The sequence below is a fragment of the Panicum virgatum genome, chromosome 8K, assembly GCF_016808335.1.
Source record: "Panicum virgatum strain AP13 chromosome 8K, P.virgatum_v5, whole genome shotgun sequence".
NCBI lineage: Eukaryota > Viridiplantae > Streptophyta > Magnoliopsida > Poales > Poaceae > Panicum > Panicum virgatum.
The window spans coordinates 14,946,851-15,018,483 of record NC_053143.1 but is presented as its reverse complement, the minus strand read 5'-3'; the positions used below and the strand labels follow the sequence as shown (position 1 = coordinate 15,018,483).

General features: G+C 49.4%; 3 protein-coding genes across 3 annotated transcripts; all 3 read right to left on the bottom strand.

Moving 5' to 3' along the window:
• Positions 1–20,895: 20,895 nt before the first annotated feature.
• On the bottom strand, positions 20,896–21,519 carry LOC120645489 (secreted RxLR effector protein 161-like). The gene has a single exon (XM_039922272.1). It carries the CDS (start codon positions 21,517–21,519, stop codon positions 20,896–20,898), a length of 624 nt encoding a protein of 207 aa, XP_039778206.1.
• Positions 21,520–25,649: 4,130 nt separating this feature from the next.
• Positions 25,650–28,381, bottom strand: LOC120644026 (G-type lectin S-receptor-like serine/threonine-protein kinase At2g19130). The gene has a single exon (XM_039920561.1). It carries the CDS (start codon positions 28,356–28,358, stop codon positions 25,842–25,844), a length of 2,517 nt encoding a protein of 838 aa, XP_039776495.1. The 5' UTR covers positions 28,359–28,381; the 3' UTR covers positions 25,650–25,841.
• Positions 28,382–38,733: 10,352 nt separating this feature from the next.
• LOC120645488 lies at positions 38,734–58,131 on the bottom strand. Its single transcript, XM_039922271.1, has 5 exons — positions 56,962–58,131; positions 56,346–56,415; positions 49,949–50,537; positions 49,692–49,873; positions 38,734–38,793 (listed from the first exon to the last, which is right to left on the bottom strand). The coding sequence occupies exons 1-5, from the start codon at positions 57,705–57,707 to the stop codon at positions 38,734–38,736; spliced, it is 1,647 nt and encodes a 548-aa protein (XP_039778205.1). The 5' UTR covers positions 57,708–58,131.
• Between the last annotated feature and the right edge of the window lie 13,502 nt (positions 58,132–71,633).

The following is a 71,633-nucleotide window of genomic DNA, read 5'->3' as shown; positions in this document are numbered from 1 at the left end:
ACTTTGTAGTTGGGCTACCACGAACCCCCAGTGGTCACAATGCCATATGGGTGATCATGGATAGACTCACCAAATTGGCGCATTTCATACCCGTGAACACTACCTAAATGGTGAATAAATTGGCCCAGCTGTACATAGACCGGATTGTGATGTTACATGGAGTGCCCAGTAGAATCGTATCCGATCGCGACGCCAAGTTTACATCAAGATTTTGGAAGAAATTGCATGAAACTTTGGGAACCAAACTAGATTTCAGTTCCGCTTATCATCCTCAGACAGATGGTCAAATGGAAAGGGTGAATCAAATATTGGAAGATATGTTAAGAGCTTGTGTGCTCACCTATGGAAGCAATTGGGAGAAGAGCCTGTCGTTCGCAGAATTCTCCTATAACAATAGCTACCAAGCCAGCTTAAAGATGTCACCGTTTGAAGCCCTTTACGGGAGAAAAGGCAGAACACCACTCATGTGGTCTGAAGTTGGTGAAAAGTCGTGCTTTGGACCGGAATGCATTCGAGAAGCCGAAGAGCAAGCGGCTAAGATTCAAAAAAACTTAAAAGCTGCCCAAAGCAGGCAGAAAAGTTATGCTGACAACCGTAGACGCGATCTGAACTTCGAAGAAGGAGACTACGTGTATTTGAAGGTGTCACCTATAAGAGGAACCCGAAAATTCCAAGTCCGAGGAAAATTGGCACCTAGATATATCGGACCATTTAAAATATTGAAGAAAGTAGGAACTGTAGCGTACCACCTGGAGCTACCGGAGGAGATGTCAGACATACATAATGTCTTGAGTTATTTATATTCCTACCCCTAGTTGTGAACCCCACCTCAGTTGTACCCCTAATTCATTCCCCACATCAGTTTTACCCTCCCACGCGCCACACTTCGTTCAATTCTACCCGCACAGACGGTTTCCGTCCGTCATTGATAGGTGGGGCCCACTTTTCACCAAATATATGCACCGCGTTGTTTCACTAACCAGCGGGCCCCACGAGAAACTTTCCCCATCCATTCTCCACCAGCCATCTCGATCCCGATCTGGGAGGCGGAGCGGCGGCGGCTAGGGTTCCGCAGGGCTGCCGCAGCCTCCGAGCCGGCCGCCCGAGGCCTCCCCGCGGCTTCCCGTGGCCCGAGCTTTCCCGCCGCCCCGCCAGGCAAGTCCCTGCGCGCGCGGCCTCCTCCCTGCCGCCGCCGGGCGGCCCGCCGCGCACCTCTGCACCGGCTCCCTGTGCGCCTCGCCTCCTCCCTACCGCCGCCGCGTGCCCCGCCGCGCGCCTCTACACCGCGGGTCAAGCTCCCTGCGCACGCAGCCGCCGGCCTCCCCGCGGCTTCCCGCTGTCCGCCTCCCTACCACACGTGTCCAACCTCCTCCGCTGTCCGCCCCCCTGCTGCGCTCGTGATGCCCGCTCCCCACCGGTCGCCTCTGTTCCTCCTCCCCACCGGCTGCCTGCCCTGACCGAGCTGCACCTCCGGCAGCCCGAGGCTCCGCCGCCGAATCCCCGCCGCCCTCGCCCCTGCGGCGCGCATGCATGCCCGGCGAGCGCGGGTCCCTGACGCACGCGCGTGCTGTGCACGGCTCCTCGAGGACCCTGCCGCGAGGTGTCGCGGCTTCCGGCCGCGCGCGCATGCCCGCCGACCTCCCCTGCCGCGATTCGATCCAGAGCAGGCGGCTAGGGTTTGGCCACCGGAGCCTCCGGCGCCGGCCACCCGAGGCTCCCCACCGGCGGCCCTCCACTTCCTGCGAGGCGTCGCGGCTCCCTAACGCGCGCGGTCCGCAAGCCCCCTTCCTGCCTCGCGCGGGTGCCTGCCGGCCGCGGCTTTCCCGCCTGGTCCGGTTGCTGGCGACGCCTGCCTCCCGGCCGGGTTACTCCCCAGTGGCCACCTCGACGCCACATCTCTTCGGCAACGGACGCCTCCAGGCCGCGGTTGCCTCCCCGCCGGTTCTCCATGTCCGCCACACCTTCAGTTTGCCACTCTCACCCTACCTCCGGTTATTTTCTGTCCAACAAAGCTTTACATTAGTATGATGTCTTGTGAATGAGCCGTTCACATATATGTTTTAGGGCCCTATGTTTTAATGACGGAGTAAAACTGATCTTGATTTCTGAAAACCGTTACTCAGAATTCTAAAGCACATCCTAAGAGGCACATCGTTCTGACCACACATCCCCTGTTTTAGACCATACTGCAGTCTTGCGCAAAGCAATAACATACACCAACTTAATAGGGTAAACTAAGAAAATAGGGTAAACTGGTTATTGAGAGCCTTCATCGAGCAAAATAGGATTTACTTAATGTATCACATTTTGTAGTTGCATGATTTCTGTAATAGCTTATGCTTATACATACCTATGAGCAGGTCAGCATGTCGCGTGGGAGCAGCTCAAGCATCAGAGCATATGAATTGGCCACGAACGGGCCGATGCCACTCACCCGCTGTCCAAAATGCCCACGGTTGGATCCCCTTGTGAGGTGCACAACGAAAAGGACAGAGAATGCCAACTTTGGCCGTGAGTTCGTGAAGTGCAAAAGCAAGGCGCAGGCAGGAAAGGTTTGCACTCATTTTGCTCATGTTATTTAGCTTCCTAAGTGTTAGATTCGTGAACAGTTGTGTGGATCAAACTGTTTGATAATTTGGTTTATTTTGATGGATTAGGCTCTTAAACAATGCCACTTTTTTATGTGGTTGGATGAGTATATTGCGGCACTAGGCATATGCAGGGATGACATGATGATCGGAGCAGCCCCGGAACAAGCCGTCGACAGTAGGGCATATGTGGCTACCGACACACTTGCTGTCGAACTGAAGAACATGAATGCCAACCTTGCCGAACTAAAGATCATGAATGCCAACCTTGCCGAACTGAAGAAAATGAATGCCGACCTTGCCGAACTGAAGAACATGAATGCCGACCTTGCCGAACTGAAGAACATGAAGAAATTGTTTAAAGTCTTTTATATTTCTTTGATATCTATCGGTGTACTTTTTCTTATGATGAATCATTGAAAACATCTTGCTATAAATTGCTTAGCACTGTGATGCCACTGTTGTTTAGGAGTGAGGAAATTTGAGTACGTAAATGTTGCTTTAGTATTAGGTCATGGCACTGTTGTTGTATGAACTGATGCTTTAGACATTTAGTGGCCAAAAATCAGTTTAACACTTAGCACAGAAGCGGCCAAAACAGGCAAAAACCAGCACCAGGATGGACTCCCCATGCACCTCACCCACCGCGTGCGTCCAGCGCCAAAGGAAGCCTGACCCCCCCCCCCCCCCCAATCCACCAGCGCCAAAACAGGCCAGAACCAGCACCTTTCATCCCCCCACCCCCATCCACCAGCGCCAAATGGCCAAAAAATTGGTGGTGCTGGGATTCGAACCAAGCACCAGGGGTTGGGTACTTAAAGAGTGCTCCAGAGACCAGTCGGACGGGCTCGAAGTTATGCCTTACAGTGCAATGGAATATAAATAACATATACCCAAGTTTCTACAATTAAACAAATTACATAAATTTTTTTCTATAAATTCGAATTTAAACTGTAGGTATGTCATATAGGGTTCAAAAAATCCTATATAAATATATACCTAACTAAGTATACACAAATACACATCATATCCAAAATTTGTTCAAAATTACAAATATATCGCAACAATAATTAAGTTCATATTATTCTAGTCATTTTCAGAAAAATAAAATAATATGTAAATGTGGTCCAAAAATTCTGAAAATTGGCATGGAGTCATAATATGATGCTGAAAGTTTGTAATAAAAAATTTGAAACATTTGACAACAGTTCATATATACTTTGTTCACAAATGGGAACATCTCTGAAGAGGTTTCATAAGATTGAACTTGAAGTTCATAGTTTGAACTAGAGTCAATAAATGTTTAATTATTTTTACTTCAATTTTGCACTATATATTCATTTAAAGGTAAACATTATGTATTTCAATGATATTTACCATTTCTTAACGCTTAAACAATTTACTACACATTTATATGTGTTAAACTAGACAAAATAAATAATAATTGTCAAATGGGCTGAGCAGGCCCAGTTACATGTATATGTTTGGCCTAGTGCCAACGACTCAAATCACTAGGAATCCTGGTTTTAACCGTTTCTTTACAAACTTGTCGCACACAGAGATTGGTCACTGCCGAATGGTATGTTTCCAGCGCAAAAAATGTTTATTTTCCATTCATCAGAAATAACCGAAAATTCATTTTAGCAAAATAATGGACATTTTTCCTCACAAATTTATAGACCGCTGAATTCGATCGAACTTGCCCCTGTATTTCAGGAGACATGCATCGCGCTCGCCTACGCCTCATGAAGCGGTCAGACTGTCAGAGAGAGACAAGTCTCTGCTCCCAACCAATACATCTGGAAGACTCAACTGATCAACCAGTACAACCAAAAGAGGAAGAAAAGCAAGCACCTCGAGTGGCCTAACTTCTTCCAGGAATGCTTGCACTTTGGGCAGTTCATCAGAGTATCAGGCCATAATGCCTCAAGTCAACCACCATCCATGGGTCTCTAAGTCATGCCACAAACCAATAGCATGTTCAAGCATGCCACAAATCAGCTACCATCCATGGGTCTCTAGGTCATTCAAGTCAGCCAACAATGAGCTACTATCCATAAGTTCCTAACTCCAAAATACATCAATATCGCAGCCCACAAATTACAAGCCAAAAGATATCAACAGTCCACAATAAGTTTTTTCTTGCTTCTTGTATTTTTTGCAATATTGAGTTGCTTGCTCCTAGTGTTCTTGGCTGGACTATCTTCAGTTCCTCCCTTCCTTTTCTTCCCTTTGGATGGACCATCTTCAATTGGTTTCTTCCTTTTAGGTGGATTCTTTCCCCTATGCATAAAAACAGTAAAACAACAATTAAACATAAAAATCAACAACAAAGAAAATTATGTCCTGTTCATACGCACTCTGCTTCTGAAAATTCCATCCTTATACATACAGACTGATAACTGCTATGTCTTGTACATCACTATGTCTGACATGAAACTTATTTCTCAGGTGGAGTCCACAAGCGAAACAACTAACTTGCAAGACAGTTTAAATAAATTCTAGAAAAATAAAAGGGACACTTGCATGTCCAGTACTCTATATGTGAAATATATCGCCTAAATCTCCTTTTCGTACAGACTTTCAAAGAATCAGTAACAAAGAATCAGCCAATATTACCTAGAGTTTTTCTCCAATCTTTCTTCAGTTCCTACCTTCCCTTTCTTCCCTTTGGGTGCACTCCTTGACCTGAAAATCAATACACGCATAAGAGGAATTACTAGCAGAACATAAATGTAGAATACCAATAACAATAATAGAGGAATAATACCTAGAGGGTCCATCTTGTGCCTCTACTGTATTTTCTTCTTCCTCATGCCCTTCTTCTCCAAATGATGGATCAACTGCATTTTTACAATTTCTAGCAATGTGTCCTAATCTACCACATCTCCTGCATTTTCGCTTTCTAGGCCCAAGTCCAGCTCCCTCGACACTTGATCTGATTCTAACTTTTTTTGGTCTTCCCGGTGCTCTTCCTTGAATTGGAGGATGCATCACGAAACCTGGATCAACAATGTCCCACTGATGCTTTGCCTCTATAGAAGGTACATTTTCAGCATAGGTTGCATTAAACTTGGCCACTGAGTAGTACTCATGTACATACTGATCTATTTCGGCAGCTGAACCACGAAGAGAAGTAATGAAGAAGAGGGCATTGGTGCACGGCAACCCGGTCATCTGCCACTTTCTACAAGTATATGTCCTCTTTTCCAAGTCCACTGGATATCTAAATTCTCTCTTTTTCTTATCCAGCACTGTCACCTCTGCCGCCAAAGGCTTGCGCTTGAGCAAAGTCATCTTCAATTGTCTAGTGTTCTGGTGTAGTTCCTTCATCACATGCGGGATTATTCTGTGGCCAACAAATTTTTCAGAAGCAATTCTTTGACTTAACTCAAACTTGGCCATAAGCATCTGCCTAATCCTATCTATTAAGTCAATTAGCTGATACCCTTTAATGTGTCTAATCCATGAATTAAAAGACTCAGCAAGGTTATTATTCACATAGTCTACCTTGCATTTTTCACTAAACTTGCTTCTAGCCCATATTTTCTGGTGCTCAGCTTCCATGTATGCCTTCACCTCTGGCTTTGCATATATCTGATTCACATGGAAGTTATGCTTTTTTAGGCTATAAGTCAAAGATGCTGGCCATAGATTGTCATCATATATCTTGCCCTTGTAGTACTTGCTGAAATTTGAAGCAAGATGCCTCATGCATTCCCTATGTTCCACTCCAGGAAAAACTATATCAACTGCTAACTCTAAGCCCTTGCAAGCATCAGTATGGATAGTCAAACCATCAGGATGCCCAATAACTGCACGTAAGTGCTCAAGAAACCAAGTCCAACTTTCGGTTGTTTCCGCCTCAACTACACCGTAAGCAACCGGAAACAACCAATTATGTGCATCGATTGCACATGCAGCCACAAGTTGTCCTCTATATCTTCCATTTAAAGAAGTTGCATCCACTGCCAAATATGGTCTACATCCATCTAGAAACCCCTTCCAACATGCCATATATGAAATAAACATTCTCCTAAAACATTCCTTTTCCCTAATCTTGCCTTTCACCTTGTACTGCACTTTATGGTGGTCAATCTTTACCACACTCCCAGGGCATGCCTTCTCCACTTCAGCTTTGTAAGTGTACAGCAACTTGAAACTTTCTTGACAAGGACCATAAATCATATCCAGAGCCTGTTCTTTTCCATAGAATACCCTCATGTAAGGGACCTCAACACTATACTTCTCTTTGATTTTCTTCACTAATTCAGTGGGGCCAATAGATGGATTCTCTGTCACCCAGGGCAACACTACATCAGCACACCACCTACTCTTACACAAATTCATTGATGCTTTCCTTTCAGCACTTGGACAAGAGTGATGATGCGGGTTCACTTTGACTTGAATGATTCTGCTATTCCTCATTGGGGAGGCATGCAACCTCCATTGACACCTCTTGAAGACACAATGCACAGTTAATCTTCTTGGCTCACTCTTGTCGATTTCGTAATCATATTCATTCATAAGACAGTAGGTAGCAAGTGCATTCCGTAAAGCAACCATTGATAGAAATACACTGCCCTCTTCAAGAGAAGGATTCTCTTTGTCATATTCAATCATCGGGAAGTCATCTACATCCTCATCATCCCCATTCACAGCCATGTCATTATTCTCCTCCTCTGTAACACCCGGTTTATAAAAGGACATAAACCGAGCAATCATATACGTGCCAGGATCAAGTCACACGTATATACAACAGAATGAACAGTATATCATAGCACATATCACGTAAAAAGATATAATAAAGCGAATACGAATGTTATTTATTACATTAATGACAAAATGTCTGATACAGCGGAAGCGAAGTACAAAATACGAATAAAGCTCTCCGAAGCTGAAGCAGGGCGCCACAGGGACGTCGACTGGGAGACGAACACCTAGAAGTCCTCGTAGTCCTGGTAGCGCTGGACGAACTCCCTCGTGTCGGCAGGAACTGAGCAGCAGTAGCGTATCCAAGAGGAAAAAAGTAGAGAAGAGGCAAGAGTGAGTACACAACTTGTACTCAACAAGTATAACACAAACTATGAGGCTCTAAGGTTGGCTGACTCAACTGCTTTAGCTTTTAATCTTGGCAAAATTTTATTAAAGCTATTTACTACGAGTTGATGAATTACCATTAACCCAGTTACATAGTAATTAGTCAAATTTAATCATGATACTACTGAGAACCAAACCGAAACCAAGCCACCAAGGTAACCCCGAGAAGCACCTCCCTCGTCGGAAGGAGATAACTCCACTAATCAAAAGGAGGATCTGGGCCACTCATAACAGTGAGCACGGCTAGTATACCAGTTTTACACTCTGCAGAGGTTGCACATCTTTACCCACAAGTCATGAGCTACGCTAGGGGTTCATCACACTTCCTTAGGTGAGATGACTAGCGACTCACTACGAGGCCGTTACAAAGAATCTCGTTGGTAAGGCGTAACCGCGAGAGTTAGGTCGGCGACGATGGGGCCCACCTCCGGGGGTACAAGCACAGGAGCGCAATCCAAGCACAGACCAAGCCGGAGGAGCAGGGACCATTGAAGCTTACTACTCTTGCCCCGCAGGTAAGTTACTCCAAACCAAAAAGACCTAATTAGTAAGCCAAGTCTATCCCATTCTAGCCTTGTGGTAGCGCTGTTGTCCCAGGTTGTCGCTCTATGAACCGGTCCTTATGGAGAGTGGCCAACCAAGCACTAAGCACCGTGCTGGCCCCCTAAACCATGTTTCTACAAAAAACCATCTTTTAACGAGACGTGAGCCACTCATCCACACAGAGGGCCACTCTCAGAATTAAGTTCAAGTAAACCATTAATCAAATTAATTAAAAAGGACCAGAGTGTGTTATAGCGCAGCAACCTAGCACAACTAACCAAAATGCAACCCAAAGGTATATATAAAGGATATAAAGTGGCTAGGAAATCCTTATAGGCATACAGTATTAAAATGCAGTATGAAATTGTATTTAAAAGTGATAGGTTGTTCATGTTATACTTGCCTTCCTCGTACTGCTCCTGCTGCTGCTCAAAGTGCTCGGAAGACGGCTGCTCCTGGTACTGGTACTGGGGCTCCTCAGATGGATCAACGTCTACTCACGAACACATGGCCAAAACAATGCACAAAAATAAGCATACAAGCAAACACTAATAAAAACTAAGAAACAGTACACCAATACATAAAAACAGCACCCTAAACTAATCTAAAACTATTCTACGCGTTACAACGATCGCGTGGACATAAAGAACGCTAAAAACGGAGCTAAAACGCATAATCTAGGCTAAAAACAAGTTCTAGGGGCTTATTTGTAATAAAAACAGGGTTCCAGGGACTTTTCTGCTAAAACCGAGGGCTAAAACGTAAATAAGGGATAGTTCTGGGGTCTAACTCGCGAAATTACCAAGCTAGGATGGCGGGTTCTATATTTAGAAAGCTCAGGGGCTAAAACGATAAAAACAGGGCCTATCCGTAATTTCTGTTGAACTAACAGGACCGCGGGTTGATTAAAGAAAACTGCAGGGTCTCTTTAGAAAAAGGACAGGCCGAACCGGTATCTCCGGATATGGGCCGTGGGATCGCGATCTAGCGGCTCAGATCTAAGGGAGACTCAATCTAATCTGAGCCATTGCATACGGATCTGACGGTCCAGGGCAAAGGGGCGCGGGGCGGCGGCGGGACGCGTCGGCGGCGTGCTCCCACGGCGGGGAATCGCCGGCGTGTGGCGTTTCTGGGGTTCCCGGGCTCAGATCGGCCTGGGATTTGGTCGTGGATGTTGCCCGTGGCATGCGTAACACACTTATGCGCTCAGAGCAGTGGATTGGGGTTCGGGACGGCGTGTGTGGCGGCGGTGGCGGGTGTGCACGGCGGAGCATCACCGGCGAACGGGGTTCTGGGGGTGCTGGGGCTTCGGATCCACAAAAACTAGTGCCAAAAGATAGAACAGACCGAGGCGTGGCTCACCGAGGGCGCGGGGTGGACGGATCCGTAGCGTGGAGGGGTCGGCGGCGAGTTTGGCGGCGGCGCAGAGGCGGCGCTTGAGGAGGGGTTGAAGGTGGGCGCTCCCGAGCTTCTGGACGGCGCGGACCCACTTGGGGCGAGGCTGCGGAGCAAACCAAGGGGTCAGGACGGGTCAGGGACCACCGGCGATGAGAAATCGAAAGGCGGGGTTACTCACCGGCGTTCGGCCCTTGGCGGAATTCCGGCGCCATAAAGGTTGTGGTCGAGGATAGAGGGCTCGAGGCGAAGCCTGGACTCGGGGCGGAGTTCTGGGAGAGCTTGGCAGGGGTGGTGGCGCGGCAGGGCGACGTGGCCGCGGCGGCGCGGTGCTCTGCGCCGGGCGGAGGTCGCGGGGTTGGCACTGGGGCGTAGGGGTGGCAGCTGTGTGGGGAGATGGGGCGCTGGGGAGGGCCAGGGCGGTTTAAGAAGGGAAGGCCGGCCTCGGCGTGCGGGTCCAGGGGCTGACGCGGCGCGGAGATCACGGCGAGGACTCGGCCGGGCGTTGCGCGGGGTAAGCGGGAGGTGAGGGATGACAGGCGGGTCCGCCCGGTCAGTGGCAGCGGGCGCTTGCGGAGGCTGCGGAGGCAGGCGCCGACAGGTGGGTCCGGGGGCGAGCGTTGCGCGGGCGAGGCAGGTGAGGCTGTGCGGCCGTTGCGGCCTGGTGGAGCGGAGGAGAGGGCGAGCGGGCCTGCGCGGGATAGGCCGTGCGGAGCTGGGCCAAGCCGGAGGCGGTGGGCCGAGCGCGGAAGTGAAACCGTGGGACCGGGCTGGGCCCGCGGGAAGAGGAAAAGGGAAAGGAGGTGGGCCGGGGAGAGGCTGGGTCGGGCTGAGGGTTTGGGCTGGGGTTTTGGGTTTGGGTTCCTTTTCTATTTCTATTTACTCTCTCTTTTCTAAATCTAATTCAAACAAAGTTTGAATTCAAATATGAATTTGAATTCAAACCACACTCAAATAAAAGTATGCACCAGCATGAATGCAACACAAATTTTTTTAAACTTAGACAAATTTTATAATTACTTGTGAAACAAAATTAAATTAAATGCATGGCTAAACACAATAAACCTTAGAAATTTAAATAAAGCCAATTAAATTTATTGATAAATGCTGAAATTTAAATTAGGGTGGTACATCCTCCTCCTCCTCATCTGTTTCTTCGAATTGTGGCAAATTGCCAACAAACTCAGGATATAGTCTCTCATCATCATCAGGTAACACATCTAATGGAACTGATGCCTCTGCTGCCTCACTTAGATTCTGTGGCTGCTGCTCGGAAGTGTTTGCATCCATCCTATTTGATGAAAAAAAGAGAAAGAAATATACATGAGCACAGCCACTTATAAAAGCAATCATCATTTCAGGACAAAGGAATTGTAATATGCACCCATGCTGAGAATTGTAATCATCATTTCACTAACTCAGCAATTGTAATCATCATTTCTTTCAGTAATTGTAAATATCATTTCACTAACTCAACAATTGTAATCATTATTTCAGCAAGTAATCATCAGTTGTAAGCATCATTTCAGGACAAAACAATTGTAATCTGCACTAGTTCACTAACTCAGCAGTACAACAAAGCAATTGTAAACTAGCAGCTCAACAAACAACCTTCAACAATCAGTGTATCATAGAGCAGAGAACTAAAACTACCTTCAAGCTTCCAAACCAATTCACCAGCAAGTGTTGTGGCGTCGAGGTGGCCTCTGGGGAGTAACCCGGCCGGGAGGCAGGCGTCGCCAGCAACCGGACCAGGCGGGAAAGCCACGGCCGGCAGGCACCCGCGCGAGGCAGGGAGGGGGCTTGCGGACCGCGCGCGGCAGGGAGCCGCGACGCCTCGCAGGACGTGGAGGGCTGCCGGCGGGGAGCCATGGGTGGCCGGCGCCGGAGGCTCCGGTGGCCAAACGCGGCAGGGCCCTCGGGGAGCCGCGCATAGCACGCGCGCGCGTCAGGGACCCGCGCTCGCCGGGCAAGCACGCGCGCCGCAGGGGCGAGGGCGGCGGGGATTCGGCGGTGGAGCCTCGGGCTGCCGGAGCTACAGCTCGGTCAGGGCAGCCAGCCGGTGGGGAGGAAGAACAGAGGCGACTGGTGGGGAGCGGACAGCGGAGGAGGTCGGACACGCGCGCTAGGAAGGCGGACAGCGGGAAGCCGCGGGGAGGCTGGCGGCCGCGTGCGCAGGGAGCTTGACCCGCGATGCAGAGGCGCGCGGCGGGGCGCGCGGCGGCGGTAGGGAGGAGGCGAGACGCGCAGGGAGGCGGTGCAGAGGCGCGCGGCAGGCCGCCCGGCGGCGGCAGGGAGGAGGTCGCGCGCGCAGGTTCTTGCCTGGCGGGGCGGTGGGAAAGCTCAGGCCACGGGAAGCCGCGGGGAGGCCTCGGGCGGCCGGCTCGGAGGCTGCGGCGGCCCTGCGGAACCCTAGCCGCCGCCGCTCCGCCTCCCAGATCGGGATCGAGATGGCTGGTGGAGAATGGATGGGGAAAGTTTATCGTGGGGCCCACTGGTCAATGAGACAACGCGGTGCATATATTTGGTGAAAAGTGGGCCCCACCTATCAATGACGGACGGAAACCGTTTGTGCGGGTAGAATTGAACGAAGTGTGGCGCGTGGGAGGGTAAAACTGAGGTGGGGAATGAATTAGGGGTACAACTGAGGTGGGGTTCACAACTAGGGGTAGGAATTTAAATAACCCTAATGTCTTCCATGTGTCTCAACTAAAAAAGTGTTTGAGAGTGCTTGAGGAACAATTTCCGACAGAAGTCATGGACCTACAGCCGGACCTACAATATCAGGATAGACCTATAAAAATCTTGGACGTAGGCACTCGACAAACAAGAAGGACCGCTGTGAGGTTTTGTCGAGTACAATGGAGGAATCACACGAAAGCCGAGGCGACATGGGAACGAGAGGATGATCTAAAGAAAGAATCCCCTACCTATTCGAGAACTAGCCGGAATCTCGACGTCGAGATTCTTTTAAGGGGGGTAGGTTTTGTAACACCCTATTTTCAAATCCCTTCTAAAAATCGTGAAGTAAAAAAATTTGAAATTTTCAAAATTTAACAAAACACATTTTGGTCAAAAAGGTAGAATTTAAATCTTTTCAAAATAATGGCTTTTCAAAATTTTTCAAAAACCTTGGAGTATAACTTTGAGTTGTTTGGTTTTTAATGAGGTGTTTTAACCCTTTTGTGCTTTTGAACCTTTTGAATTCACCCCAAATTCAAACCCAAACCCATTTGAAAAATGTTTGAAGTTTTAAAATCAAAACGGGCCGCCTCTTTCCTTTTCTTCCCGTGCGGCCCAGCCCAGCCTGCCTCTTTTCCTCCCCCTGGGCCGCTGCTCAGCCCAGCGTGTGCCGCCGCCCCGGCCCACTCCCGCGCCCCGGCCAGCCCGCTCGTGCACGCCCACTCCCGCGCCTCGCCCAGCCCACGCGCGCCGAATCCGCCTCCGCCGCTCAGCCGTCCGCCTCCGCCCCTGCGTTTGCACCCCCGCACCGAGCGCCACCGCCGCTCGCTACCTTCTTCCCCGTCGCCGGCCCCTACACCCACCCGCGCCACGTGGCCGCGAGCGCGAGCTCTCACCCTAGCCCCCTGCCCCGCTCCCTGCTCCCTCACCCGGCCCCTACCCTACTTGCGCACGCCCGGCCCCCACCGCCGCCATTGATGACGGGAGAAGCTTCCCAAGCTTCTCTAGTGCCCCGCACCAACCTTGGCCGCCCATAAAAGAAGCTCCGGCGCCCCTGTGCCCATTTTCGCACACACCCGAGCACCCCCGCCTTCAATCGAGCTCGAGCGCCACAACCCCGTCGCCGGCCACCTCCGCCCTGCCGCGCAATTGCCGCCACAGACCGCCGCCCTGCCCTAATTGAGTGCTTGGTGAGCCCCGCCCCGGTTCCCTCTATCCCTTGAGCTAGATGCTAGGACCCGTAGGTCACCCCCGCGGCCGGAACACGGCCTGACCAGCGCTCCGCCGCCGCCCGCACGGCAACCCCGCCGTAGCGAGCCCACTGCAGATCAGCGCGAGCCCCGCCTAGGTGTGCTTTAGCATTGCGCGCACACACAGAGCCCCCAATGCCCAAACCCGAGCCCAGAATGACCCGAACGAGCGCTCGCCAGCGAGCCACGCCGCGCAGAGCCACCTCCGCCGCCGCGCACGCCCTTCCGAGCATCCCCGAGCCCCGCTTAGGGCCCAGGTGGATTACCCATGCCACGTAGACCATCCCCGGCCAAACCCCTGGTCGATTTGACCCCCGGAGCACCGTAAATGGTAAACTCCGGTGAGCTTCCGAGCCGCGCCGCCGCGGGGAATGATTTCCCGGCGAGCTCCGCCACTAGCGGCGCCCGCGAGCCCCCTGGACCATTCGATCCAGAGCCAATGTCCGAAATTAGATCCCGAGCCCTTCAAACCAGAGCTGCCCGATCAAGATCCAGTGGATCAGATCGCGAAATACCGGGTCGCATGGTATTTTTGTAAAGGAGCCCCTGAGTTTAATAAGAATCAACCCGCAGTCCAGCCCAGTTCAAAAATAATAACAAAACAGCCCTCATTTTTAGGTTTTAAACCATGAGGTTTCGTAATTTGGGGTCTGCCATCCCTGGGTATGATTTGCACCCACAGCCCCCTAGAAGTTTTAGTTAATTACATTTAGGCCCCTAGAATTTGCTGATAAACCCTTCCAAAGATCAGTTTTTCACAAATATGCCCCTGGACCACCTTTTCTAGTATTTCAAACTTCCGCAAGCCATAACTTCTTCATTTTTCATCCAAATCCGATGATTCATGTTCCTAAAATTTTCTAAAATCAAGATCTATCCAACTATACCAAAGTTTACCTAAATTGATTTTTTTCAAATTGTTGTTTGTTTGTTTGCTTTGTTTAAACGCGATCGTACGTACCGTTAGTGACGTACTCGACGTTCGTACGCTAGGCTTAAACGACGACGCGTACGACGACCCCGAAGATCCGGACTACGAGGAAGAATTCATTGATGAGCCTGAAGGCAAGTCCTATCGCCCCCTCCTTGATCATGTTGAACCCAGTTTTATTCAAAAATAAAATCTGACCAACAATTAAACTAGACTTTTTCATAAAATGCATGGTGTGAGATTTTCGAAAATAAATGAGTATTTTTGCCTGCTTAGTCAATACCCAATTTTGATATTAATGCTTATCCTTGACCTTTGATCACCCTGATTCCTTGATAACCCTAGGATAAAATCATCATTTATATTAAATGATGATACAATTCTTGCATTACCAAATGCTTAGGCTAGAAGCATTGCAAATGCAAAATTTCTTTAAGTGTGGTTGGTGAAGTGAGTTACTTGGTGAATGGGTTAAAAACTGTTTTGAGCCGGGGTGGACATGGCCGTGTGCCTACTTTGTACACGTGCTAAGGAGAGTTTGCCCTAGCCATGTAAGGACCGGTTCGTTGTGCGTCTCCCCTGGCATACTATAAGTGCAACCACACGTCCGGCTTAAGACGGACTTAATCTCATACCCCACGGGCTTAGAGCCGCAACTCACCTGGAGATAGGGTGCAACGGACCCCAGGAGCGGACCCGGGGACTGTGTGGCTAAACCGGTGTCTGGCCCCGGCACGGGAACTGTGTGGCGTACCGTGTCGTAATCCTCGGACCCGGGGACTGTGTGGTTGATCCAGTGTCTGACCCGGCGCGGGAACTATGTGGCGTACCGTGTCGTGGCTTTAAAGAGAAATATCCTTGAGTATGGGCTCCTGAATGGTTTCGTAGGTGGTTTGTGCTATATGCTACGTGAGTACGGGATTGAGTTATACTTGACACAACTCTAGTATATCGTGTGGGGAAAGTGTAAAAACTTTGCAGAGGTACAATCTATCCGGATAGCCGTGCCTGCGGTCTCATGCATGCTGTGGTGGAGTCACGGTGATTAGGTTTTCGGTGTGAGTTCTTGGCGTGTGTGTTTTCGAAAAAGAATCTCGTTTTCGGTTAACCCAGATGCTGGGTGATGCTATGTGGAAAAACAATTGATTACAAGTGTGCTTAGACTTCTAAGCACGGGAACTGGTGGGATTGAAGTATCTCCCCCAGGGCCAAACTACTATAACTCAATGAGCTCCTCTTGTCTCTCTTCTCTTCTCAAAGAGAAACATTACAAACTACACCTTTGCATTTAAACTCAGCATTTCCGCAAAATCAAACCCAAGCCCTTCCTTGCCTTACCCTATGCATCTAAGTAAACTTTGCTAAAGATGGGACATGCTGAGTACTTTATGTACTCACTCCTTCATCGTTGTGGTTTTTCAGCAGAAGACGTAGAAGGCGACTACATCGTAGATGAGGACGTGTAGCTAGGGTTTCGCCTGCACCCAAACCATGCCTATGGATTTGGGTAGCTGCGCTACGCTTCCGATGTGTAATAAAGTTTGCGGCCTGTGAGCCGTTATGTAAGAACCTTATGAAGGTTTTGTATAAGACTCTGTGCTATGTAATGTATGCGGTGCTCGGTTTTCTGTACCATTTCTGTTCTCTGTGCGTATCAGCTACTGATCCAGAGACTGATACGGTAAGCACAATGGATCTCGGAAACAGGGTCTGACAATACGTGAAGCGGTGCGGATGATTTGTATGTATGCATGCGCTGTACCTTTATGCATGCTTGGTGTGCAGGAGCCAAGAGGTGCACGTGCATGTAGATGGATTGGTTGTTTCGGTCGTGGTGGGCTGCGAACGGCCAGGCAGTGGGCCCACAGACTATCCGCATTCATCCGACTCTAAATTTCTACCTAAAAAAAATATTATGTTCTGATCAACAATATTCTCTACCTTATACTACGATCCTCTGCAAGCATATTTACCTTATATCTCAACTCTATATCAACTACCACAATATTTATTATTTTTTATACTTCCCCGCCCCTCTCTCTGCCTTTCTCCAAGACCCCAATCCTCCACCCACCCGCCGCACATCTCTCTGGCCCTCCTTCCCCGCCTCCTCCTCTCCCGCCGGGCGCTGGCGCCTCCTCTCCCATCTCTCCGGCGGTGCGGATCCGACCTTGGGCAGGCCGTCTCCCTCGTTGCTCTCTCGCGCGTGGATCCAGGGTGCCCCCTCCCCGCCTCGTCGGCGGCCGCGGCTCGCCTCCTCCCCGTCTCATCGCTGGCCGCGCGTCCTCCCCGCCTCGTCGGCGGTCGCGGCTCACCTCCACTGGAACTGCCGCTCTACTCACCATGGACGCGGCGTAGAGCATGGAGGGCCGCCGCCGCCGAGCTTCGAGGCCGTGGCGATGGCGTCGGTGGCCGGCGGCCTCACCCTCCTCCAACTGCGCCCCGTCCTCACCCTCTTCCGGCGTCCGCGCCTCGTCCTTATCCGATGGCGGGAGATGTGGAGCCATTGGCCGCGTGCATGAGAGAGAAGAAGATGGAGTAGGAGAGAGACGACGCAGTATATGGGGTGAGAGAAGACTCATCTTACCGCAGGGATGAGTTTCCAGTTGACGGTTGTGGGCGTTCAGTCAACTGGATCGAGGATAGGGTAAGGTTTCCAGTTACGACTACGGATAGCCTTTAGGCTGAAACTAGCGGCCTCCCCCGTCCTCCACCCAATCACTATTCCAACTACCCCTCTCTCTGTCTACAGTGCAGAACAGTGCCGTAACAGTACCGCATTTAATTTTTGGGGGTCCATACGGGGCACCGCTGGTTTCAACCTTAGGCCGAATCCAAGAGCTCCCCCATCCCTCATCCCCTATCACTATTCTAACTACCTCTCTCTGTCTACAGTGCATAACAGTGTCATAACAGTGCAGTATTTAATTTTGGAGGTCCAATATGGGGGAGCTATTGGATTCAGCCTTTACACGAGATTCGTGTATCATCCGTACGCCGTACGATTCGCATAGCCGATCACCACACTTCTCCCTGGCATGCAGTGCGCGGCCCACCACCGGCCCACTGCACATGCAGATCAGCGTGCAGGTTGCCAGGTTCCAACAACCGAGCGTGCAAGACCCTGTAGCTAGCTGGGCACATGTCAGCCTAGCATAGGATGAAGATGAAGTGGGGTGGAATTTAAAACTTCACTTCAATTTTTCTTCCAAACTATGAATTCATTTCAAAATCCGTTTGAACCAACGAATTGCTTAGAATTAATGCAACGGGACGAGATCAAATATGAATTTATACTATTTTTTTACTTTTCAAATAAACATTTGGAATATACTACCTCAACATTATGGATATATTGTTTCAACATTTTCACCTAAAATGTTGAACTAGTTTTTCATAAATGTTGAATCATGTTTCGTACATTATTTATTTAAGTTTGATAAAATGTTAAAGCATGTATAAACAAAAAATATAACAAAAAATATAGTTAGTTTACATAATAGAATAATTAAACTCATAAAAATTAAAAAAAATAGTTACACCTATGTGCTACCATGTTATTTATTGGTGGACTGAAATTAATAGGCTAAATGGGCTTAAAGATACGTAGATTACCTATCTTCCGGAAGATATATAGGAAGTCCCCGCCAAGCTGCATGTAGCGTTGTGCAGAGTCCGGTCCGGGTATAGGTGCCTGGCGTGGAGAATAAAGCAGAGCCCGGCGGCTGTTTCGATGGGCAGGGCAGAGGCATAGAAATAGCAGATAGAAAATATACAGCATGTTGTGGCTGTTTTTTTAGGGTTTTGGGATTTTAGAGAAATCCTTTTGGTGATGCTTCTAAGCGGCGTCTTATAAACACGATTGATGCAATAAAGATTAAGCTTTCGCAAATCGACGTGTTGGTAATCTCGTTCCTTCTTTCAGCTTGATATTTGCACGTCTAGCTTTTGGTTATAGATTGATTACTCGTTTTTAAGTCTTGAGTTGATTGATCCATCTAGAACCTTGCTAGGGCATCAATCTAGTGTTCTGACAAATTTGATTGATTAGTTTTTCTTAATTCTGGTTAATCTCGGCTTAGTTAATTCTCGTCACTTTCTGGACAGTGCGTTTGTTATTTTTATATCTCGAGTTCTAAACATCCGATTGGGTTAGTTGTGAAATTTTATCTAGTTTATTCAGTTAAAATTTCAGATTTATTGAAGTTACGGATATTGCTGGAGATTCGTTTTACTAACGTGCTGGTGTTCTGTCCGAAATTGAAAAACGAGATATATTTGCTTTTCGGATTTTGGGGAGTGTTAGAAATTATTTTTAGCTTTCGCAACTATTCAACCCCCTTTGGTTGCCGTGGTTTACATATATCGATCCTACAGTAATCTAATAGCCATATGCTCAACTTAATATAAATAGTGTATGTGCGTAACTGCCCATCACCAGAGATAGACCCTATCTACCTCAATTAGTTAACAATGCATGGTTTTTGTGTTGCCATTGCACAGATATTTCATTGTTCTTGGTGTCATATGGGATGTTTCAGTTTGGAAAATGATAAGATGTGCACTCCCTGATGATAATGGTGGATACAGAATTATCACAACTACCCATAGTTTCAATGTCGCCGAACAAATTGGTGGTGCTTATAAGCTGAAACCTCTTTGCTTCCACATCTCCAAATAAAAAATTACTGTATCGAAGAATATATTTGGCAATGAAGACAGGCAAATGTCCTTATGAGAAGCTGGCCAATGTATCTGATAGAATACTAAAGAAATGTGTTGGTGTACCCTTGGCTACACTACTGGAAAAAGGCCCAAAGGCACCGGTTAGGAAGGGGCTTAGGTACCGGTTTTTGAACCGGTACCCGGAAACCGAGACCAAAAGTCACGGCCATTAGTACCGGGTAAAATAACCGGTGCCTTAGGCTAGTATTTTTGGCAAAAATGGTTGGCCGGGATTCGAACTCAGGATCTGTTGTCTCGCGTGTACTTTTCTTATCATCTCACTTACACATCACTTCTGAGGAGAAGATAGATATTTTTCTTTTGAAGTAACACATGAATGAGCCTAAGGTACCAGTTGGTAAAACCAACCAGTACCTTAAGTCTCATCCATAGACACCGGTTGGTGGTACCACCCGGTACCAATGTAAAAATTACCACCCGGTACCTATGGAGAGCCTTAGGTACCGGTTGGTGTTACCAACCGGTACCTAAGGCTCATCCATAGGTTCCATCCACCCCAAAAGTACATGTACGAAGGTAAACCGGTACCTATGCTAACATAGGTACCGGTTCATTTTCATAGTGGTTCTTTTGGGGTGGACCTTTGGCGTGTTTTCTAGTAGTGCTATCATTACAATAGCTAGTTTATTGGCTACCAAATGAGGAAATAAAATAAAGTGGTCTAAGGTGTGCAACTCTCTTGGCACTGGATTGGACGATAGTCTAGATGTGAGCAACATGAGAATGATCTTGTCACTTAGCTATTATGATATGCCATCCCATCTAAGGACTTGTTTATTATATCTAAGTGTGTTTCCAGAAGATTATAAAATTGACAAAGTTCGTTTTATAGAGATGTGGATAGCTGATGGTTTTGTCCAATGTGGAAAACAAGGTCAGAGTCTATTTGAAGCCGGAGAGATTTACTTCAATGATCTCATAAATAGAAGCATAATCCACACCCATGTATGAATGCGGTGCACACGATACGGTGCTCGATCTTATCCGCTCCTTGTCAAGTGAAGAAAACTTTGTTAAAGTACTAAATGGTATGGAGCTGCAGCAAAGGGGACCTCGACATCCACGGGAGATTGCCAGCTCTCCGTTCTCTCGTTATGGAGGTGGACCTCCGTTCTCTCGATCTGGAGGTGGACCATGAGAGCCTTGAAATCCTTGGGTGGTTCACTGTAGGTGCTGGTTCTTTTCCGTTCCTGGTACACTGCAAGCTCTGGGGATTTGTACAGCCTGTGGTGTTTCAGCAAGGAGCTATGCTGAAGCTTAGGGAGCTTTATCTGGACCTGCTTTTTTAGTACTGTGTGTGAGGCCAGAGAATCTTGTTGCCCAGTTCCCACACACACACCGGAGGTCAGCTTGACCAGAGGCCACTTGATTGAATCGAAAAACAGAGGAGTTCTGTTCCCGGTTACAGGGGACGGCGGGGATGCTGTGCTTATATAGGCACCAGCTCACCCACTAAAGTGGTAAAGAAAAAACAGCAATAGGATTACAGAGAGCTTATTTAGCTATCAATCTCCCCCTAAACCTAGTGCTGAGTGATCTGCTTCAGCCCGATCTTCTTCCTCATCTCCTGGAACTTGGTCTTGCCTAGAGACTTGGTAACAATGTCGGCCAGCTGATCAGTAGTGGATATGTGGTCGGCCTTGATGCTCCCTTCTTCCAATCAATCCCTGATGAAGGGGTACTTGATCCGGATGTGCTTGCTCCTGCCATGGAAGACTGGATTCTTGGTCAGGGCTAAGGCAGACTTGCTGTCCATCTTGAGCTCCACCACATCCACCTTGCTACCCAGCAGCTCCCCGAGCAGCCTGGACAGCCACAGCCCTTGTGTGGCGGCTGAAGCGGCGGCGATGTACTCTGCTTCATAGCTCGACAGCGCGACCACCTTCTGCTTGGTCGATTGCCAGCAGACCAAGCAATCACCGAGGAAGAACATCGTCCCACTGATGCTCTTGCTTGTGTCGACGTCGCCGGCGAGGTCGCTGTCGCAGTAGCCAATGAAGCGCATTGCACTGGAGGCACACTTGTAGTGCAGACCACAGTCTAGCGTCCCAGCCATGTAGCGGAGGACGCACTTGATGGCTTGCAGGTGCTCCACCGTCGGCCGCTCCATGAATCGGCTCACATACCCGAGCGCGAATGCCAGGTCGGGCCGGGTATGGACCAGATAGCGGAGACTGCCCACCAGCCGACGATAGTGAGTCGGATCAACCTCCTCTGCTTCACTGTCGCGGCTGAGCTTGAGCTTCTCCTCCATCAGCATGTGGGCGGGGTTGCAGCCCGCCATGTCGCTGAGGTCCAGAATGCGCTCGGCGTAGTGTGCTTGACGAAGCGTGATGCCGCTGGCGTCCTAGCGCACCTCGATGCCGAGGTAGAAGCTCAGCAGCCCGAGGTCGCTCATGTTGAACCTATGCTTCATGGCCGCTTTGAACTTCTCCACCTCCTCTGCATCCGCACCGGCAATGATGAGGTCGTCGTCCGCACCGGCAATGATGAGGTCGTCGACGTAGACCCCGACCAGCAGGACAGCACACCCTATGCCCCGCCGATACATCGCCGCCTTGTGCGTGCTCTGCTGGAAGCCCATCTCCTTGAGCGTCGCATCCAGCTTTGCATTCTAGGCCCGCAGCACTTGTCTGAGCCCGTACAGCTACACCTCCTCCTTGAGGTCGCCGTTGAGGAAGGCGGACTTCACGTCCATGTGGTGCATGCTCCATCGTTCTTGGGCTACCAGTGCGAGGAGAACCCGAACGGACTCCATCCTCGCCACCGGCACGAACGCGTCGTCGTAGTCGATCCCCTCCTGCTGGACGAAGCCCCGCGCCACCAGCCGTGCATTGTGCTTGATGACGACGCCCTTCTCATCCTTCTTGAGCTTGAAAACACATTTCAGAGAGATTGGGCGGTGCTGGCTGGCAGATCTATGAGCTCCCAAGTCTGGTTCCTCTCCATGGACTCGAGCTCTAGCAGCATCGCCTTACGCCACGCCGGATCACCATGCCCTTCCACGTGCATGGTTGGTTCGCCGGCATGCGTCAGATGTAGCTCCGCGCCAAGGATGTTGTCGATCCTCCGGTACTGGAGGGGCTCGCCAGTGTAGGATGTGTCCAGACGCTCCTCGTCATCCTCCAGGTGTGTGGCTGACTCAATTTGAGTCTGCCCGGCCGCTTCCGGAGTCGCCAAAGCAGGGGACGCAGGGGCCGACGCAGAAGCAGGGGATGCAGGGGTCGCCGCAGAAGCAGAGGACGCAGGTGCCGATGCAGAAGTAGGGGTCGGCGGGGCCGACGTTGCACTCCCAGTCTCCCCCGGAGCTGGAGAGTGTGTCGGGGCGGAGGCCGGCCCCGACGTGTCGGCGTCGATCAGCTCGTAGTCGAAGACAAGCTCCTCCGCTAGTGACGCTGCATGGTCGATGCTCTTGCTCCAGTCCCAGCCGTGCGTCTCGTCGAAGACGACATCGCAGAACACAAGCATGCGCCGGGACACCGGGTCGTAGACGCGGTAGGCCTTGGTGCCATCGGCGTACCCGAGGAACACCCCTGGCCTGCTGCGATCATCAAGCTTACGCACCTGGTTCAGCTCCTTGATGAAACTGAGGCAGCCGAAGACACGCAGGTGCGCCACCGCTGGAGCACGCCCGTACCACGCCTCGTACGGGGTCGTGCCCTGCAAGCTCTTGGTCGGTGACCGGTTCAGCAGATGAACCGCTGTCACCACCGCTTCGCCCCAGAACTTCACCGGCATGCCTCGCTGCTTCAGCAAGGCCCATGCCATGCCCACCACGGTCTGGTTCCTCCTCTCTACTACGCCGTTTTGCTGTGGTGAGTAGAGAGTGGAGTAGTGATGCGTGATGCCATCGTTGGCGCAGTGTTTCAGCGAACTCCGTGGCGGTGAACTCCCGGCCGTTGTCGGTGCGAAGCCCATGCAGCTTGCGCCCGCTCGCCTTCTCTGCCTCCGCCCGGGTGCGCTTGATGGCGTCCGCTGTGCCCAACTTAGTAGTCAGCAGCAACACCCACATGAAGCGCGTGGCGTCATCCACCAACAGCAAGAAGAAACACCTCCCGCTAGGCGTTGCCGGCGTCACCGGCCCGCACAGGTCACCATGCATCAGCTCGAGCGGCTCCTACACGCGGTACTGAGCCTGAACGATGAAGGGAGCACGCCTCTGCTTGGTGACGACGCAGGTGTCACAGAGATGGCCGTCGTGCTTGATCACTAGCATCTCGCGCACCATGTCTTCCTTGCACAGCTTGTGCAGGGCATTGAAGTGCAGGTGGCCATAGCGCTTATGCCACAGCTGCGCTTGATCTCCCTTGCACGTGGACCTCGTACGCTGAGGTCGGGCGAGGCGAACCCCTTCCACATGGGTCGGGGTCGGGCGAGGCGGAACTCCTCCCGCAGGGGTCGGGGCCGAGCGAGACGGACCACCACCTGCAGGGGTCGGTGTCGGGCGAGGCGAAACACCTCCTGCAGGGGTCGGGGTCGGGCGAGGTGGACCAGCTCCTGCACGGGTCGGGGTCAGGCGAGACGGACTTTCTCCCGCAGGGGTCGGGGCCGGGCGAGACGGACCACCGCTTGCAGGGGTCGGGGTCGGGCGAGACGGACCACCTCCTGCAAGGGTTGGGAGAGGCGGACCCCTTCCGTAGAGGTCGGGGTCGGGCGAGGTGGAACTCCTCCTACAGGGGTCAGGGTTGGGCGAGGCGGACGTTCGTAGGAGTCGGGTGAGGCAGGGCTCCTATCCCCCGGCTTGCGCAGGATGCCGAGGCTTGGCCGCGTTGAAGTGATGGATGTAGAGGAAGTTGGGGCTGCGCAGGACCTTGAGCATGAGTTGTCCGCGCTGATCCCAGACTCTCAGCACGCCATCCTTGATCTTCACCTCCAAGCCGTCCTTGTCCAACCGCCCGAGACTCAGGATGGAGCTCTGGAGCGCGGGATGTAGAAGACGCCGTCCAGCACCCATTGCTCGCTGTTCTTGCCCTCGAACGCGATGGAGCCGACGCCCGGGATGGCCACCTTGGATGCGTCGCCGAACCGCAGCAAGCCGCGCATGTCGCCGTCGAGATCGGTGAAGAGCTCGCGACGTTCGGTCATGTGGTAGGTTGCGCCGCTGTCGAGGTACCACCTGCCGATCTCCTCTTTTGTGGCGGTGTTCAGGGAGACACAGGCATGTGGCTCGTCGAGCTCGACGATGCCGTGCGCGAGGAAGAGGCCGGCGTTGACGTCTCCCTCTGCGATGTGTGCTGCACCGCGATTTCACCGTGGCTCGGGGCAATCCTTAGCCTAGTGCCCGACATGGTTGCAGTTGTGGCAGGTGTCGTCACGACCCACTCTGTGTCCGCCGCCAGGGTCGGCCACGCCTCCAGCACGGTCCCCTTTGGGCTTGGTCTTCTTGCCACCGCGGGGACGACAACGCCGCTCCTGGCCGTCCTTGGACGTAGTGGCATGATCCCCCTTCTTGCTGTCGGTGCGCCACTGCTTTGAGTACAGCAGATTGCCCTGCTCTGACTCCGATGCGCGCTCATGGTTCTAGACCACCTTGAACCGCCCGGCAACATCATCGATGGAGAGATCCTGGAGGGCGAGAAGGGTCTCGATCGAGAAGACCAATTGCTCGTACCTCTTAGGAATGCACCAGAGAAATTTCTCCACGGTGCGCTCCTCGTCGAGGTCAGTGTCGCCGTTGCGCACCATCTGCTCCATCAGGTTGGTGAGGTGGACGGCAAAGTCTTCAACTTGCTCATCGGGGCAAAAGGTGAGACCTTCCCACTCACCCCTGAGGCGCTGGAGTGCGGCGCGACGAACGCGGTCGCTCCCAACGTGCCTGGCCTCAATCGCCTCCCAAACGAGCTTGGCGGTTGGCTTGTTGGCGATGGTGGCGCCGATCTCCGGTGGAACGGCAGTGCAGATGGCCTCCAGCGCCCGGTGATCCTGCTCGTAGTCGACGTCGTCGAACTTGATGGCGTCACAAAGGAAGCGCGCCTCAGCAGCCTCGATATGCGCCTTGCGCGCCTGTGCGGCGGCGTCGTTGCCACCCGCGCCAGGGGCCTTGGTGGCGTCTGCGAGCCGGCGTGCTCTCGAGCTGGAGGTCGACATGGCGATGGCGGTGGCGGCGGTGGTGGGGGAAAAGCACTAAAACCCTAGTCTCTGGTACCAATTGTTGACCAGTTCCCACACACATCGGAGGTCGGGGGAAAGGCCGGAGGTCAGCTTGACAAGAGGCCGCTTGATTCAATCGAAAAACAGAGGAGTTCTGTTCCCGGTTACAGGGGTCGCCGGGGATGCTGTGCTTATATAGGCACCAGCTCACCCACTAAAGTGGTAAAGCAAAAATAGCAATAGGATTACAGAGAGCTTATTTAGCTATCAAAACTGACAGTAGCGATGGTGGTCTCGATCCGGGCCAGTGAAACTCACCATTCACCAGAACAAATATTTTCGTATGGTGTGATCCTTTTGTATAATAATTGTGTGCCATTGTTACACAAAGAGGAGAAACAAAGAGAACGAGAAAACTCATGTACCAATTACCATATGTGTTACATTTTGCAACTGCATGTAATTGCATACTATCATTGATTCAAATTATATAGGAAAAAAACTAATGCACCACAGCTAGCTAGCATTTTTTGTTATAGCTGCAAGTTGTCTTGGCATCGGCGGCATATCAAGCTCATGTAGACCCTCAAGTGCCCGAACCACTTCACCCATTGTCGGCCGATCAAATTCATTATCTTGGATACACCAAAATGCAACTTTGCATGCCCTTATAGCCTCTTCCAATCTGAAATCTCCATGCAGTTGTGGATCCACCAAGCTGCTCATATCTCCAGCATGAAGCATACAGATGGCTTGCACAGGGAAATAAGAAATGTGGAAACTGCTAGTAGTGTACACTTCAGGCGAATTTCTCCTTCCTGATACGATTTCCAACAGCACCATTCCAAAGCTATAGACATCAACTTTCTGAGTAATAGCTTCTCCACTGATCCACTCCGGGGCGAGGTACCCAACGGTTCCTCTAAATGTAGTCAGGACACGGCTGAAATCCCTTCCTACAATTGCTGCCATCCCAAAATCTGCAATTTTAGGAACAAACGACGCGTCGAGAAGTATATTTTCTGGCTTGATGTCACAATGTATGATGCACTCACGGCAACCCTCATGCAAGTAGGACAGTCCTCTAGCAACTCCTGTGGCAATTTGGCACCGTGTGCTCCAATCTAGGACGATGCCATCACTGCTATTGTTAAAGAGATGAGCCTCAAGAGAACCATTTAACATGTGCTCATACACTAGTAACCTCTTGTCGCTTTCACAACAGAAACCAATTAATTTTACTAGGTTGATATGCTGGATCAAACCTATGGAACTAACCTCAGCCCTGAACTGCTTCTCTCCCTGACGAGCACCATCTAATCTTTTCACTGCTATGGTAATGGAGTCACTTAGAAGCCCTTTGTATACTGATCCAAATCCACCTCCTCCTAGCCTCTCAGAGAAATTTTCTGTAGCATGACGCAAATAACTGTATCTGAATGTTCTAATCCCAGCAGCATCCTGGGTGGTGCTTGATTGAAGACCGTAGTCCCTGTTTCTCCTCCAGACAATGAACAATAGTAGGAGCACAATTGTCCCAGACCCAGCAACGCTTGCAGCAATAGCAACTCCAACATATAACCCCTTTTTGTTATCTCTCAAAGCTTGCAAATCCTTGGCGGAAACGCGAAGGTAGAGAATGTCACCAGCTGTACTCGCCGCTGCAGTATTGAGCAATCCTCCATTCCAGACAGAGCATCCACTGCTAGTGTAGGAATAAGCAGTGCAAGAGCAGTCACTGGCACAAACTTGCCAGCAGTCATCAGCATCAGTCACCTTCATGGGCACAGGGTTATAGGCCAGTGCAACATCAGGTATGGGCAAGAACTTGTCTGTTGAGCAATCTAGTGGATTGTTTCTCCTGCACCCTCCCGCTCTATCACCAAGATCCCACTCCCCGGGTGACTCGACAGAGAAGCCCTTCATACAGTCACATGACATATTCGCATTGTCGTTGCTGGTGCAGACCGTGAAAGGCCCGCAGGCAGCCTGAACACTGCAAGGATTCATGGGCTGGGTGTAAAACTCCTGCCAGGCCCAGGACTGGTTGTTCTCCACCCAAACACGCCCCTTTATCTGGCCAGAAGTCTCTACCGCAGTGTACACAGAGAGTGTGTCATTGGGTATGGTATAGATGTAGTACTGTTCCTGACTGTTGTCGGTCTGGTTGTAGCTGATGAAGCCACTGTCGCTGGGATCCACATTCGGCAGGGAGAACGTCCCGGATGCCCAGAAAACTACAGATGAGGAGCAGTGGTAGAGGATAATCCCCTGGTTAAACCTTGCGTCTACCCCGACACAGTACGAGCCACGGGACGGGTCGATCCGGTTCTTCTTCGAGACGAACACACGGTTCAGACCAGTGATCTTGTTCCTACCAAGCTTGGAACCAGGGAGGAAGACGTCTGTTGGGTAGTCAAAGCTCTGCCACCAGACCTGAGACGGGTCCGTGGCATGCTGTATGACAAGGTTCCCAGTGCGGGTGAGCACAGCAACGGTGTTGTCGCTGTTCTTGGATGCGTTGGTGATCTCACTCGACCAAACTAGGGTTTTATTAGCCGCACCCATGTCTAGGACAACAAGGTTGCCGTCTCTAGCGATCTCCAGCCTAATTTTCAGCTTGAGGTTGTTGTCAGGGTCAGTGAAGGGCTCGTCCCGGTTGGCAATCCACACCGGGGTGAAAACTGGGATCTTGTTGAACCATATGCCTAGGTACCAGTTGGTGACAAGGGTGGTGGTGGTTGTGCTGTTGTTGTCTGATGAGGAGGACTCAGACTCACTGATGTTGCCGGACGAGAAGAAGCCGAGCGCGAACTTGCCGTTCCTCGAGACGAGCCTGTCGCCGACGGCGAGCGCCTGGTCTGCCGCGAGAGTGTCGTTCGCGGCAGCGATGCACGGTGTAGGGGTGTGCAGCAGCAGGGAGCCGGAGACGAGGAGAAGCCCGAGCCGTAGAATGTAGTAGTGCGCTGGACGAGCAGGCATGGTGAATGGTTGCGAGCGAGGTTTAGTATATTTCTGATGGCTGCAGGGCATGTATGTATTTATCTCTGCAGGCATGTCTTGCGGCTTTGATGATTTTAAGAAGAGAGGATATATGTATATATAGAGAGAGATTGTGAACGCGTGGTGCTGCGCTGGTGACGATAGACCAGGAGGTCAATAATCGTTCAGGTACAGGACAGCACGCGAGATTGTCTTGTTCGTTCAAGTGGCGAATTGAAGAAGAGAGGAGGAAAGCAGGGCGAGATATGATATGGTATGATATGATATGATAGGAGGTAGCCAGCCATTGTTGACCACGTGTGAAACCGTGTGCGGGATGAGGAGGTTTAATTTGGGCGCGTGATCCTTTGATTGGCGTCTCGATTCAGTGACGAGAGTACGTCATGGGTCTCACTGTAGATTCTTAGCATTTTATCAACTTGGACAACTTGGTGATTTGTTCCTCGGCCCTCTTGCTGTTAGCCTACCCGGCCTACCGGGCACAACAATGTCTGCGTATAATTAAGACTTTCAAACTCCACTCTATGAATATGAACAGTATCGCCATATGCACGCTTCCACTGAACTTGGTCTAATAATTGTGTATATATATATATATATATATATATATATATATATATAACTATCGCCATATGCACGCTTCCATATGCGCAGGATATTAATATAACTAACTAGATACTCTTTTTCACACGGTCCACGAAGGCCCAACTTGTTGGCCTGAACTCTGCATCCAATAAGTCATATCAAATATCACCAAATAATAATACCATATCGCCAGTGGTACTTTGTTTATATGTCTCCTAATAATTCATCAATGAGGCCATCAGAGCACCATGTGACAATCAAATGATTATGGGATTCTTGGAACAAGGAATTAAATCTGGGCATTGGATTGAGGAGATGAGATTATATTGGTCGGGAAAACAAAAGCTGGTCAGCACATCGGATTCAGTGAACAGATCGAGCTTGCAAAGAGAGGCATTCTCACGAGGCAGAGTAGACAAGGCACTTGAGGTTCGGCGATGCCACCAGACCCTTTGAGCATCCGATCCCAGGACCAGTATAGGCACCATTGTGTGCACGGCGAGGCAGTGGTGTGTTGTGACTTGCTCGGTGGATGGATTAGGGTATGACTCTGCTGCCGCCTCGAGCCTGTGCGTAATTTTAGCATTCTAGCCAATTTTTTATCCTATTGCAATTGAGTTTTTTCTTTTAAATATAATTTGGATTTATGTTTGAGCTATAAGAGTTATGAACCTAATGCACTATAATTATAAATTGTTTAATCTTTTTGTTTTAGTACAATTTAGATTACAAATGAATATTTAGTTTAGATTAAAAGTTTTTAATTTTTTATTTATTTAGTTTTAGAATCAGTTTGTAGCTTCAGTTTAAGTTAGATTATTTATTCCCATCAAAATTCATTTAAATATTAAGCTAGCTAGATACGACATCATGCATCTGCTTGTAGTTCAGAACTTCAAAAAGGTAAACTAATTATTTTAAATGTTTCAATTCACATCTTGGATGGTTTCAATTAGTAACCCACTCAAAACATGCTATCGCTAGGTACTTAGATTCCATTGAAAGGAAAACTTAATGCATACTTCCCCGTGCTGCTTCATTTATGATACTTGTATGTCTAAGTCTTTTTTATAAAATCCACAAGGGTATAATTCACGTCACGATAGGAGTTTTCCAAGACACGTGAATCCACAAGGGTATAGTTCACGTCACGATAGGAGTTTTCCAAGACACGTGAATCCACAAGGGTATAGTTCACGTCACGATAGGAGTTTTCCAAGACACGTGCGTCTGCTCTAGCGTTCAACCAATAATCAACGCTTTGGGCATCAGTCGTTAGTCAAGGCGCGTTGGACGCCCCCACTCGCATCTCCACCAATCAGTCCTGATGACCGTCAATATGCTACCATGGTGGGAATATTAGGTGCAGGGGAGCCATCGACGACGAGTGGGTACGGATTAGGGGTGCACTGTACTGGACTCTGACGACGGTCATGTGTTGTTGTACATGTGTGGATTAGGTAGCCGTCTCCACGGACGGACTCCTAGCATACGTAGTAGTACTGCTTCATTGACCATTGTCAACCAACTTGGTAAGTGCATGGAATCCATTTTGGGTAGGAGGAGCCATCATCGATGTCTGCGCATGATCGCAGTAATAGTGGGACATGCGCGTAACGTAGAACACCCAAAGAAAAAGAAAACTTGGCAAACGGTGGATAGATGGAATTGTCCTCTGGCTTCTGATGTTTGTGACTCAAAGGCTTTAATTTGTTCGTTTTAGAGGTCACGGTTTGCGGCTGTGCCTAGGAATGCAATAATGCATACGGAAAACGTATGGGCCATCAGATGGAACCATCAAACGGCTCAGGGCAACCTGCGGCTGCGTGGAGTTTACCCGCAACCCGGGAAACGAGCAGGCTACCCAAATGCAGACTTGTGCGGTACTGGCTTGTGCGATTAGGAGATTCAGGTTGGGTCATACTATAAGTTTAATCTGACACTCAGGCATGATAATGTGCTTGCTGGACTGCAATCAGCTAGTATGTGCTTACTTGCATTCCAGCAGCAGCAGCAACTGAACTTGGAAACAAAGGGGTAATTGTACCTGGAATCTTACTATTATTTGCTAACTGGCGCATCTCAAACTGGCTAATATTGTTAATAGATATAAACACTTTGAACCCACTACTAATCAATATTGATCTTATTCAGTATCTATCATTTGTTCATACTCTAAAACAAGTACTTACGGAAATATCTTTTTGTCATTATCCGTTTACAATGGACTCTAGCATTCGTTTACCACCTTCAATTACTGTTGTACTTATATTATTAGTGGCAGACATGAGTAATTTGGAAACATATGTATAAGTGTTTTTTTATTTATTTAATTTTATATAATACTATATGTTGGTACCTAATTTAGACGTACATTTGATAGGTCATTTTTGTTCATTTTTAATAAGGGGGTATATCACCCCCGACCTATAATGGTTAGTGTACTTAACTCCATCTATAAAATCAGATATCATACCCTCTAAACAATCTGAAACTATCCAAATAACCCATAGGTTGATTTTATAGGTGATTTTGTCTACGTGGCATTACACGTAGACAAAACCAAAATTTCATTCTTTTGTGGATGGATGGTTATACGGTTATACGTGGAATCTTATTATTACAAACTAGCAAATAAACCTGTGCCTCTTCATGCAAGTGCTAGTGTTATTAATAGACATAAGCGTGCGCGTACACACACATATGAGACATACAATAACCAATATGGATATTATTCACTATCTATCATTTGTTCATACTCAAAAAAGAATACTTATGAAAATATCTTTTTGTTTTTATCCATCTACAATTGACTCTATTTAACATTTAGTACCTTAAATTACCTTTTCACTATATATTATTGGAGGCATACATGGTAATTCAGCAACATATGTACAAGCAGTGTTACTATATTTATGTAATTTTGTATAGAAAAAAGTCTATACAGCCCTCTAACGTTTAGAGGATCATCTACTTCACTTCTGTACCTTTAAAAGTGGATTTTTAACACAGTAAACTATGCAAAACTGGACAATAACTCCCTAGGCGATTTTAGTGGGTGGTTTTGATGATATGGCATCCACATGAAGATAGGGCAAAGAGTGAAAGACTAGACATGTTGCCGCACAGGCACACACCATGTGTTTGCTGAGGTGGCACTGACACTTGGGCCTTAGATGTGACACATCATGAAAACTACCCACCAAAACCGCTTATGGCATTATTTGTCCGGTTTTGATAGTTTAGGGTGTTAAAAACGTAGTTTTAAAGGTGGATGGGTGAAGTAGACAACCCTCTAAACATTTGGGGTTATGTAGGCTTTTTTCCAATTTTATATGATATTCCTAGTTTAGACTTTGATTTGAGAAGATATTTTTTGTTTTTAAACACCTATGTGTGATACGGTCCTGGGAAAACTTTTCGCAAAGGGCGTATAGTCGTTGAAGCATCGCATGGGAATCGCTGGTTCTGGGATATTTGCACGTACTTTTCCATGCATGCCTTGCCCGATTATGTGTGTCTCTAGGATCGGCTTTAGCTTGATGTCTTCATTTAGACATGGTCGCCCAACTGAATCTTTACTTCGTCCTCTGCTTATGGTGCCTTCTTCCTAGGGTAGTCTTCTATCCTGAGAATTAGTCTATTGTGGAAGGCATAGGCACCTAACAAGCGGGGGCTCTGCCAAGGAGATCCGTTCTCCCCAATCCTCTTTATCCTGTCCATTGATCCTTTCCAGAGAATTATTGAGCGTATTGTCTAGTCAGGTATCCTTTCACAAATCCTACCAAGACCGGCCACTCTCAACTGTTTCCTGTATGCGGATGACACTAGCATTTTCGCTAAGCCGGATGCAACAGAGCTTGGGGCACTGCGTAGCATCCTGCAAACTTTTAGCTGTTGTTCTGGACTGAAATTCAACCTCAACAAAACAGAATTTTTTCCGATTCGATGCCATAAAAATGAGATCAAAGCACTGCCACTTTGGTTCACCAGTAAAGTAAACTCTTTCCCTGGCAGATAGCTTGGATTGCCTCCCCATGTGAGAAATCTTAGGAGAATTGATGTTCAACCGCTGATTGACAATGTGCGGGTCCGTTTACCAAGATGGAAAGAAAAGTTACTATCCAAGGAGGGCAGGGCCACTTTAGTCAAAAACTAGGGATGAAACTGGAACAGATATTTTCCGACTATCCATCCATCTCGAAGGGTTCTAAAACTAAATGGGACATCCAAGCCCAAACAATTAATATTCGATCCGTATCCATATTCGGAGATTCAAAATTGAGTATTAGGATGAAGGTGCTGCTTGCTCCAATTATTCCTTGTTGCTTCTTGTCTTTGGCCGGTTCACGCTTGCCATTAATTTCTTTTACTTATGTCTCAGATGACAACATTTCAGATGATGAATGATGCCATGATGGAATGGAAAAGGATAATAGCATCTAATTATGCAGATTGGCATAGCAACCGCAATGTATCTAAATCGGCAAATCCTTGAGGAAGGTGATCATAAACGGTGGAAATGAACGTGCTACAAATTATTCTCTGCTGTTTTCCTAAACAAAAATAATAACAATAATCTTTGATTCTATCTCAGATTCAGATTTTCATATCCATCCCAATCATCCCGCCCTTGAGTATATATGGTGTTGTATATGGTGAGTTAGGGTACCTGTTATTTATGGATTCTTTAGGAGGATGCTATGGTTATGTATTGGCCAAATGAGTGCCTTGATCATGTATTAGACTTTGAAGATTTACATGCATGTGTGCCATATTTGCAGATACGTAGCACTCAGTTATTGATAAATGATAGTAGTAAAATTTTTTTTGAGATATTTTACAATGGTTGGAAGTGAATCCACCGATACCAAGAGGTATTACTCTTTTTTTTAATGGCCTTTATGCTCTTTGTGGGATTAAAAATTAAAAAAAGGCATCGGCCCCTTTTAGTATCGCACCCTCCTATTTGGTACTCTTTGGTACCGGTACCATGGTACCAACTATTTTTAAACCTTTAGATCTCTTCCGATGGACGGCTCCTATTTTTTTCAACTATCGTAAAACTTGTTATTTTTTATTCAAAATCGAGGCCATTCTACGCAACCTGCAACTTGGTATTTATTTTATGTAACAAGAGGGGTAGGATCCCTAATGGTTATATATTAAATAAATATAAAGATATTACAGTAGATTATGGACGTGTTTGGATGCCTGGGCAAGGCCTGGGCCTGCCCTGCGCATGCAGCTTTTGCTTGTTTGGATACCTGGATAGGGTGTTGGGCTTGCCCGACAGCATGCAAGATTCCATCTCTAGCTAGGCTGCGCGTGTACGCTGAAATCGACTGTTCCAAGCGGGCCTGTCTTGCCCCATGCAAAGGTTGTGCGTGGGTAGACAAAAAGTGCCCGTGTAAGTGCATCATCTAGGGAATTCAACGTACCCCTTAACCACTCGGCCAAAGCATCGGTTGTTGTCGACATACACCGGCCAAAGAAAAAACTCAACTCAACTCAAACAGTTGACGCCGGACCTTGGCTAAGCATGATAATCCAAAGCGACGCCTCCAAGGAGGAGCGCAATGCCACAAGCACTGCCGTCGCCCAACCCAAAGGATAGGGTTTGCACCCCGGAAGGAAACACGATGCAAAAAGGAAAGGGGCAGAATGATGACACTTCCAAGGAAGTAAGAGGCGCCCGAAGGCGTCACCGCCATCAGCTCGAAGAGCGAGCAAGACTTTCGCCACCACCACCAGTCCCAATGCACGACCGTGCGCATACAACGGTCCAATCTAAATTCGCTTGCCGAAGTTGCCAAACTCCAGTAGAAGCTCTGAAATGAAGAAGATCAAAAGGGAAATAGACAACACCGTGCCAAGAAGGTCGCCGCTAAGCGTGGCCTTTCACCGTAATGCCATTGCACCCACACCCCAACCAACAGGGTGATACCACCAGATCTGGGCCCTCCAAGCCTGCATCGTAGACACACCCAACGCGTAGGGGCCTTGCCTCATCTGCCGTCAGATCTCACAACTCACCCTTATCCACAACGCGAGGGGGCCTCGCCACATCCGCCGCTGGACCCCAAGCCACAGATCCATTTCTTGAGTTGCTGTTGGAAGGTTGTGCAAAGCTGCCCCACAACCCAAAGATCTCCTCCAAATGTCAAGCCGCCACCCGAGACTTGACCTGAGCACACAGCCACTGCCACCACACCGGCCAGCCACGAAAACACCTGCGCCATCTTCTGACATTGTCCTGCACCAGAAAAGCACCTGCTATGCAGTGCCAATCGCCGCAGTCCGCTGCAAGCCCTGTAATCACGAGTTGTCTCTGTCGCAAGCGCGAGTTGTCTCTGTTGCGAGCGCCGTCTTTCAACGCAGTCCCTCACCGCACTAGCCATAGCCTTGCCGTGCTAGGCGCCGCGGTCCGCAGCCAGCAACCACACGACATGCCCGAAAGAACGAGTGGCCACCTGCATAGATGACGATCGCTGATGCCACATGCCACCACTGCAAGCGAACGCAAGCTCAGACATAGCCAGCCAAGGCACCTCAACTCCACACCTTTGTAGCCGCCGTTGTCGCCACACTCTTGCGCAGAAGCCCGCACGCGAAGAGAGACGTAGGCACGCAGCCAACACCCGCCACTAGAGCCGCCTTCAGCGCCGCGCCGGAGCCACCCTCCACCGCCCTCCTCATGGACGCGCGGGCCTCTCGCGGTCCACATGGCGAGCCGCAGGAGCAGGGTGGGCGGTCTCGAAGCTCCGCCACCGACGTCCAAGGCTCCCCGTGGCATCGTGCTTGCCAGAACCCACGCCGGCCAAGCTTTCTCTGCCGCCGCCGCGCCCGCCGACGACCTCTCCATCGATGAAGACCCGCCACGCGCCGCCTCGACGTCCGCCGCCGCCCCACCGCCGATGAGGGCCGCCATGGTGTAGATCCGGCAAAGAGGGGCCGGATCCACGCCATAGGGGCCCGAGACCAGAAGCCCGTGGCCGCCGCCGGCAATGGAGGACCGGGGAAGGAGAAAGGAGGAGGGAACAGGTTTGGGGTGATGAAAACTCCCCGCCGCCGCCATCCTGTCGCCCGCACGAGCCTCTCGGCGGGGAGCTCTTGCGGCGGCGAGGCGGAGGTGGGGGAAGGGGAGCTCCGCCGCCGCCGCCAGCGGCGCGGGGTCCGCCCGAGTCGCCTGTGGGGGCCGTCGGGTGACGTCACTTTTTATGAAATGGTCTTCGTGTTTAGATGTCTAGTTTATACATAGTTTTAATTGAGAGATAGAATGACGTGTGAAATCTACTCAAATACACAGCAACTCCAAGCTGAAAGTGCATTATCCTTAATTACAACACAAATCCATGGCATTGGTCCTAATTAAGACGACAGAGAGCTACTACTTTTGTCCTAATTAAGCTTGTGAGGCTGCCATCACCAATGTGAAAACGTCAAAGATCTGATTGACCTGCGGGTCCACCGGCACAGGCAGACCAAACCAGGGCTTGGAGTCATCCATGATCCATCCATCTCTGCCACAGCCAACCAACCTTGACAGCATTGCTGTGTAACTGAAGGTTGTGAATTCCCCCAGACCACCCAGGCTGCGAGGGGTCTTTGCTAGCCCAAAGGTAACCTCTGATGGACATTGTTCAACAGTTGCTCTGGACGACAGTAAATATTTGCTGGACAGTACAATTTATCCTTTTGTAACTATATATATACACATTACACACACACATATCGGGTTTCTTAAAACCTGCTGCTCCTTGGAGCTCTCTCCGCATCTCACGCGGCACGTGTCACCCTGCGCTGTTGTGCGACTTGCAGAAGTACTGCACCAAGGGGACGGCATGCACTCGGGTCAATAGGACTGTGGCTGCACTGACCAAACGCTACGACCAATGAGATTTAAAATACAGACGTGCGTAGCATGCCCTAATGGACTGTAGCATGATTCATTCGGGGTAACGGACGTGCGTAGGCCCGTGTACCATGCCATGTGCAGTCGTCCAGACATGCAGCACGCTTCACGCACGGTGCTTGCTTCGTCTACTCGTTTGTTTTAAAATAAATGCACTCTAGACTCTATTTGAGTCCCACCTTCTAAAGCAAAGTGATTAAACTTTTAGTCACTTTATAGGGATTACAGTTCCAAACAAACTGATAAAGTGACTAAAATTATTTCAGTCCCATTAGATCCCAAAGAGTACCTAAAAGAAGCTAAAAGGAGTACTTGAGTGGGCATGCCCTCATTTAGTCACTTTTAAGGCTCAGTTTAGTTCCCAAAAATTTTCCAGCGATACAGTAACTTGGAATGTTTGATCACTAATTAGGAGTATTAAATGTGAACAACTGAGAAAACTCATACCATAACCCCCGGACAAAATCGCGAGACGAATCTAATGAACCTAATTAAGCAATAATTTACTACAGTAAATAATATCTAATGATGGATTAATTAGGCTTAATAGATCCATCTCACGATTTCCCATCCATTCGTGTAAATAGTTTTATGATTAGTCAATACTTAATACTCCTAATTAGTGTTGTAAAAGTTCACAAAAAATTTGCCCAAATTTTTCCGGAAGCTAAACGCGCGCTTAGTCACTTTATTTGGAACTTTAGTCACTTGATCCAAATAGAGTGACTAAAATTTAGTCACTTTGATTTAGGAGGTGGGATCGTGTAAGCGTGTAATCAATTTTGAACTCTAAAAGTGCACGACGAAGGGAGTACACTTCCTGCGCGGGTTCATTTAACTAACATTTGGTCCCAACTTAGCGTGAACCCGATAGAGAGCGCAGAGAATCGGAAGGCAGATCGTTCGCCGTGAGAAAAGAGCGCAATATATATATATATATAGATATATATATAGAGAGAGAGAGCGCCTCACCTCTTGGGCCTAAACATCTAAAACCAACAAGATAGAAATAAACTTTCTCCAAAAGTGGTCGAAACTAGCATCCAATCTTTTCGCGAATGAGTCCCTTCTGCAATACTGCAGAGGGACTCACTTGCTGACACATGGGCTCAAATGCGGTGGGTCTGCGCATTAGTGAGTGAAGTCTCTCTGCAGAGGAACTATCTCCCTGTTTTCGTGCGCCTAATTGAGATGATGTTTAGTGGCTAAATTATCACAAGTCCGTCACACTCCCAGTCAACCAAATCTCTACTCCCGCCGCTTCATCGTCATCATCTGTGCGCGCTAACTTTTCTGGTCCCTCCCCACTCCACCCCATCTGTTCTTCAGCGGATGAAGACGGCACAGGACGTGCGCTCCCTATGACCTCTCCGCCTTCCTACCACAGATAGTGGACACAAGCACATTCATCCTCCGGCTCTCCTCAATGTGGACACACTCACATAACTGGAGATGCACATTTCTTATATTATTAAAATTATGATAGAGCGCGCAAAGCGCGCTAAATGTTCTAGTAGCATCAACGACTGGTTACCTGAACTTTGATCTTGCGTGCTAACGTAACATCACATAAAGACTATTGGCAAGCTCCATCACAATCTAATATCACATACAAACAACACGTTTTTTCAGAAGTGGAGTAATGCTAATGCACACCAAATAAAATATGATAATAGCATTATTATACTACATTGTGCTATATCATTTATCATGATATTTGTGGTGGCTATAAAACCATATATTTCTAAACACATAATAACATGGGTATATTATATGGCACCCGGAATTCATTTCTAGGACAATTTGAACACATTAAACAAGACGCCAATGCGAGGGCCACTGTGTTAGTTAATAACTAAACAACCCATAATTCACTAAGGCATGAATGCAGATTAGCCAAAATAATCAAGCTGAGTTGAACCCGTCGTCCCGGAGCTCTTTGTATGTGCGCCATGAGCAACGGATCTAAGCAAAGAGACAATAATTAACATTAGACAAATACACATAGTACAAACTTAATTAATGGGATATCCAGCAAATGGTGTGTAACCTTTCTAGCTTTAAATCAAAACCAATTAGTTAGTAAACATGAGAAAGTGTGTGCAAATGGAGTTATAAGTTACCTTAACGATGGTTTTTTGAGGGACCGAAACTGGCGACCAGAGGGGGGGTGAATGGGAGCCGATCAAAATTTCTCTCGAAATCGAACCGTCGGCCTATATCCCGAAAATCACCACAAGTCCTCGAACTTAGGGTGAGAGAGTAGCTATGGACTAGCTATCTCTAAGCAAAAACCCCTAGGAAGAGAAACAGAAGCAATGCGGAAAAACTTCCCAAACAGCAACTCTGCTGAGTCAGACCGGTCTGATCGCTAGCACAGACCGGTCAGACCGGTCGTGCTGGAATTTGAATTTCCAGACCGGTCAGACCGGTCGCACCTAGACAGACCGCAACCAAAGCTCCAAATGGTAAATCTCGAGCAAACGAAGTCCAAATCCAATGAAACTTGAAGGATACCTTCACATCTGTCCCGTGAACATATCCCCAAGAGATCACTCCCAAAAGATTAAAGGATCTTGAGAATTCGGGGGAAGATCAAAGTGGATTGGGGTTTTCTCAAGAACACAAAAATTCCAATTCGTGAGAACTCACGATTCCAGGGGGTTTGGCACTAGGCTAGATGCATAGGAATCGTCACAAAGAGTTCAACAAACCACGAAATCAAAGGGATGTCTCCTCCAAACACAAAACACACCAAAAGAGGAGAAATCAAACCCAAAACGCAAGAGAGGAGGGGGAGGACGAGAACTCAGCACACAAAGGTGAATCTCAAATAAATTTCATTTATTAATCTAAGAGAAATTCACCTATACAAAGGCTAGAGCCATCCGCCCATCATCCTACCCACTAATTTGAGAGATTAGCTAAACCCTAACCCTCTTTTACGTTGGAGTCCTTGGCCCTAACCTAGAGCAGGGGCAGGGAGAAGGAAAAACGAAGAGAATACAAAAAGACTCAAGAGACTCACCCAGCCACGGGCTGGTGGGGGTATTTATACCCAGCTGCTGCGGCCAGACCGGTCAGACCGGTCGGGTCTGCAGCAGCCCGCTGTACAGACTCGATCGACTGCGGAGTTTCTTTCTTCGACTCGAAGTCTTTGCTGCGATGCCGTCATGTCGACGAAGTTCCGGTCCGCGGTTTTGGAGGGTCCGCGAAACCCGAGTAGGTGGCCGGTTTTGAGAAAACCGCCAAAACACCTCGCGCGGGAAGATTCCCGCCTCCACGCCGTGGCCCTAGACGACGTTCCCGCCTCAGCCTTCTGACGGCCCTAGACGCCGCCCGACGCCCATCACCTCCTCGCCCGCAGCGAGGCCCTAGACGCCGTCGACGCTGGTCGCCTCCGTCAGTCCCGAGACCGACGCCCGTGCCTCCACGACTTGGCGTCTTCAACCGCCATCCGCCTCCTTGGTTTTGTGGCGCAAACCAAGAAACCCGCCTTCCGTCGCCGCTAGCGCCCTCGATCCAGGAGTGGACGCCATATCTGCCGCCCGGCCTGAGCTCCTCCACGGCAACTCTCCGTCGACACTCGATGCCCGTGTACCTGCAATCCAAAGACCAAGCGCACGATCATACCTCACGGTTGACAATTCACTCATCATAGACAGGATAGAGTACTCAACATTGCTCAATCTCCCCCTTGATGAGTGCATTGTCAACACACCACCTGAAAATAGAGAAGTGATAAAAAGAGAAGCAAGAAAGTGAAGAACTCAAGCAAGTGACAAAAAGCTCAGAAAGTCAAGAATAGTCACTTACTTAAGCACAGATCGATCCCCTAAGACAAGGGCAACGGCTCGACGCAATCGATCAAAAGCCAAACACATGACTCCTCAAAGACAGATGTAATGCTCGACGCAGTCATGCTGGAAGAGAAGGGAAAACGAGGAAAACTCAAGAGCCAGAAACAAAGCAGACACTCCCCAAGCAAAGCTTTTCCCTCTCACAAGTGCCACTCTCCCAAAATGATGCATTCCCAAAGCCCTGTGCTCAACAAGTTTTTCAAAAATCAAACAAGTCTCCCCCTTGTTCGATCACTTCTCCCAAAAATTCTCCCCCTTGTTGGCACATGCACACATCAAGTCTAAAAAGACCTAAAGCTCCCCCTGAAGCTAAGACTCCCCTTGAATAGATGCTATGCAAATAATGCAATGCAGGAGGTGTAAGTGAAAGCATTCAGGGATACAAGGATATGAGCAACATCTAGTCATAAGCATGTGTGCATCCATAAACAAGACCTGCATCTAGCTCAACAGGGTATATCAAATCAGTCTAGAGCTAGGTAAGTTCAGTTTAGGAGAAATAAAAGCATCACCCATGATCTAGCACTAACAAGTAGGGAATGGAAAGCAGTGCTAATCATACTCATACAGGTGAGTCAAACCAGCTAAAGCATGTTGCAAACATTCATTTTTCCAATCAAATTCTATCAAGCAATTCTTAATGCCAGGGGTTGAAAGCTTGTCATGCTTCACTTAGCAACGAGGCCAAGCCTATGCCAAAAGACAATCAGAAGCTTAAAGCACTCGTTTCAGTCATGCACAGTCTTGCCCGGGTTCTCACAAGTGCAAAGTGAGCCGTCCCGAAAGCTCGATCAGTGCGACAAGCAATCCCACCTGGATCTTTTCAATCCATTTCAAGAGCAGTTCAAGCAATTTTATTAGATTTAGATCATTTCAAGTATGAATTGCTGAACGAAAGGCTACACTAGCATGAATAAGATAGCAAAGCACATCAACACGCCCTAACATGCTAGTAGCCAAAACAGGGTGATCATGTTTTTAGATTTTCAAGTCAAAATAGCTTAATTCAGATGATGTCATATACATAGTGGAGCAAGCTATACATGATCAAATTTATCAACTCACACTAGCAGGCACTAGAAGATCATAGCAATGTATACAAGAATGCTAGTACAAGTGAGGCAATGCAAAATGCAAACATGTACAATGCATATGCACAATGCAACTACCAAACCTAGAAATCAAAGAGAAGCAAATAAAACCTACAAAGCTAACCAAAGAAAAGTCAGCGATCAAAAGGGGTAACAAACACCAAGCTCCCCTAGCAAGCATGCAAAGGTGTCCTGCTCTAGCGGTTTGGTGAGGATATCTGCGGTTTGCATCTCTAAAGGGACATGGATCAGGTCTATGTGTCATCTCTCATGGTTGTCTCGCAGGAAATGGAATCGGATATCTATGTGCTTGGTTCTGGAGTGTAGGACATGGTTCTTTGCAATGCTAATGGCTGACATGTTGTCTACAAAGATGGGAACCCTACCGAAACTCAAGCCATAATCCTGCAAGGTTTGTTTCATCCAAAGTATCTGGGAGCAGCAGCTAGCAGCGGCAACATACTCAGCTTCTGTAGAAGAAAGCGCTACACTAGCTTGCTTGCGAGAGGACCAAGACACCAAAGATGTACCGAAAAATTGACAAGTGCCGGATGTCGACTTGCGATCCAACCGTCACCCACCGAAATCGGCATCAGAAAAGCCCACCAAGACCAGAGAAGAATCCGCAGAATACGAAAGACCAAATTCAGGGGTGAATTTCAAATACCTGAAGATGTGTTTCACCACCTGCCTGTGGGAGGTGCGCGGAGAAGCCTGGTACCGCGCACAGAGGCTGACCCCGAACTGAATGTCCGGCCGGGTCACCGTCAGGTACAGGAGCGAGCCGATCATGCTCCTGTACTCCTTTTGGTCCACCGCCTCGCCGTCCAAGTCCTCATCAAGTGCCGTCGATGTGCTGATCGGAGTCGGCTGAGGAGACAGGTCACTCATGTCGAACTTCCGCAGCAAGTCTCTAGTGTACTTGGCTTGATGGACAAAAGTGCCCTGAGGAGTTTGCTTGATCTGCAGCCCGAGGAAGAACTGCAGCTCACCCATCATGCTCATCTCGAACTCCCTGGACATCTGCTCAGAAAACTTGGAGACAAGAGCGTGAGAAGAGCCACCAAAGATAATATCATCCACGTATACATGAACTAAAAGAAAATCAGTGCCAGATCGCATGAGGAACAAATTTTTATCCACACATCCCATTTTAAAACCCTGAGCCAGCAAAAATGTTTTCAATCTGTCATACCAGGCTCTAGGTGCCTGTTTCAAACCGTAAAGAGCTTTCTGAAGTTTATAAACACGGTTTGGAAACTTGGGATTTTCGAAACCAGGGGGTTGTTTCACATAAACCTCTTCTTCGATAAAACCATTTAAGAAGGCAGATTTCACAACCATTTGGAAAACTTTAAAACCCTTGGAAGAAGCAAATGCAAGAAAGATTCGAATAGCTTCCAAACGAGCAACAGAAACAAAAGTCTCCTCAAAATAAATACCCTCTTTTTGTCAAAACCCCTAGGCAACAAGATGAGCCTTGTTTCGAACAACCAAACCATCCTCACCCTGCTTGTTTTTGAAAACCCACTTCGTTCTGATGGGATTACAAGCAGGTGGAGGCTCGACTAAAACCCAAACTTGGTTTCTTTCAAAATTTTCAAGTTCCTCATGCATGGCATTGACCCAATTAGAATCAGAAAGAGTGTGTCCAATATCTTTGGGCTCAAAAGAGGCAACAAACGCTGAATGAGCAAAGCCAGCGATACTTGTTACCTTGGACCTGGTGACTCGCTCATTGAGATCACCTAGCATCTGTTGAGGTGGATGACAACGCTGAATGTGTCGCGGTGCTTCCCTTGTCGAAGTCGCCTCCTCATCAACCAAGTCTGGTGTCTCCTCAGGTGCAGCTGGTGAAGCCTAAGTCACCTCCTCGATCGGCCCCCGTGAAGTAGATGTAGTCGGATCGGGGCCGTCATCATCGTTCGAGCTCGTGACCGAGGCAACTGGGTCCACAGCACGCGTGGTAGCCTTAGCCTCGCCTTCCACAACTTCTTCCTCCTCATCTTCAAAGATGGAGGTGCCGAGCTCATCATCTCCTGCAACTTCAAAGACAGAAGCATTGCACGGTGCAGTCTCGTCGAAAGTGACTTCACAAGTCTCTCTGACGATGTTAGTATTAATAATCAGCACACGGTACGCTCTAGAGTGAGAAGCATAACCGAGAAAAATGCCGTCAGACGAGCGAGACTCAAACATATCAAGATTTCCATCTTTCAGTACAAAGCACCGGCAACCGAAAACTCTGAGATGGTTAACACGGGGCTGGCGTCCAAATCGCAACTCAGAAGAAGTCATGTGCATGAAAGCACGCAAGAAAATGCGGTTGGACACGTAACATGCGGTGTTAACCGCCTCAGCCCAGTATTTGTGAGGAGTCCTATGCTCATCTTGCATCGTCCTTGCCATCTCAACCAGCGTCCGATTCTTCCGCTCTACAACTCCATTCTGATGTGGAGTGTAGGAAGAAGAATACTGGTGTTCAAGCCCTTGACCACTGCAAAAGGCGTCAAAACGAGCGTTTTTGAATTCTGTGCCATTATCACTGCGAATCGCTCACATGGCCTGGGGTAGCTCGTTTTTCAACCTCAAGATCAAGTCTCGAACAAACTTGAAAGCCTCATCCTTGGTTCTCACGAAAAAGACCAAAGAATAGCAAGAAAAATCGTCCACGATCACAAGAACGTGCCACTTCCCACTAACTGACATCACCCGAGAAGGACCTACTGTGTCCATGTGTGGCAACTCTCCAGGGTGAGCGGTTATCACCAGATTAATAGGCAGATGAGAAGCGGCAATCATCTTCCCGTGGCGACACGGATGGCAAACAAGGTCCTTTTCAAACTTCAATTTGGGCAATCCTCGTATCAGGCCAAATGAGCTCAGTCTCGACAACAGATCAAAGCTCAAATGTCCAAGTCTCCTATGCCACTTCCACAGATCAGAAGAAGCACCAGCCAACAAGCAACGAGAAGGGCCAAGAGGAGTTTCAGAAAAGTCAACCAAGAAAACCCGATAGCGAGGTGTAATCCGGCAAACCAAATCTCCTCTGGAATCCAAAACACGCGAACAGCCCTCCTTGAAGCCAACCTCAAACCCCTCATCAAGAAGTTGTGAAACAAAAAGCAAATTGAACCCAAGGTTCGAAACCAAAGCAACCTCTCTCAGGGTAAAGCGATCAGAAACTCGAACAGCGCCAAGTCCACGTACCTTTCCTCTTCCATTATCCCCGAACACAATGTACTCCTTTGAGCACATCGGGGTAAGGCTGGAGAACCATTTGTCATTTCCGGTCATGTGGCGCGAACAACCGGAGTCCATGATCCACCTGTTCTCCAAGCCTCCGACCTGCACATCAGTAGTGAGACAAAGGGTGAGCAAATGTCTCAACACTGGGGTTAGCAAAGTGAGAAGCAAACCAGTGTCGAGCCATTTGCTCTACAGAAGGGTTAGCAAAACCAGGCAAAGCGTATCCCCCGTCCCGTCTACCGCGTGACTGACGAACAACACCGCGAGGAAAGCCTGGTGCCTCGAAACCTCCTCCAAAGCCTCGGTCCCGTGGTCCATAGCCGTACTGAAAACGACCAGGAGCACGACCGGCAAAGCGACTACCCGCTGGAGCATGGTAACCACCACCGTCTCCCTGACCTCCACCTACACGGCGCGCCCTAGCATCTTGCCTACCACCATGCCGAGAAGGACCATGCACCCGAGCAGAGTATATGTCCGTGTTCCGTCTCTCCTGCTCTCGCCTCACAGCCCGCTTCCTTCTGAAGCAAAACTCCTCCAGATGACCTTCCCTGTCACAGAACTCGCAGTGGTACTTCACCTCACGCTTGGGAGGTGGAGGTCTAGCCTGCGGACGGGGAGGAGCAACTCCCTTCTTCTGGGTAACCTGGGCTGCGGCAGCAGGGAGCGTGTCGAGGGAATTCCTCAGCTCATTGGGCTTTGGAACCCAAACCTGCTTCTGTGGAGATGCTTTCGGTGGTTCTTTAAGCACACCATCCGCGGGGTCAACAAGCGAAGGTTGTGTGCTCGTGCTAGAAGTGTTTCCAGCAGCCTTGGCAATCTTACCATACAACCTGTCAAAGTCTGACTTTGTGTATGTGTAACCGACCCCAAACCCATCACCACGCTTGAACTGCTTAATCATCATACCCAACTGCGGCTCACTACTAGAAGCCCAACTCAGAATCGCCCTAAGATAGGTATTCTCATTCTCCAAGTTGGCTTTCTCTACCGCAAGACTATCCAGATCAGCAATCAAACCAGGGCAAACAGAGCAGTCAATAGGTGGGCTAGACTCTACGACCTTAGTCTTCCCAAAAGACTTGATCAAAGCGTTGTTCTCATCTAGCTCCGACCTAAGCGTGGGACAAAGCTTGCAAGCATCAAGCAGAACTGGCCTAGACTTCATCTCCTCTAGCTCGCACACAACAGTAGCAAACTTGGACTACAACGAAGCTAGATCGGACTTAAAGATAGGACACTCATCACATTCAAGCACATCGCTAACAATTGGAGCGTCCTTAACCAGTTCTAGTTCATGCTTGGCCTTAGCGAGCTCATGAGACACGTCAGAAAGTGAAGTCATAGCAACATCTAAGTTCGCGACGTTCTCATCATGCTTGGCACGGAGAGCAACAAGATCGTTCATGTGAGATATGCAGCCAGCGCACTCATCCTCACTAGATTTCTCCCTAGCACAAGCCAGCTCAGCCCTAAGCTTTCTACGCTCTCTAGCTGCTTCCTTAAGCAGCCTCTTCTGGTTGTCGAGAGCGGCGTACAACTCCCTAACCTCTGTATCTAGTAGTCGATCGTGGAGTTTACCTCTGAATCACTCTCGGATCTAGGAGAAGAGTCGGTGTGCGTCGGTGTAGCATGTCCACCTGAAGACGCACGAGCACCGTCGGCTTTGCCCGCCATGGTGTAGAAACCCTTGCGTCGATCGGCCACCAAGCAAAGGCCGATGAAGCCGGTGGCTTCCTTGTCCCGCTTCTTCTTCTTCTTGTCGTCGTCGTCGGAGGTCGGTGAAGAAGAGCGGTCTGTGTTGGAGCTCTTGTCGAGGTCCCTGAGCTGCGCCAGGAAGGCCTTCTCCCGCTTCTTGGCCTTGTACTGGAAGCGCTTCTTGAGCGACTCCTTGTCGAAGCGTCCTCCCTGGTCATGACTGCGGTGCTTGTGGCGCTGACGCTCCTTGTTGGAGCCTCCCTCGTCACGGTCACGGTGGCAGTAGTAGTCGAAGTGGTTGTTCTGGCCACCGCCGGACTTCTTGGGGCAATCGGCGATGAAGTGGTTTAGATCGCCGCAGTTGTAGCACCCGGGGTTCTTCTTCCTCTGCCTGTTGTGGTAGGTGCGCTAGAACTTGCTGATGAGGAGGCACAAGTCGTCGTCGCCCAGCGTCTCCAGCTGCTCATCTGTAACAGAAGGCAAAGTGGCAAGAGAAAGGCCAAGAGCAGAGTTAGTGTTAGAGCTCGATCCACCTGGGCCAGTCACAAGAGCGATGCTCTTAGAAGGAGGGGCACCATTGAGCTTGGCTCGTGTCTGATTATCCACCTATGTGGCCTTGAGCTTGCTGAAAAGCTCGTTCACGGTCAGAGTCTCATAGCCAGCAGACTCAATGATCGTGTTCACCTTGAGATCCCACACAGAGCGGTCAAGTGCGTAGAGCAACTTGAGGGCCTTCTCATGCTCTGTGTACTCAAGGGCATCAGCAGATCTGTTCGCATTGACTTTGGTCATAATCAATTGAAACCGACTGAACATATCGCCAATGCTCTCACCCGGCCCCTGTGTGAAGTTCTCGTATTCACGCCGGTGAGTCTCGAACAGTCTGGCTTCACCTGAGGTGTGCCCTCGTTGTAGTTCTCAAGGCACGTCCAAACTTTGTGGGCTTCCTGAAAACCCTGGACGCGTGAAAACTCCGCACGAGAAATGCCAGCGAACAAGGCATTAACAGCCTTGGCGTTGGCCTCGTGCTCGGACACCTGAAGAGGTGTGGTCCGAACGGCAAGCACCTCGTAAGCCTGGTTCCTGGTAATCTCCCAGACCTCGGTTCCCATGCTCTGCAAGAAGGCTCGCATACGCACCTTCCAATAAGCATAGTCCTCGCCGGCAAATACAGGGATCTTACCAAGACTCGTCATGGTCGCCAAGTGGTTTTTGAACCGGTTAAGGTACTGAAAACCTCAACCAGGCTCTGATACCAATTGAGGGACCGAAACTGGCGACCAGAGGGGGGTGAATGGGAGCCGATCAAAATTTCTTTCGAAATCGATCCGTCGGCCTATATCCCGAAAATCACCACAAGCCCTCGAACCTAGGGTGAGAGAGTAGCTATGGACTAGCTATTTCTAAGCAAAAACCCCTAGGAAGAGAAAACAGAAGCAATGCGGAAAAACTCCCCAAACAGCAGCTTTGCTGAGTCAGACCGGTCTGACCGCTAGCACAGACCGGTCAGACCGGTCGGGCTGGAATTTGAATTTCCAGACCGGTTACACAGACCGGTCAGACCGGTCGCACCCAGACAGACCGCAACCAAAGCTCCAAATGGCAAATCTCGAGCAAACGAAGTCCAAATCCAACGAAACTTGAAGGATACCTTCACATCTATCCCGTGAACATATCCCCAAGAGATCTCTCCCAAAAGATAAAAGGATCTTGAGAATTCGGGGAAAGATCAAAGTGGATTGGGGTTTTCTCAAGAACATAAAAATTCCAATTCGTGAGAACTCACGATTCCAGGGGGTTTGGCACTAGGCTAGATGCATAGGAATCGTCACAAAGAGTTCAACAAACCACGAAATCAAAGGGATGTCTCCTCCAAACACAAAACACACAAAAAGAGGAGAAATCAAACCCAAAACGCAAGAGAGGAGGGGGAGGACGAGAACTAAGCACACAAAGGTGAATCTCAAACAAATTTCATTCATTAATCTAAGAGGAATTCACCTATACAAAAGCTAGAGCCATCCGCCCATCATCCTACCCACTAATTTGAGAGATTACCTAAATCCTAACCCTCTTTTGCGTTGGAGTCCTTGGCCCTAACCTGGAGCAGGGGCAGGGAGAAGGAAAAATGAAGAGAATACAAAAAGACTCAAGAGACTCACCCAGCCACGGGCTGGTGAGGGTATTTATACCCAGCTGCTGCGGCCAGACCGGTCAGACCGGTCCATGGGACCGGTCAGACCGGTCGGGTCTGCAGCAGCCCGCTGTACAGACTCGATCGACGGCGGAGTTTCTTTCTTCGACTCGAAGTCTTTGCTGCGATGCCGCCATGTCGGCGAAGTTCCAGTCCGCAGTTTTGGAGGGTCCGCGAAACTCGGGTAGGTGGTCGGTTTTGAGAAAACCGCCAAAACACCTCGCACGAGAAGATTCCCGCCTCCACGCCGTGGCCCTATATGCCGTTCCCGCCTCGGCCTTCTGACGGCCCTAAACACCGCCCGACGCCCGTCACCTCCTTGCCCGCAGCGAGGCCCTAGACGCCGTCGACGCCCGTCGCCTCCGTCAGTCCCGAGACCGACGCCCGTGCCTCCATGACTTGGCGTCTTCAACCGCCATCCGCCTCCTTGGTTTTGTGGCGCAAACCAAGAAACCCGCCTTCCGTCGCCTCTAGCGCCCTCGATCCAGGAGTGGACGCCACAGCTACCGCCCGGCCTGATCTCCTCCACGGCAACTCTTCGTCGACACTCGACGCCCGTGTACCTGCAATCCAAAGACCAAGCACACAATCATACCGCACGGTTGACAATTCACTCATCACAGGCAGGATAGAGTACTCAACATTCCTCATTTTTTAATTATGAGCGAAAATCAAAGGCGTAATATCGCACATCAGTGAGAGGTCCAAACGTAGGAGGAGGACTAATAAGGTCGACTGGGAAAGCCACAGAAGACCCAAGGTTTTGTGTGCCATGAGCAGCCAGATGAAGGTAAGAAACTCCCCTCCTCTGGCAAGCTGCGTGGCGTGAGTCTCAGGCCGCGACTTGCCAGCGGCGTATATGATGATCCTCACCCACATGTCTCTCATCTCCTCCAGTGTTTCTTTACATGGTTCAGGCAGCGACAAGGTGGAAGCCTCCTCCAATAAGAACTCTTTGAGCTACTGCAGAATGACATGCTGCTTTCCGCTGCCGCTGCCGCCTGTCATCATCGCCGTAAACTAGTTACCGAAGCCTTCTAGCACTGATTCGGCACTGGTAGCAGTGACCTGCAACATAACTGGGTGTGTAACAAGAAGGTACATCATATAATTTGATAGTTTCCGGCAGACACAAACCAAGCCAACTGTCTCCACATCCACACTTGAAACCTCACTCAGGTGCATGATTGTTGATATATACAAACGGATTATGACAGCACTAAAATTGTCAGACAACTCCCTGGCCAGAGTACGCAGGAACCGACCAAGATGTTGCCACTCTTGTTTCTTGCCACCACTAGTTAATCCTCCAAAAGGGGATTTGAGAATGGCTTTAATCTCTTGCACAAAACTCTCCGTGATATCGTCGTCCACCTGCTCGTACTTGGTGTCTAATAACTTGCTTAACCAAAACAACTTGCCAACTGCTTTTGCCATCTTCCTGATCACTCGTTCCGGCGGGCTACTCGGTTTTTCCTCCTCGCAGCCCACATAGCTCAGAAAGTTGTATTGCCCCATGTTGTTTGACCACAACGGCGTCTCCTCCGGCCATCCAATAATTTTACTGGAGTCGAGCGTCCAGGACACGCGAATGAGGCGGGCACTACACTTGTTGGCCTTGAGCCATGACCATGTCCAAGGTGACACCATCACCATCATAAACATTGGTCAAACTTCCAGAAAAAAGCTTCCAGCAAAAAATGTGTAGGTGATTCCAATGTCGGCTCTGCGGTAGTATCTTTGTTTCTTGTTGCCAACTATGAAGAGCACAAGGGCAACCATGGCTGCTAATTGAGACGTGCACCGAAGCATAATGCCATGCCTTGTGCGAAGCACTGCGGCCTTGGTATAGACTGTTGGAGTTGATCTCCAGGGCCCGATCCAAAGATCGGGCCGTGCCTCTTGATCACACCCTGATGGGGGTGTCCAACCCATATGGCTGGTGGGCCCCTGTCGCCCGTGCTATAAAGAACGGAGAGGGGTCGGGGCACAGACACCCAAGTTGACCGCCACTTTCCTCTGCCACGTCCCGATCCGATCTGGGGAAGCGCGTGGCCGACGGGAAGCTCTGCCACTGCCACCACGATGTCCTCTGCTTGACGGGAAGCTCCGCCAGTGGTCTCTCTCCGCCACCACGATGACCGGATCCACTGCCGCCAATGGTCTGCACCTCCTACACCTTTCTCTCCCTCTGTCTTTCTCTCTCTTGTAGATTAGGGATGAACACTTGTTTACTACTTAGAATATGTTCCCCATACCCGATTTGTATGGCTAGTCACGATCTTGTACAGAAACTGAGAGTTTATGAATCTAACATTGGTATCAGACGATCTAGTGCATAGATCGGGTAATTTTGGGGAAGAATCTAAGAAAGAAATCCAGAATCGACCACGAATCGAAGAATCAGAGGCGAAATCGACCTCGAAAAGAAAAGAAAATTCAAGAACCCTAACCCTAGACCAACCGCAGAACCAAGAACAGAGAACATCGGGGGAACTTACCTCTCTCGGCCGCCGCCGCTCGCCGGCGTGCGGTGCAGAACAGGCGGCCGCCGCTCGCCAATGCGCATGCGCGCGCGGGGGGACCGCTCTGCAGAACAGGGGTGCCGCCCCGCGGCCACCTCGACGGCCGCGTGCTCACCCTCAGGCGAGCGCGTGCGCCGGCGAGGCAGCCGCGGCAGCGCCGCCGCCTTCCCTGGCGTCAGCCGCCGCCGGCGTCACCGTCGCTCCGAGAGCCGCCGGCCCAGATCCAAAAAAAGGGGAAGGACATGGGAAGAAAAGAAAGAAGGGAGGCTCGGCGGCGTTAGGCCGTGTCGGCGCAGCCTCTCCCCGGCGCCGGCCACCACCGGCGGCGCCGCCGTTAACTGCTGCGAGAAAGACGGGGGGAGGAAAAATTATGGCTAGGGTTTCCTGGATCGCCGGTCGGCTCCGGGTTTTGCTCCGCCGAGGGCGGCTCCCAGCCATCGGATTCGATCCGACGGCCAGGGCGCGGTCGCCGGCCAAGCAGGCCACAACCGGCCCAAGAAGGAGCCAGCGGGTGGCCAGATTCCCGGCCCAGGCCCAGGTTGCGGTCTAGGCGCGGGGGAGAGGCCGCGCAGCTAAGGTTTTGGGCCAAAAGTGGCTGCGGGCCCAATGAACAGTACAAGAAACACTTTTTCTTTTATTTTCAGAAGCCTTTTGAATATGAATTCTTTGATGAACTTCATTAGAATTTAAACTATGTAAATAAATGTACCAATGTGTATTATTTATAGAGCAGAAAATTACGAAATATGCTTCTGAATATTAAGAATTTTAGATGTTTCCGCTGCAAAGAATTATTTTGTCTCTATGTTAATTTGAACCAACAGGATAATTAATATAGATGCATATAGAATTTTGTTTTTTAATTCAGAAATTTTGTAAATTATGATATTGTAATTTCTGACCAAAGTTGATATTGCAATATTATAATTGTGCCCAGAAATTTTATGTATTTTCTCTATCTCTGCCCAAAGGTGATTTAGACTTAATGCACAGAATATTGTGAATTTGAATTTTGAATATAGAATTTTTTGCCTTGAACATAGAATTTTGTGAATTATGATATTGTAATTTCTGAACAAAGTTGATGTTACAATATTATAATTTTGTCTAGAAATTTTATGCATTTTTCTATCTCTGCCCAAAGGTGTTTTAGATTTGATGCACAGAATATTGTATGTTTGAATTTTGACCAAAGTTAAATTTAAACATGCCATTATTGTTATCTTGAATTTGTACTCAAATTCCTGAATTTTGTGATCCAATGCTATGTCATATGTGAACGCCATTCCAGAATTAAATGGCCAGAACTATGGGAAATGATTTTCATAAGTTACAAATTGCTCTGACGATGGCTAATATAGATTCGGCCATCATAATGCTAGCACCAGAAGAACTAGAAAACCCAGTAAGGGCTCAGAACGAAGCAGATGATGCATGGGCCATTCGAGAGAAAGACCATGACATTGCTTGAAAAATGGGATATTCAGCAGGCACGTTGGTATATTTCAAACCGCAAGTGCCTAATGATTATCAGAGGTTCCATTTCAGATGGAATAAGAATGGCAATCCCAGAATGTGCCACCGCTACTGAGTATCTAGCAATGGTGAAGAGTCAGTTCACCGACTCTTCCTAGGCTTATGCTGCCACTTTGTCTGAGCAGCTTATGACCAAGAAATATGCTGGCAGTGGAATAAGAGAATGTATTCTAGAAATGAGCCACATGGCAAACAAGCTTAAGACAATGAACATGTCTCTTCCAGATGCCTTTGTTATTCAGCTAGTGTTCAAGTCTATTCCCAAGGACTTTTCGACTTTTCATGTCAATTATAACACTCAGCCAGAAAATAGGAACGTTGAGAAACTGTTCACCATGTGCAGTCAAAAGTGGATAGACTCAAGGCCGCCAATGGAGGTGAACTTGTCTTCTATGTTCAGCAGAAAAACAAGAACTATCAAAATAATAAGAAACTTTTCCCACCTAGTACAAATTAGAAGGAATATGAAAAGTCGTTTTGGTGATGGCAAGTGTGAAATACAGTTTAATAAAGAATGTGTTGGTCTTGCCTTCCGACAAGACAAGATATACTTGTTTTCATTATCAGAGAATGTCAATGTTGCAAGTTCTAAGAATAAGAATTCTTCCTCATAAGAGAATGTTACAAAGAAACGCAATCGAATTGATGCAATCTCGTCGAAATTATGGCACTATCATTTAGTCCATATTTCGAGGGGGAGAATAGAATGCTTAGTGAAAGCATCAATTCTTCCGCCATTGGAATTTTCAGAATTAGAACAATGTATTAATTGCATTAAAGAAAATTTGCTAAGAAACAAAAGAACGATTAGAAGCATTGGATAAATTCGAGATATTTAAAGCAGAAATAGAAAATCAACATGATTTAAAGATCAAGATAGTAAGATCCCACCGTGGGGTGGAGTATTACGGTCGGCACACCCCATATGACCAAGTTCCTGAACCTTTTTGCGAGGTTCCTTATGGAAAATGGCATAGTTGCCCAGTATTCTACACCGGGCGAGCCTCAGCAGAACGGAGTAGCAGAAAGAAAAAACCGTACCCTCATGGATATGATTAGAAGTATGATGAGCTACTCCACACTACCGATTAACTTGTGGATGGAGGCGTTAAAAACCGCTATCTACATTCTTAGTCGTGTGCCAAGTAAGTCGGTGATGAAAACACCGTATGAATTATGGGCAGGAAGAGAACCCTCGCATAATCACTTTCGTGTGTGGGGCTGTCCAGCTGAGGCTAAGGTATTTAATCCAAACATTGGGAAACTAGATCCCAAGACAGTCAGTTGCCATTTTATTGGCTATCCAGAAAAGTCTAAGGGATATCGTTTCTACTATCCCGACAGACACATGAAGTTTATAGAAACAAGACATGCTGCCTTCTTAGAAAATCAGATGATCAGGGGGAGCATGGTAGCCAGAAAAATTGATCTTAAAGTGAAGCGGGTATTCGTTCCCACTCCGATGACTCAAGAGCCTTATTTCTCGTTGCCTGTGGTTGCGGCACCGATAGAGCAGGAAACTGCAGAGCCGACGCCTGTTGTTAGTTCTCCTGACGTGGCAACAAATGTAAATGAGGACCCTATTCTTCAGGATCAAATAGAACCCGTTGCCATAGATGAAAAGGAGCAACAACAGCCTCCTGTGCAAGAAATATCATTTGCAGTGGCCCCGAGTAGGCCACAAAGAATTAGAAAACCAGCTATTTGTGATGACTATTAAGTCTATAATAGCAAAGAAATTCAAATGGAGGATGATCCCACCTCTTTTGAAGAAGCCATGAGAAGCGTGAATTCATCCAAATGGACTACAACCATGGAAGATGAAATGAAATCTATGAGTGCCAATGAAGTTTGGGACTTAGAAGAAATTCCTAAAGGAGTCAAAACAGTAAGCTGCAAATGGGTCTACAAGACGAAATGTGACTCCAAAGAAAACATAGAAAGATTTAAACCACAATTTGTGGCGAAAGGCTTTACGCAAGGAGAAGGGATAGATCATAATGAGACATTTTTCCCGGTCTCATGTAAAGATTCTTTCAGAATAATCATGGCCTTAGTGGCACATCATGATCTAGAATTACATTAGATGGATGTGAAGACGGCATTCCTGAACGGGGATTTATATGAAAATGTCTACATGGCACAACCGAAAGGTTTTGTCGTGGAAGGCAAAGAAAACTTAGGATGCCGCCTAAAGAAATCGATTTATGGCTTGATGCAAGCCTCAAGGCAGTGGTATTTGAAATTTGATGAAACAATAAGAATGTTTGGATTTGAAGAAAATAAAGAGGACAATTGCATTTATTCAAAGTTCAAGAATGGGAAATTCATTTTCCTCGTCCTATATGTGGATGACATTCTGCTAGCTAGCAGTGATGTCGATCTACTACAAGAGACAAAGAAATTCTTTTCCTCGAAGTTTAATATGAAAGATCTCGGTGAAGCTTCATTCGTTTTAGGAATTGAGATTCATCAAGACAAAAGAAATGGGGTGTTGGCATTATCACAGAAAGCATACCTAGAAAAGATATTAAAGAAATATGGTATGCATAAGAGTAAACCCACACCTGCTCCAATAGTCAAGGGCGACAATTTCGGAAAACATCAGTGTCTCAAGAACAAGTACGAGCTCAAACAAATGAAGACAGTGCCTTATGCTTCAGTTGTCGGAAGCTTACAGTATGCACAAGTGAGCACACGCCCTGACTTGAGTTTTGTTATCGGGATACTTGGCAGATAAAAGAGTAATCCAGACATAGAGCACTGAAAAATGGTAAAGAAAGCTTTACGCTATGTGTAGGGTACAATAGGCCTCATGCTGACATATAGAAAATCAGAATCTTTAGAAATATAAGGATATTCAGAATCAGACTTTGCCGGAGATGCGGATGATAGAAAATCCACGTCCTATCTTCACTCTTGCAAAAGCGAGCGATATCGTGGAAAAACTCCAAGCAGTCAGTCACAGCATCATCCACGGTGTATGCTGAATTCGTAGCATGTTATGAGGCCTCAGGGCAAGTCACATGGCTTAAGAAATTAGTTCCCGAATAGAAAGTGGTCGACAGCGTAGAAAAACCACTGAAATTATACTGCGGGAACGAGTCTGCAGTATTTTGTGCTCATAACAACAAGTCGAGTGGTGCTGCCAAACACATCGACATTAAGTTTTATGTTGTTATGGAGCAGGTCCAGGATCAAACGATTTGTCTAGAACATGTCAGAACAAGCAAGATGTTAGCGGATCCGCTTACAAAAGACCTACCACCCAAAGTGTTCAGAGAACACTTAGCTGGCATGGGTTTAAGGGAAAGCCTATAATTCCTGGACAAAGAGGGCCCTAGAATAAGACTCTGTTTCAGACCGGAAAGGTGATTGTGGCTGTTAATCTGATGGTAATAACTTTTATGACGAGGCACGCCCTATACACTGATCTGCAATGAGATGGACCAACTCAGATACAGAACAAAAATAAGAACAATGAGAGATCAAGGGGGAGAATGTTGGAGTTGATCTCCAGGGCCCGATCCAAAGATCGGGCCGTGCCTCTTGATCACACCCTGATCGAGGGTGTCCAACCCATATGGCTGGTGGGCCCCCGTCGCCCGTGCTATAAAGAACGGGAGAGGGGTCGGGGCACAGACACCCAAGTTGACCGTCACTTCCCTCTCCCACGTCCCGATCCGATCTGGGGAAGCGTGTGGCCGACGGGAAGCTCCGGCACAGCCACCACGACGTCCTCTGCTTGACGGGAAGCTCCGCCAGCAGTCTCTCTCCGCCACCACGACGACCGGATCCACCACCGCCGACGGTCTGCGCCTCCTACACCTTTTTCTCCCTCTGTCTTTCTCTCTCTTGTAGATTAGGGATGAACACTTGTTTACTACTCAGAATATGTTCCCCATACCCGATTTGTATGGCTAGTCACGATTTTGTACAGAAACTGAGAGTTTATGAATCAAACATAGACATCATAATACATGATACCAAGTTCAACATCAACCAACTTGACCAGCTTGGCCAACTGGACTTCATCTGATCGAGCATAGCTCATCCAAGTTGCTGCACGGAAGCCTTCCGGTATCTGGAAGAGCGTAAATCCAAAAAATAAATGGCGAACAATTGGCGCTGAATCCAATGAAAAACAAACAATGCTAGAGTAGCCATCCTCCCGATCAAGTTCTTGATGGGTGAACTTGTTACCTTCTTCTCTATTGTAGCCAGTACTGATGTTTTGTAGGTTCCCGTACATGAGAGCCATCGTCCTCTCCCCATACTTGATGATTCCAGCAATAAACATGAAGATGCCCGGAACAAGAAGCCACACATTGCGCCAAGCAGTAGACTTCCAGAAGACATACAAAGCTAGGACCACTTGGACTATCAGATTCAACAAATGCCTCAACCACAAGCTGTTGTCCTCCAAGGAAAAAGCAGTGATGGTGTCCTGTCCGCCAAGATGAATGAGTAGGAAGGGCGCCCAAAAGAAAGCTATTAGGTTCTGGTTTTCTGTCACTGCGTTCGCTTCTTGTTCTGACAGCAAACCAAGGGCGTAAACTGCTATCAAGTCTGCCACCAAGTAAGCTACCCAAATGGTGCCACTAAGAAACTTGGCGCCACGTTGCCGAAGGCGACCAGTAAAGAAGAGGAATATTTGTAGCACGAAGCTGAGAAGCACAAGCAGTTGGATCTCCCATTCATTGAATCGTTGCAACAAGCTCCCCATTTTTCATCAGATTTCCTCCTATGCCACAAAACCACTAATTAAGGACATCAACAGAAACAACATTTCAGTGTGGCTTTCGCAAAACCAAAGAAAAACTTACCCTTGATCATTCGATCATTAACAAATTCTTAATTAATAGTATGTTACAACCAGCTAAAATTAGTTAGCTTGGAAATTGAAGTTGTAGACCAAAATACATTAAGGTACCAACAAGACTACTATAAGTTGTTATATACATTTACATAATAAACATTAGCTTATCAATATTAATAATAAATAAATCGTGTAATGTATTGAGTTCTTTTTCCAGAAAATATCAGAGTTTAATAAGCGAATAAGAGTTTGAACATTTGAAATGGACATGTTCCAGAAAATAAAAAGTATAGGAATTATCATGAACTACAAAGTTAAAAGTCCAAATTTTGATTCAAAAGCTATGAAATTAACACTACTATTTTATTTCAGGTACCAAGTTCTAGGTCTAATTAGTAGCAATTGAAGTGATTGGAAGAATAGAATTCAAATTTCGTTTGCACACCAATTTTCATTATACTTCCCCCGTTTGCTCACCTAACTACGGAACTTTGCCAAGACCAGTGGGTCTTCAGAGGGTGACTCTATCAAAGATGCAGGGCACAGCTAAGGCGTCAATGGCTGGCAAATCTAAGGCCCCGGTGCAGCGACTAGTGTCAGCCAGTGCTCGATGAAGTAACTTGTTGGTTTGTGGGTGACTCAAGAAGCGACGACGACTATCGACTTCTTGGCAGATGCTAGAACCCAGCCCCTACTAGATTGATCACATGTATTTGGAGTAGTTAACTTGATCAAGTTAGGTGATAGGTTGTGACATCCTTATACACGTAATTAGAAGAAGTATTCAACTACTAGCGCATCAAGATATACGCAGATAAATGCTACAAAATTCATCACGGCAGCACAATCAAGTACAAAGAATACCCGTGAGAACACATAGCGACATCATTGTTTTAGATAAATGGAAACACTACCGAATTTATTACAAGCCCATTGGGCTAAATGGAACAAGCAGAAAACGGAAACGGTAGCTGGTCTTCAGGCCATCCTTCATCTCGAACTTCAACTCCACAGGCAGCACTTGAGCGTAGCACGGGCTTCTAAGTCTTCAATCGTACCATCCGTCGGTGTTAGCGTCGAACTCCTGATCGGATCCTGCATCTTGCCAAACTATCCCCAAGGACGGGATAGGTTCACGTCACCATCCATATGCAAGCTTTAAGTGGATGCAAAGGTATAAAAAAGTAGCCAAGGATAGGCTGAGGTTTCCTATGCAAGCACAAGTATTTATAAATATCTACACATATCCATAATCATTTCTCTCACCCATCCCAAGTCGGTGCAGGAACTCCCTCTCCCTGCACCTCATCTGACTCCACAGGGGGGAAGTGGACTAGAGGGAGGTAGAAAGTTGGGTTTACTACTCTAAATGAAGTAACAGAAAAGTAGGAATGTACATGACCGAGTACACGGCTATACGTATAGTTTTCACCCTACAGGGGTTGTACACCTGTACTTACTCGCCCCGTTGCCAGCCAGCAGACAACTCCGACTGACTCCGAGGCACCGATCTACTGAGAACGAGACTAACCGCTACGACACCATCCTATCCCCCCCCCCCAGGTTGGGATGCATCCTCTCGCAAGAGGTCGCCCTAGAGTTGTGTGGCCCCACCCCTTGCCATCCGGAGTTTATATAAGGCCCATGCTACTCCCGCATCGGGTCTCCCCCGCACATACCCTACTTCTAACAGGTCTGGTGACGTGCATAGCTAGCTCAGACCGGATCCACCTACATAATGGATAAGTGGTGTGCACGTTTACAAAGTCCCACAAATCATAGTTACCGCATATGTCCATAAGAGCCGGGGCAAGCACTCCTCACGTGGTCCTCCGCAGTGGTCCGCCAAAGGCACCCATAACAGGTATTGCCTCTCCTTGGGCACCCATAACAGGTATTGCCACTCCTTTTCTTCTCTTCCCGCACCCGCCACAGGTGCTCCCCAGAATGTGCCCAATACACATTCCCGGCCAGTAGCTTGCCCCCGCTAAAAGCCCTATCTCTGGCTCCTCACAAAGTAGGTCTCATGCATGCCAAGACTATCATATCATGGAATTCCCATTCCCATACACTCTCATAGTAGCCAAAGCATCCATGAATCAATCATGGTATAGGGATGCAAGGAATACGGTATAAGTAGGCCATGCAGGATTATCTCTCACACACACACACAAGGGATGGGCGTGAACCTGGGTGCTCCTCGTAGAACTCCTGAGACTCCTGGTAGTCCTGGTCGTCGGTCTTCTCTTCAGCAGCAGGACCTAATCGTAATTACGAATTACTATAGGGGCCAAGGTGCAAAAATGCACAAAATTACCCAAATAAGATCCAACTCACAACAAAACCTACTCTAATGCGTAGATCATGATTTTAGGAGAATTATGAAACTGGTTTCATAATTTTCGAAGCTCCAGATGATTTATTATGATTTTCTGAAGCTTAAAATAATTTTTGGAATTAATAAACACACATCGCGACATGTGGCAGCACCAGGGAGTGCCACGTGTCCTGCTGATGTCAGCATGACGTCAGCACGGGGTCCGCCAAATGCTGACGTCATCATGACGTCAGCGTTGACTTGGTCAATGTTGACCAAGTCAACGGGTCCACGTGTCAACGGGGTCAGCTGGGCCCACTTGTTAGCGGCGCTGTGTCGCTGACGGGCGGGGCCCACACGTCAGGAAAAACCAGAAAAGAAAAGGGAGGCGCGACTGTGCTCGTGGGCTTAAAGCAGATGGGCCGGCTTGGCGGCCCAACAGCAGCTCGGCTCGGGTACTGGGTCGGCTCGGTGGCACGGCTTGCAGGCTGGCTCGGATCAGCGAGGGCAGGCCGGCTCGTGTGGCTTGACTTGGCGGACTAGATTGGGTCGGCTCCTTGGGCCCCGAGGTAGGCGGCGGCCCATTTCTTCTTCCTCTTCTCTTTTCTTCTTCTCTTCACCTCCATCTCGCTGACAAAAAGGGCCCGCAGGGCCGCGCTCGTCCTCCATCTCTCGCTGGCTTGCGGATCCCGGTCGACGGCGAGGTCTTCGAGTGGCGAGTGGCTTGGTCCAGGCTGGGTCAGGCTGCTCCGACGAGGCGAGGCCAGGCATGGCGGCAGGTTGAGGGGCGCACGCGGGCACTGGTTTGCCAGGCCGCGGTGGAACGGCGGCGACGAGGGTCACGGCCGGGTCGAACGGGGTGCGGGGCTTGTGCGTGCGCGCAGGAAACCACGGCACAGCTCGCCGGCGTGGTCACGAGAAAGCAAAGAGGGCTCAGGATGGCGCGCACGTAGGCGCTTGGGAAGCCAAGGTCACGGCGGCGGGAGCAGGCTTGCGCGCGCGAGTCCAGGCACAGCCGGACCGCGACGGCGGCGAGACAAGGCATGGCGGAGCAGAGGGGTGTGCACGGCGAGGCCAAGGTGAGGTCAGGCTCAAGCGGAGAAGGCGCAGGCAGCGCGTGCGCGGGACAAGGCTGGCACGGCGGCGACTTGGTGGTGGCCGCCGACGGCACGGGAGCGGATCGAGGGCGACGGCTTCCTTGGGCGGTTCAGGGCGCGCGCGCGTGTGGGCGCTCGCCATGGACATGGCCACGGCGCGGCGCGGGGCTGGTCTAGGCGGCGAGGCTCGAGCGTGACAGAACGTGCTCGTGTGCGCGTGGGCAAGGCGGATTGTGACGCAGCCATCTGGCGGTGCCGGCGGGGTGTGCGCGTGCCAAAGGGCACGGCTAGGTCCGTGCGGCGTGCGGAGTGAGGGCGAAGCGGTCCGGTCAGGTATCCTAGCAGGGCAAAGGTGGCTCGATGGAGCACGCGGACGCTCGGGAAGCCGAGGTCCGATGTGGCCACGGCGCACGCATGGCGACGCCGTGGCGAGGCCATGGTGGGGTTGAGCGGAAACGGCGGGGATCGAGGTGAGAACGGCTTCGGGCTCCTTCAGCGTGCACACACAATGGGGAAAAGGGGCCCTATGGCTTGCTACGGCTCACTGGCGGTGAGGTGGAGCGGGTGCCTACCGTGCGGCTCGGAGAAGAAAGTTGCGAGTCGGGGCTGTGCAGGGAGCGAGGCAACATTGATGTCGTCAATCGGAGGCGCCGGCCTGGTGAAGAGCTCCAATGGGCGGGGTCCTTGGCGGCAGCGGAATCTCCTCTTCTTTCCCTTCCTCTGGTTCTCTTCCTTGGGCTCCCTCTTCCTCTGTTCTGATCGTGGCGGCGACAGAAGGGGATAAACCCCAGGGGTGGCTAGGGTTTGGGCAAGCGGCCGGACGGGGCTTTATAGGCGGGTGCTCGGGCTTGGCTTGGTCTCACGGCGGCACGGACGCCGAGGATTGCACCGCGGATGGCGGTTCGCGGACGGGGCTACGTGGCGCGCATCAAGGGCCTCCGCGGCGGGGCTTGGCGCGCAATGCAAGGGGGACAGGGTAGCGCGCTTCGCGGCGGCTGTAGGTGAGGCCGTTCCGCGCCTTGTCGCGGAGCGGGGAGGGCACGTGCAGGTGAGGCGAGGGGCGGCGGCGTCTGCGTGGGTGGTGATGCAGGGGAGCGGTAGAGTGGTTGGAAGGAAGGGGAAAGCTGGCGAGCGGGGCCGGCTCGTCAGCGGGTGAAGGGGTGAGGCAGGAAGGGGAAAGCTGGCGAGCGGGGCCGGCTCATCAGCGGGTGAAGGGGTGAGGCGGCCGGCGCTCGCGAGCTGGGCCGGGCGAGCGGCTCGGGCTGGCGGCAGGCCGCACCGGTGGGTTGGGCCGGTGGGAACGGGCTGGCCGGGTTGGTTAGCTGGGCCAGGGGGTTAGCAGGCCGGTGGGTTTGGTTAGGTCTTGTTAGATGGGTTGGGTTAGATGTTAGTTTGGTTTTGATCCAAGGCCAAGTTAGAGGTTAGCATTGATTTCAAATTTGAATGGCTCAATTCAAATTTGTAATCCACACAATTTTCAAACAAGAGATATAAAATCAAATTTCAAATAAACAAGGTAGATCCAATAACTCCAAATAAAATCCAAATGATTCATACTAACAATATTGTCCTTATATTTATTTGGTTTTAAATTCTAGGAATTTTGAGATAGAGAAGAAGTCATTCTTAGATTATTCTAGCTATTGACACAATCACACAAAAAGTTTTTTGAAAACTCATATTTTCAGAATATATAACATTCCGTAAAAATTTCGGGATATTACAGCATTGTCTTTCCAGAAAGCCCGACATGTCATTTTCAGATGCATGTCACAAGCAAGGATCGGAGCACACTCTTTCATTCAGGCTGTAAGGTAAAGGCAAAGGGGAGGTAGCGTCAGGTTGACTGAACAGGTAAAATGTAGGAGAAAAGAACATGCATGGCAACGGAAAAGTGGGCGACGGTACGGATGGAAGCAGAGTTATTGGAGGAACAGAATTTTGGGTTTTGCAAGGAAATCGATATTGGCGTAGTGCAAGCAAACAGATCTTGGAGCCACTCATGCTGGGCGTGTTACTGCTCGGTGCCTCGGCGATCCTCGGCTCGGGATGAGACGACGAGGACAACGCATCGAATTGGCGAATCTCAATCGTCAATCCGCAGTTGGGCTGGTATTCGCCAGACTCAACATTGAAGCCCACTACTGTTCAATGTTATTTTTTTAAATAAGTGGAAATTCCATAAACAGTCATCACCTCACCGCACGCGGAGGCCGGAAATCCTATACAGCTTCTGCAAAAAAAAATTCTTCCACAACTTGCTCTAACACCCTAATTGTCAAACTTTTGCAAATTAATAAAATTTGCTAGAATTTAATTGCTTTTGTTTAAGGATTTAAGAACTTTCTAAGGTTTTATTTAATTTCTAATGCAATAAAATCTTTTCTAAAACAAGTTAATGAATCATAGGAGTTAATTGTTGCATTCATGCTGGTGCATCGTTTTTGGTTGCTTAAATTCGAATCTAAATTTGAATTCATTTGTTTCAATCTTTTAAACAATAGGGAAAACCTTTCCCTTTTCCTTCTATATCTTCTTTCGGCCCGATCCTTTCTTTTAGCCCAGCTCGCCTGCAACACAACGGCCCAGCAGCCGGCCCGTTTATTGCGCTAGCTCGCATCCGCGCGGCTCCTCCGCTTTGTCCCGATGACAAGCGGGGCCCGCCTATCATCTCCCTCCTTCCGCCGCGCCGCGCCCGAGCTGGACTCGAGTTCGAGTCCATGCCGCCCACGCGAGCGCCGGCCTCGGGCTTGGGCCCGCACGCCAAGGCCAGCTCCCTGGGCCTATAAAAGCTGCCGCCACACCCCGAAGCCCCTCGCCAACCCTAGCGCCCATGCCTTGAGCTCCAGCACCGCCGCCGCCCGAGTTCGAGCGTAAGCGCCCGCCCGCCGCCATCGATCTCCTGGATCGCCGCCTTCCCGTCGACGACAACGCTGCTCGGAGCACCGCGAAGAGGTGAGGAGGCCGCCCGTGAAGATCCCGTGCACTCTCGTGCCTTCCCTTGCGCGCACGAGCTCGCCAAGTCGCCAGAGATACGAGCCGCTCCGCTGAGCCGCTCCGCCGTGTCGCCTCACGCCGTTGTCACCTCGCCCGCCGCAGGGTCCACCGAGATCATTTTGCCGTGCACCAAGCGTACTCCTGGTCCAACTCTCGTTGAAGGTCGGATTCAGATTCGGTGCCTTGCCTTCGCCAAGGCAGCAGGTACCTTACCTGCTCACATCCACCCTCCAACGACAATCCAAGGGCTCATATCATCACTAAGAAAACGACGGAGATTTTCAACAAAGCTGGAGTGCTCTCCAGCCCCGCGCGTCGCGCTGCTGGCCTCGCGCGCCCGCTCGCCACGCCGCCGGTAGCCCCGCGCCCGACCGTCCGTGCCGCGCTCGCTCGCCGCCACCCCCGCCTGCCCCGCCATAGCTCGCCACTCTGCCGCTTGCCCCGCTTGCCCGTGTGGCCGCCGCCGCCGGCCCCAATCGTCCCCGGACGGCCTCCGCCAGCGGCCCCAAGCTCCCGCGCCCGCGCCCGCATTTTGCGCCGGTAGCGGCCCCGCGTGTCGCGCCGCCCACGTCTCGTTCGCCCGTGCCCGCGCTCACCGCGGGCGAGCTCACCGCTTGCACCTAGGCGCCTGCACCAATGGCAGGAGCGAGCCACTCTTCGCGGCTCCCCGCTCCTCCATCCTCGGTGAGGCATTTGTGCTGACACCGCGCGCCCGTGCCCGCTCGCCGATGCAAACGTTGCGCTCTATCATTTCGCCAGTGCGCACGAGCGAGCCGGTGGTGTAGGCCAGCACGGGGGAGGGCCGCACAGTGGGGCGTGGTGACGTGGGGTGGGGCCGACCGTGCCGATGCGGAGGCATGGCGAGCAGGCGCAGGCGAAGGGGCCGGGGCAGAGCAGCGCTAGCGCGGCGCGCGGGAGGGCTTGGTGGCTCCACCTCTGACTCTGGCAAGGCGGGGCGCATGGGGGCGGGGCGGGGCGGGGCGGAGCAGCGCTAGCGTGTTGCGCGGGAGGGCTGGAGCGGCGAGGGGATGGTCAGCTCCATCCCCGGCTCCGGCAAGGCGAGGAGCAAGGGGTTGGGGCGGAGGGAGCCTCACCGGTGCAGCACGCGAAGAGTTGGGGGTGGCGGCGCGCAAAGGCCCGAGGATGCGCGGCAAAACGCGTCCCTGCGCGCGGCTTCGAGGGAAGCTCCTGGCTCCCGTCCGGTGAAAACAACCCGCTTATTATTTTATGAAAAAAAAGTCCATTTTTAGCCATCCAATTATGTTCCGAGTTTGATTTTGGCCATGCAACTCCAAAATCGGGTATCATTGGCCATCGAACTATCAAAACCGTTCACATTTGACCATCCGGCTGTTTTGCAGGACGGTTTCGCTGATATGGACGCCACGTGGAGGTGAGGCCCACTTGTCAGTGATACCCCCTCTCTCTTTCTTCTTGTCTCCCTCTTTCTCTCTCCTACCTCCTGTCTCCTCCCTCATCCCTGCTCGCCGCCGCCGCTCGCCTCCTTCCTCCTCCTTGCTCGCCGCCTCCTTGCTCACCGCCGTTGCTCGCCTCCTCCCGCCTCCCTGCTCGCCGCCTCCCTGCTCTGCCCTCCACCGAACCGGGCGCGAGGCAGGGGAGGCCAAGCCGCCAACGCCGCCGCCCTCCGCCTCCCCGTCATCCAGCCTGGGTCCCCGTCCTCGAGCTCGCCATGAGCTTCTACGTCGCCGCCGCGGTCCATCCACTGCGGCCTGGGACCATCGATGCCCCTGTCTTCTTTCTTCTCCACCCCGCACGACAGCGCCGAACAGCAGAGGAACTGGCACGGTGGCGGCGCGGTGTTCCTCGCCGGCAGCATGGCCGGCTGGCGTCAGGGCTAGCGACACCGCAACCAGGAGGGACTGTGGCAGGAAGCGCGAGCGGCGGCCGGGCCACGAGGAGGAGGTGGAGCGTAGCCGCGAGTAGACCTCACCGACTCCATCGTTGCCGCCGCTGAGATCGAGGACCTCCATCTCTTCTTCCTCCATCCAGGCATTGAACTCCCGCACCGAGGGATCCTCCCCGCCCTCCTGCGTTACCTCCTCCTTGCGGCCAATGTTGTTGTAGCCCGTGAATCAATCGAGCAGGACTCTAGCGCAGGCATGTAGCGGTCCGGCGGAGCAAGTAGCCAAAGACGGAAGACCATCATCCACATTCCATGGAGGCACTCAACCAATCAGCAACGAGAATAAATCGTGCCATAACTAGTTCGATTTGGATAAAGTTGACCTCGATTTAGATATTGCTGAGCTCAAATTGGATCGCAGCGAGCTCGATTCGTAGTCAACGAGCTCGATTTGGTTGCGTACAAGCAGGAGCACAGCGACGACGGCGCGCAGCGACTCACATAGGCGTGGTGCGCGTCGGTGAGCGTGTAGCGGTGGCGTATGGCCAGCGCTAGCAGCTCGGAGCACTCCCGGCAGCAGCGCACCGCGAGCTCCCTCAGTCCCCGGCGGTCCCTTCCAGTCCCGTTCCCTACGCCCAGGGCGGGGGCGGCCCTGCTGGGCGCGACCGGCAGCGCAGAGCTGTTCAACTGGGAGCAGCCCGCTGCGGACATCGAGACCGGCGCGCTCACCCCATGCGTCACCAACCCGTCGCTACGCGAGGCCGTCGCGGGCATCCTCCGCCTGGGCTCGAAGAGAGAGAGAGAGAGAGAGAGGAGGGAGAGAAGAAACAGAGAGATGTGAGAGAAGAGAGGAAAATAGGCTGACACGTGGGTTCCACTGCCATGTGGCGTCCACGTTAGCGAAACCGTCCTGCAAAACAGCCGGATGGCCAAATGTGAACAATTTTGATAGTTCGATGGTCAAGGATACCTGGTTTTGGAGTTGCATGGACAAAATCAAACTCAAACAATAGTTGGATGACCAAAAATGAACTTTTTCCTTATTTTATCTAAAAATCACTAGAGCCCTTGGATTGTCATTGGAGGGCGAAGGCAAGGCACCGAATCTGAATCCTCGAAGGTCGTAGACTGCCGCTTATTCCCACGAGGCAGCTACCCGCTGCCGCACGCCGCCACTCTCGCATGCCGCACCGCAGCCATCCGATCGCGATCCTGCGGTCCAGATCGGATATGATTGGAGTCAATACCGGTCAACCCGATATGCGTGTGCCGCTTTTGCTAAAAAGCCCTCGTGTTTTTTCTTGTTTCCACCTGAGGTCCAGCACAGTTTAAAAGTAATTAAATCTAGGTCCTTTTTCTTCTGTTTTATCCCCTGTGCTCTTATAAAATAGTGTCAGCCGTCCTAGATCCGCTCTTTTGCGCATTAGACCTCTGATTTATAGTATTAATTATATATATGCCCTTAGTTTCTTGAAGTTAAGCCCCTGAAAGTTTTATAACTTTGCTAGCAAGTCCCTAGATATTAGTTAGGCCTTATATTTAGCATTTTAAATCCGTTTTGAGTAATTCTTATGCCTTTGAGTTCGTGTTGACACTTAGATTAGTTTTATGGTCTTGTTTTGCTCTGTTGCCATTGTTTGATGTAATGTTTTCTTATTTTAGTTTTATTTATTTGCTTGTATGTACTTGCTTGATGTGCATAGAAGGATTGTAGTTTGAGGAATTCGAAGAGCAAGGCTTCGAAGACTTTGAGCAGCAAGAGAAAGTTTAGGAAGGCAAGTCGTGCCCTTGATCACAATTTGATCCTATGCGACCTTTACTTTTATGTTCAATACACATATGCTAAGCACTTTAAATATATAAATATGATAGGTCCTATTTTAGGTGTGCCTAGTTTTATCTCAACACTTTGATCAACCTGGATTTACTTTAATGTTGGGTAGTTCTTGTTCAGTTGCTCTAACTGGTTTGGTGGTATTAACGAACCAATACTTAGACTTGTTTTAATTATGCTATACCTTTCATTAATACAAGATCACCATGCTTAACTGAAATATGGAGAACCACCAAGGAAAACAGGATAACCATAAGAACTACATGGCTCTAGTTTTGGCTAATTAATTAGAAACTCTAATTTGTGGTAGCTTTACCCGAAAGGAGCAAGAAGGGGAGACATTAGTTGGTATATAGCCTGTCCCTCAAACTGATCTGCTCTATGGTAGCTTCGCAGTTTGAAACCTTGGTGCGCTGATCATGAAACCTTGGCGAGCTATCCTTACTAGGGAATCTTTGTAAAGCTCTTGTAGCGTCCCTATGCAATCACACCTTAGAAGTGTGGTATTATGCCTGGCCTGCACATCATTGTTGGGTCTAAAGTTCTTTTGAACTTTTTACGTAACTTGTGGGTAAAGATTTACAATCTCTGCAGAGTGTAAAATTGTTATAATAGTCGTGCTCATGGTCAAGAGCGGCATGGACCCTCACATGATTAAATTATCGAAACTTGAATTAAATTAATGTTATTTATTTTTATTATCTTTATTTATGTTCATGTTTAATGTGGGTGGTATAAACTTATATTTAGTAATTGCTAATAAAATTGGACCAACCAATTAAAATGCTATTAAATCATAGCCTACCCTTGCATAGCATTACACTACACATTCCCCATGCTTGCTGAGTACCAACCATAAGTGTACTCATCCTTGCTAAAACCACTGCTGACCAAGTCAATTTTGAGAAGTTTCTTCAAGAATTCGAGGAGTTAAACGAGTATGTGTGCCACCAGTCAACTGCGTATGGAGTCGTTGTCGTTGTCGTCGTCGTTGGAGTTCCGCTGCTAAAATAAAGACTCGATTTAAAGACTATCGGTCATGTAATAAACTTAATACTCTCTCTTTTACGATATGACACTATCTATGGTATTTACTGAAGTCGTTGCATTTATGAAACTTGATCCTGGTGCACATGTAATTTATTCATCTGGTTTTACCTTTAAAACCGGGTGTGGCACTTCTTTCGAGGGGGTCAGGAATTTTCATAGACTGCTGCAGCCTCAACACGTGATGGGAACTGGTGTCCGAGACCATCTCTTCAAAGCAGGCATGTGAGTGTAGTGTTTAGCTTGCGCTTAGGTATGTGGGTGTAGTGTTGGGTGTAGGCTTTAGCTTGCGCATAGGTATGTGGGTGTAGTGTTGGATGTAGGCTTTAACTTGCGCATAGGTATGTGGGTGTAGTGTGGGGTGTGTGTGTGTGGGAGGAAGACATCGACTTCAGTCACATCGTCACTGTCGTCATCATCGTCGCCGCTGTCATCGCCATCGCCACCGTTGTCATCGTCGTCATCATAGCCATCGCCATTGCCGGCGTCGTCATCGTCATCATCCTCAACAAAGCTAGCCTCCACCTCGTTGGACCAGAGGCCCTCAAGGTCGTCGTCATCATAGATGGGCTAGTGGAGGGATGGTTGGTTCACCTCCTCACCGCGCTCATGCTCGAAGTTGTAATCGGTGGTTTATGTGCAGTCAGATGACCAATAGCCCATGGTCGGCAGTGAGAAGGAGGAAGAAGGAAGCAGAAGGGAAGACAATATAACGGAGGCAAGGTAGATACCAAAAGATTCTGAAGAGCGGTTATAAAGGGTTGAAGCAACGCTTTGGCTACTAGGGGAGTCTTTTCGGATGCCTAGTTGCAACTTCCAAGAACATGACGATTGCTGATGTGTGGTGAGCCTAGCCGATGAAGGGAAATAATTACGGTGAACTCAGGCGAGCTTCCGAGCCACGCCGCCACGGGGAATGATTTCCTGGCGAACTCCACCGCCGGCGGTGCTCGCGAGCCCCTTGGACCGTTCGATCTAGAGCCAACGCCTGAGATTAGATCCCGAGCCCTTCAAACCAGAGCCGCCCGATCAAGATCCAGCGGATCAGATCGCGAAATACCGGTTCGCCCGGTATTTTTGTAAAGGAGCCCCTGAGTTTAATAAGAATCAACCCGCAGTCCAGCCCAGTTCAAAAATAATTACAAAACGGCCCTCGTTTTTACGTTTTAAACCCTGAGGTTTTGTAATTTGGGGTCCACCGTCCCTGGGTGTGATTTTCACCCGCAGTCCCCCTAGAATTTTTAGTTAATTATGTTTAGGCCCCTAGAATTTGTAGATAAACCCTTCCAAAGATCAATTTTTCACAGATATGTCCCTGGACCACCTTTTCTACTATTTCAAACTTCCGCAAGCCATAACTTCTTCATTTTTCATCCAAATCCGATGATTCTTGTTCCTAAAATTTTCTAAAATCAAGATCTATCCAACTATACCAAAGTTTACCCAAATTGATTTTTTTAAATTGTTGTTTGTTTGTTTGCTTTGTTTAAACGCGATCGTACATACCGTTAGTGACGTACTCGACGTTCGTATGCTAGGCTTAAATGACGACGCGTACGACGACCCCGAAGAATCGAACTATGAGGAAGAACTCATCGACGAGCCTGAAGGCAAGTCCTATCGCCCCTCCTTGATCATGTTGAACCCAGTTTTATTCAAAAATAAAATTTGACCAACAATTAAACTGGACTTTTTTATAAAATGCATGGTGTGAGATTTTCAAAAATAAATGAGTATTTTTGCCTGCTTAGTCAATACCCAATTTTGATATTAATGCCTATCCTTGACCATTGATCACCCTGATTCCTTGATAACCCTAGGATAAAATCAGCATTTATATTAAATGATGATACAATTCTTGCATTACCAAATGCTTAGGCTAGAAGCATTGCAAATGCAAAATTTCTTTCAGTGTGGTTGGTGAAGTGAGTTACTTGGTGAATGGGTTAAAAACTGTTTTGAGCCGGGGTGGACATGGTCGTGTGCCTACTTTGTACACGTGCTAAGGAGAGTTTGCCCTAGCCATATAAGGACCGGTTCGTTGTGCGTCTCCCCTGGCATACTATAAGTGCAACCACACGTCCGGCTTAAGACGGACTTAATCTCCTACCCCACGGGCTTAGAGCCGCAACTCACCTGGAGACAGGGTGCAACGGACCCTAGGAGCGGACCCGGGGACTGTGTGGCTGAACCGGTGTCTGGCCCCGGCACGGGAACTATGTGCGTACCGTGTCGTGGCTTTAAAGAGAAATATCCTTGAGTATGGGCCCCTGGATGGTTTCGTAGGTGGTTGTGTGCTATATGCTACGTGAGTACAGGATTGAGTTATACTTGACGCAACTCAAGTATATCGTGTGGGGAAAGTGTAAAAACTTTGCAGAGGTACAATCTATCCAGATAGCCGTGCCTGCGGTCTCAGGCATGCTATGGTGGAGTCACAGTGATTAGGTTTTCGGTGTGAGTTCTTGGCGTGTGTGTTTTCGGAAAAGAATCTTGTTTTCGGTTAACCCAAATGCTGGGTGATGCTGTGTGGAAAAACAATTGATTACAAGTGTGCTTAGACTTCTAAGCACGGGAACTGGCGGGATTGAAGTATCTCCCCCAGGGCCAAACTACTATAACTCAATGAGCTCCTCTTGTCTCACTTCTCTTCTCAAAGAGAAACATTACAAACTAC

What these genes read in the sequence shown, in the direction of transcription:
- LOC120645489 (XM_039922272.1), bottom strand. Translation starts at nt 21,519, where the DNA reads ATGGCGGGCTGCAACCCCGCCCACATGCTGATGGAGGAGAAGCTCAAG.
- LOC120645488 (XM_039922271.1), bottom strand. Translation starts at nt 57,707, where the DNA reads ATGGGGAGCTTGTTGCAACGATTCAATGAATGGGAGATCCAACTGCTT. An exon ending in GATGTTGAACTTGGTATCAT is followed by an intron (nt 56,416 to 56,961) that starts GTATTATGATGT and finishes ATCTCATTGCAG; the next exon opens with ATCAGTGTATAGGGCGTGCC. An exon ending in CAGCCACAATCACCTTTCCG is followed by an intron (nt 50,538 to 56,345) that starts GTCTGAAACAGA and finishes TCATGGCTCAAG; the next exon opens with GCCAACAAGTGTAGTGCCCG.
- LOC120644026 (XM_039920561.1), bottom strand. Translation starts at nt 28,358, where the DNA reads ATGCCCTGCAGCCATCAGAAATATACTAAACCTCGCTCGCAACCATTC.